Genomic DNA, 69,212 nt, shown 5'->3' on the forward strand with positions numbered 1-69,212 from the left:
CGAGTGAGGGCCACCCACCGAGAAACAGCTGCTTTCAGGTGAGAATGACGATCTTCTCACCGGTCGGCGCTCACATCTGCGTGCTCGTGGCCCCACGCAGACTCGGAAAGCGCCACGGAGCTGCCGGACACAGGTCCTCTTGGCTTTTTCCGCCTGGAAGCCCCCTCCCTCTGCAGCCAGCAGGGTCTGGCTCCGACCAGGCCCCAGGCCTCTGCGAGCAGACACGCCCATCAGCTTCAGGGCTGGGAGCGGGACGGCCGCTGGCCCAGACGCTTCCAGGGCGGTCTGCGCTCAGGGGACAGGCTGCCCCCCCACCGCAGGTCAGCCAGCCGGGCGCCGGACCCCGCTTGCCTCCCCCCACCCCCGACCCTGCTGGCTCAGCCGCGGCCACACCTGGCTGCCTCGGGGGCCGTTGGTCAGCTGCCCCTCCCGTCCCCGACCTGCCCGGCTCAGGGGCGCCGGCTGATGGCCTGGCCCTGCAGGCTGGCTCCGGCACAGGCCCCCGGGACCGACCCTCCTCACCAGGCGGGCGCCTCACTGGGACAGACGTCGCGGGAGCCACCACCCATCCAGAACACGACGGGGTCCTCAGCTGCCCTTGGCGCTGAGCTCCGCCCCCACGGCCCTGGTCTGGACGTGGCCTCCCTGACCGGCCCCGGCTGCCCCTCTGTCCCAGCGCCCCTCCACGGTCACAGTCAGCCCTGGACGCTCCAGTTCTGACTCAACAGAGGGGCCCGGGCCAGCCGAGCAGGGGCCCACACTGCTGGCCAGACGAGCCACGCTGCTGCTGACACGGGGGCTCGTCGGGACTCCGGTGGGGAGGTTGGGGTCATCAGGCTCCCGTGTCCACTCAGAGCAGGGCCACCTGACTGCCTTCTGAAGGATGAGGACAGCAAAGCGCGTCCACCTCTGCAGGCACAGCCTGTGCAACACGGTGCCTCACACCCGCCAGACACGCCCTGCTGAGGCGGGGTCCGCTCACTTCCCCAGAGGACGTGGTTGCCTCCCAGATGGACGAAAGGCAGGTCTGCTCAGCAGACACCATGGTGAGGTTCACAGCACAGAGGAAGGCCTGCCTCTTGGTCGGAGGCCCCCTGGAGCGGGTGAGGCGCCGTCCCAGGCCCCTTGGCCCGCCGCTGTCCACAGGCCGCTGCGCGACGCCCTGCAGACCCCGGAGCCGCACAGCCCACCGTCCCGCCCGGGCTTTACTCTGGTCTGAGAGAGGCGGCCGCTGACGCTGAAGCAGACGCGGGGAGAGGCCGGGGCCGGGCGTCGTCCCCCACGGCCAGAGGTCCGTGGGTCCGCCGGACGCTAAGCCCCGGGGCTTTCGGGGCTCTGGCCAGCACTCCACCGCCGCCACCAGGAGCAGTCAGATGGGCAAGGGCCGGACGGCACCCCATCTTCACGTGGGGATTCCAGGTAACGAGACATGCGCGGTGCTACTTCTGGTAACACGGACACAATTTAATGATTCTAATTTTTTTGTTTTTTTAAAGTCAGGTGCCATAAACATTCAAATAATACATCTTTTAGAAAGTACGTTTACAGCATCAAAAGAATTAAGATGAAATATAAACCTTTCTACTTACAATTTTTATACAGATTAACCAAATCACAAATACCACAAATAAAGGTTAAGTTGTAACAATATAATGAATAAACATTCAGATTCTTAATAAAATCTTCCTTTAACATTTGTTTTTAACTTACCATTATACTAAGTAATCTATGCAGGATTTTGGGGTACAATACCAAGAAGGCACCAACAGTACAAAGCAGACAGGAAGCAGCTCTGAACCTTTCTCAACTGCTCTACGCGGAGGACGCACGCAGGGACGGCCGCGCGCTCCAGGGGAGCCGGCGCAGGCCGGAACAGCCCCGGGCTTCCCGCCGCTGACCTGCGACGCCAGGTGGACGCCACGCAGAGGCCCTGGGTTCCCTCTGCTGGACACGCCTCTCGTCTGCGCTAAGAGGGTCACTTCAGACACCAGCACAATTTTAAAGCACAGATGCTTTAAAACGTGTAAGCAGAAGGACTGCTCAGATTTTCAAAACCACCACATTTACAAAAATATTTCCCTTAAAAACTTGGGATTGTCCAAAACATTGACTTACAAATATAAAAGTATCGTGGAAGGGCCTAAAGCATGTGTGCATATGTACGTGTTAACACACCGTCACGTACTGCAGAAAAGTCACCAATTTAAAACCGTATTGACACCTAAGCAACCGAAGGCCAGTCTCCTCGGCACCGTCTGCACGTCACTGGCACACGCGTGTCGCACGTCACTGGCACATGCGTGTCGCAGGCTGTGCCCCCACCTGACGCGGGGACAGACCGACCCCAGGCCCCCCACACGCGGCCGCAGCAGAAGTCACGCAGCCAGACGCGAGGGCCTTGCGTCCCCGCGCACGCGGCCGTCTCGAGCCCTTGCAGGCCCACCTGCTGCTTCGTGAGGGGTCTTGTCTCATGCTCACTCAAGAGACTGGAATGTTTCAACAGGAATTTTTTGCTTACATTTTAGACACCAAGAAAGCCATCGGCCCCAAGCTGATGTGCAGGAAGCAGTCGCAGCGGTGGTCGGGGTCACCAGCATGAATTCATGTGACCTAATGTGCACGTTTTGAGAGACACAGGCAGACCCAAAGGGTGAGCCTCACACACCACAGGCGCCTGTTCAGACAGCTCCCTGACCCGCTGAACCAAGCTTGGCATGGTTAGTGAAAGGCTACAGGGACTCCCACACAGGGTTAGTGGTTCCTGCCCACCAGACCCGTGGACAGCGAGGGGCGGGGAAGCTCCCGGCCCCCAGGGGTTAGTAACCAAGGCTGTGGCTGTCTGTCTGGTTAGTGAACCACAGGTTAACCTCCTAACACTACTTTGGAATGTTAGTAGTAAGCACAGAGAAATAAGAGCAATAACCCGCCAGCGCTCCTGGTAAAATGTACCCGGGACAGCAACGCTCGCCTCTCGCTGCCCCACGGGCCTCCACTGGACAGCTCCGTGCATGGAGGCGAAGCCACGGCTCTCGGGGCCGACACTCAGGTGTGGTTCTGGTCTGACGGGGGAGTCCAGCACCCGCTCCGGCCCGAGGGTGCAAGCCCTTCCTGGCGCTTGACTGGGACACAGGCCACCCTCTAGGAAGAACCAAAGAACCCAACTTGTGACTTCTGGGCTGTGTCATCAGAGTCTGACAGAACACCGCAGACCTGTGATCTGAGGAGCATGTCAGAACTGATGCTCTGCCGTGTGGAGGAAAAAACCCCTCCACAACGCTGTCTACATGGCCTTACACAAACCCAGGTGTTCGGGCAGCGCCCAGCAGGGAGCGGGCCCGCTGGGCTTCCTGGTCTAAGCACAGCCTGACCTGACTGTTGGTTCGGACCCCACGATCCAGAGGAAATCGACACTGAATCTTAATGTGAGCAGGAGATAGAGGACGCCCGTTTATTTTCAGGAATGACAAGCGCATTTCCGTTTGTGTTAGCAGGCAGTCTTTATATAACCCACTCTCCACTGCTATCAAAATCCAAACAAGAAAGAAAGGACAGCTGAGAAATGAAAAGCTGAGAACTGAGGAACTTTTCCTAAGTGATCTGCTGGAGAGCATTTTCCGTGGAACACAACTCAGAGGTAACAACAGAGTCTCGTTTCAACCACAGGTGCGTGGCACGTGGACTCATCTCCGCACAGAAGCTGTAACAGTCATGCGAGGGGACAGTGACGGCTGGACAGGCAGAGTGCTGCGCGCAGAGCTCAGGGGCAGGAGGCCGCGCCACGCGGCGGGGCAGCCGGTGCCAGGGCCGGGGGCGGGCGGGCTTCTTCGGGCGCCCCACGCGTGACTGGGCCCTGGCGCAGGGCGGCGCTCAGCCAAGGCTCACCGGGCTTTAGCACACACCGTCACACCGGGGATGGAGGATGAACTTGAGATGCTGACATGCTGCAGGAGGGAAGAAGTGTACAACAGGCGCTCCCGGAGGACGCATGTGCCCCCGCCTGGCCCTCAGGCGTCGGGCGGGCGCCCCGCGGCCTGCGCCCCTCACCTGATCCCGGGGAGCCGCCTCTGCTGGCGGGAGTCCCGCAAGCAGGCAGGGCTGCGTGGGACGCGTCCTGCGAGGGCTGTGCCCCCGACGGGGCAGGTGAGCTGCCCGACGTGGGCCTCCTCCCGTTTAGAGAAGAGACAGTGCTCTACAAGCCACACCTGTGCCCGTATGGGATCCGCGTGACGTGAGGCGGCGGGAGTGCAAGGGGGCGGTCGCTGCCGTAAAGCGCCCAGGGGACGCGACCGGCAGGGCACCGGGGCAGGACTCAGGAGGGGAGGGGCCACTGCGTCTCTCAGAGCAGAAGGCGGCTAGTGACTGAAGCAAGGTGGGCGGGAGGAGCCCTGAGGGACGCACAGCCGCAGGCCACCAGAGGCGACGCGCACGGGGCCAGAACAGCGCTCTGGCAGGAGGGAGTTCTTTGAAAGCACAGAAGCCACAACCACCAGGAGCCGCCCCTCCGACGGCTCAGAGGAGTCAGGTGGACACGCAGACGGGAGGGGACGGGCGGGTCGGGAGCTGCAGGAGAGCCGCGGGGTCTGCGTGCCGTGCTCGGCCCGTGTCCTGTGGGGAGACAGACAGACCCTCCGTGAGCCACGGACGCGCCGCACGGAAACGGCAGCGGCAGGAGGACAGAAAAGCGTGAAAACAGAGAACACCACTGCAGCAAAGCCCGCCTTCCCGGAACCGCCCCCTGGGACAGGGCTCGCCCCCAGCCCCGGGCCCCCACCCGCAGATGCCCCCCGCCCGGGCCCCCACCCCACGGCCGGGCCGGCACCACACTCCTGGATGCCCTTCTTTGGCCACAACTGACGGCACGTGGGGGGATCTGCTTCCCAACCCGCGGTCGAGGCGGCGCCCACATCTGAGGCGTGGCCCACGGGGAAGCCTCCCAGAGGCCGCTCACTTTCCCCGTTGGTCTCTGTGTATTTTTGGCTGTGGCACGCAGGCTTCTCCAGCTGCAGTATGCAGGCGGGGTGCCGTTTACTAACCGGCGGTCCACCCTGGGATGCACACGTCTTGTAAATGCCCAGTAAGTGGACGCTGCTGCCCCTCTTCTCAGCACACCCGCCCCCACGCTGGACAGGCAGGTGGGCCAGAATCATCACATGGGCGCAGCCAGCGCTGCCTTAAATGCCCCAGTTTTCTCTGCCCAAGCGTGACCAGCACAGCCACGGGCTGGCCGGAAGGTAAGGCTGGCAGGCTGGACTGGGAAGGGCAGGAAGGGCCCCCCTGTCACCCCGAGCCCTGAGAGGCAGCCCCGAGGGCTTACCAGGCCTCCCGGAGGCCCCAGCGCCCCTCTAATGTCCTGTCTCACTTGAGGACATCATACTCCAGGTCAAACCCGCGCCCCCTGCCAACAGACGCAGTCTCACTGGGAGCAGAAGGACTCGGGGTTCACCGCCCCCCCCAGGACAGGGGAGGGGCACGGAGAAGCCGTGCGGAGCCCCTGGCCAGCCGTCCAACGTCCAAGCCGGACCGCCCCAAGCGTTTCCCAGCAGAGGCCTCAACCCCAGCCTAATTCTTGTGACACACTCGCTCCTAGAGTCCGGACACAAGCCGCACTCTCTCCTCTTCCACAGATTCTCTAAAATTGAGATCAGTGTTTCCTCTTTTGAGAACTTTAAAAAAAACCCAACCATCACGGCTGTATGGTTCCCCACACCTCAGGTTGCAAAGCTTCCATACTAAAACCCCTCTTTAATGACATTAACACCACCCTGTCTCCTTGGCCAGGACTTATTCTATGGTTAAAGCTCCAGGTACCTGACAAATTTAAGATCGGTATCCCGGCTGGAATCTAGCAGTCTCTTCAAAAATGAGTTCTTTGAGCTTTTCCTTGGGCAAGTCATCCAATTCCATGTCAAACTTGAAGGGTGCTTCGGCGACGGGCTTGAAGAGAAAGCAGAACTTTGAGACGAGGGGCTGTGGTGGAGGCTGCAAGCCCAGGCCCTGGGCTCCCGCCGGCAGCACCCACCCCCCGAGGTGTGCGGCGTGCCCCATGCACCCAGGCCTGACAGCGGGCAGTGGCCCCGCACGGCGCTGGGGTGTGGCCAGGGCTGCGCTGGCGGGGAGGGCTGCGGCTGGCTGCCCAATGCTCACACACGCGCGTCCGGTACACACAGCAGCGCCTTCCTATGAAGAAGCCTCGCGGTGAAACACGAAGCCTCGCGGGCGACGAGAATTGTGGCAAACGGCCATGCTTGTGTTAAACAGAATGAACCCTGCTTTATTTTTTCTAAATTTAGATACAAAAATGTAAGAATGAGATGGAAATACTCCAAAATTTCAATAACGGTGTCTGTGTAACCAGACTACAAAGTGAAGTTTCTTGTATTTTCTGGTACTTTTTTTTTTTTTAAAGTATCCCCTCTCTATATAAATGACCAGAAAGTTGACACTGTGTATGTACATCAAAGACTCTCCTCACACACTCAGTGCTGTTACCAGGCACCCAGCCCTCATCCCTGCCGTTCTCACACCAGGTCTTAAGGGGAGGAAAACACACACCCCAAACTCGGCTCTGGCCTCCGAAAGGGGGGAAAGGAGGAACTCGCAGTTGCTCTCCCTGCGGGGGGCTCGCAGTGTGGGGCCCTAGCGTGCCGCTCTTCTGCTGCGCGGGCGCCCAGGGCAGGGGAGCCCGGGTCTCTGGTTCTCCGCTGCTGCCCTATTGCCACAGGGAGGCGGCCTCCACTGCTCCTGGGGGAGCTGACGGATCCGTGCGCGCTCCCCCTCCGCCCAGGCAGGCAGCCCCTGCCGGACTCTTACCTCATCGCTCGGGTCGTAGTACTGCTCCAGGTAAGGATGGGCCAGAGCCTGCTCCACCTCGATCCTCTTGTGAGGGTTGAACGTCAACATTTTGTCCAGTAGATCCAGAGCTACAGAGAGAAAGGTTTTGCAGAGATGAGAAGCCAAAGGAGCAGTCACCGAACAGACTGCGCACTCCCTGTTTAAGTCAAGACCCACTAGACGGGGGAGCTGAGGGAGCCATGCGCTCAGGGGAGCCTGCTTCACCTGAGTGTCTGATGGCAGAGACCAGACTCAGGAAGGCGGCGTGCTCTGCAGAGGCTGCACAGGGAGCCAGGATTCAGGCCCAAGTCTGCCCGTAAAACCCGGCCTGGTCCGAAAGCATGGCCCCACTCTGCAGGGTCACGAGCAGAGGCTGCGCGTATTACAGCTCTTGGGTCAGCTCCAAGCTTGCTGTGGCCCTGGTTACTTCCTGCCCTGTGGCTGCAGCCCCCTCCTTCCAGGTTCCGGCTGACAGGTGTGTGTGAAGTGCAGGGCCCTGGAAACATGTTCCCTGCTGGGCTCTGCCCCTGCTCCCCACCTTCATCCAAGCAGTAAACCACGTTGGACGTGAAGAGAAACTCCACACAATGAAGGGCGTTTTTCATGTCCATAAAGCGAAGTGTGAAAAGCAGCAGGATCTTTTTTAAGTCCTAACCCTAACTCTAATTTCTACCAACAGCACATTTCCCGGAATAGCGACAGGGGAGCGTGGGACGCCTGCTGAGCCCCAGCAGCCCCGGGGCCTGCCCCCGCCCCTCCCTATAGTGGCCGTCTGCCTCAGGACTCCGGGACCTCTGTCTGCAGCGTTGAGAGCCCCCAGCATTGTCTTTAACCTCCACCTCCTGCTGCTGCTAAGAGGCACGCACCCCCAGGCGACGGGCATTCCTAAATCAGACCTCACGTTCCTTCAAGTTCAATCCTAGGCAACAACTTCAAAGGAAAAGAGCTTTTCTCTTTTCTTTGCTACTGGAGAAAGGCCTGGCCTCCAGCCTGTGTGCAGGGACAGGAGGCTGGGGGAGGCGAGCTGCGGGCAGGTGCAGGCCGGGCGCTGCACCCGCACTGAGTCACGCTGCCTGCGCACACGCGTCCCTGGGTGCAGAGGCCACTGGCCCTCCAAGACCGACGTCCCTCTGAGGCCGGACGGCGTCCCGCCGGGACCCTGCCTCTCCAGGACCCCACGGGACCCCTAACTCTGGGGGAGCGCAGCTCTGTGACCCCACCGTCTGCCGCATGGGTCACTCCCCCGCCAGGCCCCAGGGCAGCTCGCCTGGCTGGCGCTCGCTCTGAGCCTCCTCACCCACCAGGAGGGACTCTGATCCAGAACAAGACTGCCGCCTGTCCTGTCCACCCTCAGCTCCAAGTCCCGAGTGGAGCCAGAGGAGGCGGCCACCTGTACAGGTCGCGCCACCACAGCTGCACTTCCCGGACTCTGGGCTCAGAGCCCTGCTGCTGAGGCCCCGGGCAGACGGCAGCAGAGCACGGTGGGCAGACGCCGGCGCTGCCACCAAGGGCTTCACCCCACGGGCGCCGGGAAGGGCCGTGGGGCCTCAGGGCTGAGGAGCACACGGCCAAGAACCCCGGGGCCCCGGACAGTCCTGCTCTGCCCCGAGCACGCGCCTCCTGCTCTGCCCCGAGCACGCGCCTCCTGCTCACGAGGGCGGGTCAGGCCCTCCCCGCGGCCGGCACATCCTACCGGGAAACCAGGCTCCCCAGGGTGGCCTCCCTGGGCATCCCTCCAGTGGGTCCACACGCGTCCTTCTGGGAAAGGGGGACCCTGTCCCCTTCCCAGGCTGACCCTGCCTGCTGTGCCCTAGTCCCCACTCCCCGGGGTCCTTTCTGGCGCCTTGAGACCCCCACCCTGTGCCCTCACCCCTCTGAGTGGCCCCCAGGACCTGAAATGGAGGCCTCCTCCTCTACAGGCTCCAAGGCCCTGCCCCCTGGCGCTGCCCAGGGAGGACTCCAGTCCACCCCGCGAGAGTCCCCATCTTCACCCCCAGCCTCCTCCAGGACCTCAGCTACCGTCTGCTAAACTCCTGACCCTGGAGTCAGCTCAGCACCCACTGCACCGAGACTCTATGGGCAGACAGGACACTGCTTACGGTCCCACTGAGGACGCACACGCAGGCGTGTTTACAGGGCGGTGAGGAAGTCTGCCTACTGTTCAAACAGCGGGTGATCCGACAAACGGAGACAGATTTCTCACAAGAACTGCGGTTTTTTCAAGTTCAAAAAACAGGAGACTTCCCTGCTGGTGAAGACTTCGAGCTTCCATGGCAGCAGCATGAGTTTGACTCCCGGCTGGGGAACAAAGATCCCGTGGGAAACAGGGACAGAGGCCTTGGCCACAGTGACCACCAGGGGCAGGAGCTCTCAGGACACAGGCCAGTGTGAGCCTGGAGCTGCTGGAGGCCACCATGTCACGGTGAGAAGCGAGGCTGGCCAACAGGAGAGGTGGGCGGAGAAGGCACTGCTGCATCGCAAGGCCAGACGTGGTCACTGTGGCCGTGCCGGGAGTCCAGGGCCTGCTGGTCCCCGGGCTGGTGAAGCCCTCTGGGCTGAGGCCAGTCAGGGCTCCCATGAAGGGCAGAGAAGGCCTCAGAGCCGGCCCTCCTGTCTGAGGACTCCCCGCACGCACAGCCCTTCACATCGCTCGTCCCTGACGCGTCTGGAGAACCTCCTCTGCGTCTTCTTTCACGCAGCCGAGAGCCACACGATGTGGGACGAGTGCTGTGCTACCTCCTCAGTGGACACTGCTCGCTCGTAGCTCCCCTTGCTATGAACTCTTTGTGAAAATCACGCTTAGGGGCTGTATTCCCAACTCTCCTATGAGGTGGGTGAAACTCATCCCATTCTGAGTTAAGGAAAATGCGCGGTGGTGAGGTCAGTGACTGCCCCAAGGCACAGGACTGGGCGCCCAGCCTGCCCCCGGAGCACAGGGCCGAGCGGGACCGTGCGGTGTCAGCACAGCAGCACCAGGACGCTCGAGGCGCTGTGCAGCCTGGAGGGGTTACACGCTGTCCACGCCGGGTCTCATCACTCTACTCTCCTGTGATCAAACCTACCAGCCTTTCACTCACGCCTGTTGTCTTGGTGTGTTTGTTTTCAAAGCTCAGGAAGATATTTCTCCCCCATGCAGAGATCAGAAAAATAGTGAGTACTCTAAATACTGTTAACTTCTAACAGTATGATTTTTAGAAAAGTATTTGATCATCAATTGTTTTACAGTTCACTCTCATGTGTGAATAGTGATTTAATCTGATTTTCTTTCAGACAGCTGTTCGACGAGCCCCGTAACATCTGCTGAAGAGTCATCTCTCCCCCTTCACCACAGTAACTCTGGAGAGAACCCCTTCTATGAAGGAAAATCTATACTACTACTGGTTCAAGGCACTCAGCAGCCTCCAAACGTGAAAAAACATTCAACCTCACTCTTAATTAAAGAAAAACAAATTAAAATGCCGTTTTCCCATCTGGTTGGCGAACTCACAAGTTCAATATCCAGAGCTGCAGGCACAAACGTGGCAAAGCTGCCGACCTGCCCCTCGGGCTCCAGAGCGTCCCCTGCACCAGCCGTGTGCAGAGGGTGACCCTCCCACGGCCGTGACCACGCACGCATCACCAAGCTGCGAGGAGCTTTCAAGGTCCACACCTCCTACAATAAATCGTATCAAGGCCGGTTTCCTGTACTTAAGAGACTCTACATTCCCTTCTCTGTGAACCACTATTAACAAGACAAATCCAGACGCTGAGCTACCTGCAAGCAGGCTCTTACTGTGTCTTACTGCTGCTGAGTGTCCAGGGCCTTAGAACAGACACCCGTCTGTTTCCTAAGCGGACACACTTATCTCTGCATGCTGCAGGAGGAGAGCAGACGCGAGCTGCCGGCAGGCGAACCGGCCCCCAGCCCTCTGCAGCTTCTGAGTGAGGGGAGCAGGGCTGGCTGTGAGACGTTCTCTGACCAGCAGGCTGTGGCAGAGGCGCCTTGCTCTCAGCCCCTGCGGCCCCTGCTCTGGTGCTCTCGGGGCACCACTGCAGGCACGGAATGCCCCATCTGGCACCGCAGGACGAGGGCCCGCAGACCTGCCCAGCCTGTGGGCTCAGCAGCCCCCAGGTGTCAGGCCTGGGCAAGGGGGGCGACTGACCACAAAAAGGCACGATGCAGCTTTGGGGAACAACGGAAATGCTCTGTGTTCCGACTGGCGTGAAGTTACAGGACCGTATACATCTGTTAAAGTTCAAAGGCTTCACAACCGAAAAGGCTGTCTTATTCTATGTAAATTATTCTATGATAAACCTGAATTTAAAAATTATCCAATGACACGATGATTCTAAAGACATGAACTTAATCCAAGCTAAGTACCAAACAAACCCACATGTGGAAAGCCAGGCATCACCCCCAGACCCCTCAGCCCACGGCCGCGGCGGCTCCGAAAGAGAGGGAGGGCAGTGAAGACCGAGCCCCCAGCGGGGCCGTGTCACGACGCAGCAGCCGCGGCCCCGGGGCCCAGAGGCTGACACAGACCAAGCGTACCCACCTTTGGAGTCCGCGTTCGGGAACAGCCTGTTCCATGGCACCTTATTTTTGTGTGGAAGAGAGAGCAGGTAGTTTCTAGCTTTTAAATTTATTATACAATTCAGGTCTTCCTGCGACGGGGATCCAAGAATACCTATCAGATAAAATAATCTGCTGTCAGTTATTAAGACCACGGTGAACCAGCCGCGTGCCGCCAGCAGCGGGGAATGGGCCCCGGCGCTCAGCGTCTTCTCACCACCTCCCAGCGCTGGCCCTTCTCACCGAGTGTTCCGTCAAGGACCAAGAGAAACAGCTCATGCCCAGGACAGGCCCCAGAGCTGCAAGATCGTCTCCACGCCACCTCACGAAGGGCTCTGACGTGAACGTGGGCCCCGGACGCTGAGGACCTTACCCAGAATGTGGTTCAGCTGGTCAAGGTAGTGCTTCCCGGGGAAGATGGGCCTGTTGGAGAGCATCTCCGCGAGGATGCAGCCGACGGACCAGATGTCGATGGACTTGGTGTAGCCCTGCAGCGGGAGAAGGGAGAGTGACCCCTGCCGCCCCGTGACGACGAGCGCGGCCTGCCCTGCAATTCAGACGTGCGTGGGACAGCGTGCAGAGACAAACGCAACTGGCTTTCTTATAAGACGCTAAAAAACCAAGGCTGCTGGATTTCATTCCTCTCTTCAGAGCACATTCACTTATTAAGTTAGAATTTCTGTAGCAGACCTCATTTCTTTTATCAAATGATTTGAGAGAAAGAATTAGAACCCCTTCGAGCTGAAGCTGGGAAAACGAGAAAGCAGTGAGCAGCCACTGACTACTCTCAGACATCTGGGGACCTCGTTTTTGAAACTCGGAAGTCACTCAGAAGGGGCGTTGCTCCATTTCCAGAATATCTTTCTTCATTCTGAAAATCATTAAAAACAAAACAACAACCACCCATGATCTCTGGGTTCATGAGGGCGTGCTGGCTCCATCCTACTCAACTAATTCCTATCTCTCATCTTTTTTTATTCATTTTTCAGGTACAGTTTTTCTTTTAAAGGATTCGGTGAAAAGACATGGAAGAATTACCATACGACAGTGACAAAAGGCTGTTACTGTAGAAGCAGAGTTCTGTGGAGAATGCTTTAGTGATAAGTAGAAGAAGAGATGTGGAGCACAGCTACGGGGGAAAAAAATCCAGTTAAATATTAAAGGCAACAGAAATATAGCAAAGTATTTTTTGAAAATCAAAGATTTAATGATCAGATCTATATATCTGATAAAGTGGGCTGAATTTCAAAATAATTCTTTCCAATAAGATTGGGGGTTTAGGGGTATCTCCCTAGGATGTCCCAGTAGTTGTTAACATGCCGCCTACCGACACTGCTACTGTATTAACAGCAACTATAACCAACCCGTCCATTCTGAAGGAGATCAGCCCTGGGATTTCTTTGGAAGGAATGATGCTGAAGCTGAAACTCCAGTACTTTGGCCACCTCGTGTGAAGAGTTGACTCATTGGAAAAGACTCTGATGCTGGGACGGATTGGAGGCAGGAGGAGAAGGGGACGACACAGGATGAGATGGCTGGATGGCATCACTGACTCGATGGACGAGAGTCTGAGTGAACTCTGGGAGTTAGTGATGGACAGGGAGGCCTGGCGTGCTGTGATTCATGGAGTCGCAAAGAGTCAGACACGACTGAGCGACTGAACTGAACTGATAACCACGATTAGGTGGAGACCAACTGTCCTCAGGCAGCACTTGAACCGCTGCTAAGGACACGCAGACTGACACAGTCAGTGGGGGTTCATTCTCAAGGGACTCGCACACGGAGAGAGAATGAGAAAGCAGAGGGCAAAGGGTGAAGAGCCGGCGAGGGGGCGCCGGGGACGACGCCAGGGGGACGCTACACTGGGGGGGCAGTGCCCCTGAGCCCCGTGGGCTGCCCCCCACCACGACCGCAGCGTCCTGTGTCCTCCTGGTCACTCACTCTCTCACACGCGCAGGACGCTCTTCCGGGACGCCACACGTGAAATGAGACAAAAGCGAGCCCTGCTCTCCTGATGCTGGGCGTTATAGGACCTCACACGGGTGTGGGTCTCAGCAAGAGCCACCAGGCCGTGGTTTCACGTCCACGGGGCAGTCCCCCGTCCCCCACCAGGTTCCTAGCTTCACGCCAAGACTCTTCTTCACTAACTCAAACCAAAACCGCAGAGTTGAGACTGAAGGCAGAGCCAGGTGAGAAGCCAGCATGCCCAAATCAAGCCAAATGCTGGAGAGACTGGCAAAAATGAGACCACCACTGTTCTCACTAAAATGTTTTTCTTGTGGAAGATAGTTAAAAAACGAGAAATGCCTAACGCACGTTAACTTTTAGTTTAAAATACGTTTAAAAAATTAACACGTTAAAACTTCTCAGTTTTCACTTTCATATAGTAAATACTGATAGATAAAACCCACATAAACAAGCCCGCTTAGGGTCCTGGATAAGCTGTTAGACGCTGCGGGGTCTGGAGCACGGGGTGTCTGCGACCCTCGCCTCTCCCATTCCTGCCCTGCTCCGCAAGTTACAAATGCTGTCAAGTGCCGTATTATAAATACACAGAGCGCTCCAGCCAAAGCTGGGACAGTGAGTGCTTAGAAAAAAAAGAGGAAGATAACGGACAGCAAACAAACAAAAGCCAGAGCCACCCTGAGTCCAGTAATGTTTCAGAACAAAGACGGGGTCAGAGGAGGAGAAAGAGAAAGACGTGTGATCGCTCCTTCACGGACGGATGCCAGCTCGTTATGTAACTTAGAGAAGCGGGCTCTGCAGCCCCAGCAGGAGCACTGACAGACACAGCGGTGCTCACGGGCACCTCGGGGAGAGGCTTCCGGGAAGACGAGCCCCAGACATGGCCTCTGAGACCCTGCGGGGCCTGTGCAGCCAAGAGTGACCCGGGCCCCTCAGGAGGAGCCCGCCCTGTGAAGCAGGGAGAGCTCAGGCGGGCGTGACCCCACATGGGCACAGCACAGGGGCCGCAACACGCCGCTGTGAGGACACAACAGGGCCAGCGCCGGACGAGGCTGCCGTCACGGGCGCGCGGAGGGCATGCCGCCTGCCCAGGAGCATTCGCCAGCTCCTCAAGTCAGTCCGGTAGGAGTCAGAGCTTGACGCGGGGGAAGTGAGAGGAGAGCGGGGAGACAGGCAGGCGGAAGACGTCAACGCTGGTGAGGCTAGGGGTACACAGGTGTCCCCCGACCCAATTCTCCCGTGGGTGTGCTGAAAAGGAAACGCTGGACATGCTGGGAGGGGCCTCTCGGGCTAGAGGAGCCGTGAGTCAGAGGACGCAAGCCACGCACGAGAGCGGAGGCCACCGCCCGGGGGTCCCCCGGAGACGGCGGGAGGGCCCGGCACCGAGCGACTCACGTGGCCATCCACCGCAGGGGCCTGCCCTGTGGCGCTGTCTGCGGTCGGGAATTATGAGAGAATCAGCACAGCGTTTTCTTCTGTGAAACATCTGTTAGGCCAAATCCTCCTTTACGATGGCATCTATTCTAATGGATTTTTACTTCTACAGCTGACTCCACGCAGGTGTGACACCAAGAGCAGCTACCTGCTGTAAACAGGCTCCATTTCCTCGCAGAGGCAACCCCACGCGTGGCCCTAGTCCTTCACGTGAGGGCTGGAGGGAGAGAACCAGCCCCTGGGCCGTGCACTTCACTCACTGCCATCGAGCCTCTCAGGACGACGTCTGGTTCCGACACCTGGACGTGGGTCCAGCGTCTACTCTCGTGGCCTTCCTCACACATGTTACATCACGGTGGACGGGACGGAGTTCTGGACTCTCGACCTCGCGACACAAGGCTCAGGATGACTGAGAGATGTCGGGCGCGCCGACCGCAAGCCAGACGCTGCCTGCGCGCAGCGGGCCAAGGCTCACGAGGCCCCACGGCCGCCCTCGCTGCGGCCGCTGCTCACGCCCTCGCACCGGCCACTCTCGACTCTGCCCTGCTCCACAGACTCTCTGGTCGTTTCCTGTGAGCAAAGGCCCTGCTGGCAGTGCGCTTTCGACCTGGATGCCGGACCACCGTGTCATTTTGAAAGAGTTACAGCAGCTCTTATTTTTCCCACACCAATGTTTTCTTCCAATTTTATTGCAATTTTGCTGAAGAGGCTTCTTCGTATCAGGTAAGTCTGACTCTTACAGGAGAGCCCTGGTCCGCATTCACGACCACAGTCCACACACACAGCCCAGCTGACAGGAGGAAGCTGCCCGGGTGGAGGAGGGCTGCTCGGGGGCGGGACGCAGGGGCCCACGATGGGAGCACGCCCCTCGGCTCTGTAAGCCAGCGCTAGCCCAGCCCGGACGTCAGTGCTGAAGGGAGACAAGCCAGTACCTTGGGGCTGGCCAGACAGACCCAGCCTCAGCCCAGGCCGAGTGCAACTCACGGCCTAAGTTCTCTGGGCTCCTGGATTTCTTCCGATGCAAACCTGGTCCTTACCTTGGAATTCAACATGATTTCTGGAGCCCGGTACCAGCGAGTGGCCACGTACTCTGTCAAGAACCCTGTGTGGTCGTGGTCTGGATCTGCAACACGGGCCAAGCCAAAGTCACAGATCTAGGGGAGAACAAGACAGGACAGCTTCTGAGAGTCAGGTCGCCAGCAGCAGAGCCACACAGACGCTGGCGGGACGCAGCTGTGACGCGACAGCAAGCGACAGCAAGCGCCACCGCTCTCGGGCGGCAGAGCCCCGAGGCAACGACACACGCCCACTTACCTGCTCCTCACGACAAAGGGATGGCAGCCACCTCGAGTCAGAAAGGAACAGGCTGCAGAGTCTTGCCCAGAACACATTTTCAACGGTTTGCAGCCTCTACTTATCTGCTTACCCACAGCAATCCTGCTTAGACCACTTGATAAACAGTTCTGCACAGAGTAAGGTCACTCAAACCAGCCCCCAGCGAGCGCTGGAACGGTCACTGCTGGGACCAACCTCTCCAGCGTGGCCTCTCTCCACACATGTGACCTCTTCCTCTGTTCTGCCCACCTCCTTCCCCTCCTGTAGTCAAACCCACTCCCAAAGCTGTACAAGACGTTCCACACACTGAAGACGGATCCTTACCCAAAAAAAAAAAAAATCCAGCCTCTAACTTCTCCTGACTCATGCAAGCCGGCCTTGATCATGCAACGGTTGGGGCTACTCCAGATTACAATGTGTGAGGAGAGTAACTGGAACATATTTGGTCCCAAACAACTGCAGGACCCTTTAATTCCTAGCTCCTGGGGAACTAATCCAAGAGATAGAGAAAGAGAGACAGACAGACAGAGATGCTAACACAGACCAGAATCTAGCAGAAGGCAGCCTGGAAGACAGAGATCACTTTGGAGGCTGACTGCTCTAATTCGGTTGAAAAGTGACAAGGGTCTGAGCTCAGTCCCTAAAAATAGAGACACGGAGGCAGGGACACAGCTTAGGAATACTCAGACGACTTAACAGACACCAGCCTCTGCAGAGACCCCACAGCTGAAGGTCTCAACTTAAAAAGACTCTGCAGGCTCCACCCACCTCCTCAGGGCTCCTGGCCGTGGAGGCTGGCACCCCCCGCGGCACCTCTGACCCGAAGCCCTGCCGCTTCCTCGATGGAGCCCTCAGAAGTTCTGCATCCATGCCGCCCAGTTCCCGTCCTCTGGCCCCTGTCAGTGCGTCTTCAGGAGGAGCAAACACCACGCCTGCTCTGTGGCTCTTCCAGGGCCGTGCTCTGGGCACTCTGGACAGGGCCGCACAGTCACTGTGGCGTCTTGAGACCCCCTTGGCCTCCAGCACCAGCCTCACCTCCACAGCCAGACGGCTTGCTGAAGCCATCACACCCTGGACAGCCGCGGGCTGACGGACTGTCTGAATCTGCAACGCGCCCGCACCGCACACCACTCCTTGGGCACCCTCGGCTCACGCGGCATGGCCGGGTCCAGACACGAGTCACAGCTCTCTGTGGTCAGCAGAACCCCAGGTGAAAAGCCTGCATCCAGACCCCCAGATCAGTGGGCTCAGTCCTGGGGCTGACGTCTCCACCCTCGTCTGGGAGCGGAAACAGAAGCAGGAGCCGCACTCGGGGAGGCAGATAGGACCTCACACCTCTACAGAGACAGGCCCACGTGGTGTGAGCAACCTAAAGACAGCTGTGGAGAGGGCTCCTCTGAAGAAAGCCACGCCAACGTAACCCTGACCCCCCCACGGGTCTCAAGCTCTGGGGCTGAGCTCGTATCAAGAGGGCAGGATTGATCTTCCCTCCTCTGGAAGCCGGGCAAACCGTTCCCACTGCCTGAACCAAGAGAACACTGGAAGTGACGCCGTGCGACTTCCCAGGTGAGACCATAAAAGGCGCTGTGGCTTCCACCTGGGGAACTGGGGGCCTCTGGCCGTGTCGTGGGGACACCACGTCACGTGGGCGACACGTGGCCATGCCGTGGCGCCAACCACCAGGCCTGTGGGCGACGATCTGAGCCTCCAGGGCCACATCTCTCAGCTGCGGTCCAGAGGCTGAGCCCAGAGCAGTCACCGCACCCCCTGTTCCCTGACCAAAGTCCTGACCTCAGAAATTCGCATTCAAACACGATACTGCTGTTTCAGGCCATGACACCTTGCGGGGCTTGAGAGAGGCTCCAGCCTGGGTGGAGGCGGGAGGTAAACAGGCGTCCACGTGGGGAGGCGGCAGGAGCCCCAAGGGGACTGGAGTCCTGAGTAAAGGGCCCAGGAACGCACTGCACCAACCAGCTACGTCGCTGGGAGCTGCACAACGGTGACTTCTCTAACTTTATGATCCCTTGTGCGTTTATGCTAAGTCACCTCAGTCGTGTCCGACTCTGTGCGACCCCATAGACGGCAGCCCGCCAGGCTCCCCCGTCCCTGGGATTCTCCAGGCAAGAACACTGGAGTGGGTTGCCATTTCCTTCTCCAACGCATGAAAGTGAATAGTGAAAGTGAAGTTGCTCAGTCGTGTCCGACCCTCAGCGACCCCATGGACTGCAGCCCACCAGGCTCCTCCGTCCATGGGATTTTCCAGGCAAGAGTGCGTTTTGCGTACTCTTGTGCGTTTATCAGCTGGCATTTACTTTAAGGGAGCACCGTACTTCATCAACCGGGGCTTCGTGCCTACCCTGAAGCCTGGACCCCACTGGGAAGACGGGGGAAACGTTTCCTCTGTCCCTGTGAGTTACAGTTCTCAGAAGAATGAGTTGGCTTAAGGAGGACCATGTTTTTCTACTGGTATCCTGCACTCATAGTAGATAAAAATTACTGGCTATAATTTAACAAACCAAGAGGTACATGTAGGGAAACCCTGTTCATGGTCATCCACGGGAAGCTCATGTCACGCTCTTAAAGTTCTTTTAACACTGCAACACTGAAAGCTAATACAGCAGTAACCAAAAACTGCCAAGGCTACAAAAAAAATTTTACTACAGTTCTATATAGAGGAAGGCAGACAACCAGGATATGGTACAAGAAATAGAAGAGGGCTTAGTCACACGCCCTACCACTCCCACCTGGCCACCTTTGGGGCTGAGTAAATTGAGATTCTCCTAGAAGAAAAGCCCCAAAGACATTCCATTTTATGTTTTGAACCCTCCTTTCTAGGCCCACCCAGAAGCATACATGCTTCGACCCGAGCAGCCTGGGGCTCCCCCTGGGGCTGTGGATGGAGTCTGGAGACCACACACCCCTGCAAGTTTCCCCAAAAACACGCTGCAAGCACAACCTCCAAACAGGGCCCACAACCCTTGCTTTCCTGTGGCCCTGAGAGAGAAACAGGAGGCCTGCGGGAGAGGGCTCCAGGAGGGCCTGAGAAATAAACAGGAGGCCTCTGGGAGAGAGTTCCAGGAGGGCCGTGAGAGGCCAGTGTATACGGGGTCTCAAGGCTGGGTACCAAGCACGTAGCATGTTTATGGAAACCAAAAAAGGAAGCTAACTGCTGTTGGCCTTGACTGTACCAGAGTCAAAAGCTAAAGGTCTAAGACACTTAAAAGAGCTGACATCCTGAGGGCTCAAGAGTAAAAAATATTAACACAGAAGTCAACGGAAAAAGGAAAAAGTGACTTAATTACCTGCTTGAAAATTCAAAAAAGAACCTAAATAACGATATTAGTAAGGCCGGGGGCTGTGGGCCGGCATCAGGGCCGCCCCCGAGGTCTGAGGAGGGGCAGGCGTCCCCTGAGCTCAGAGCCTGGCCCCTGCCCTGCCTGTGGGGCGCGCGCCACACTCCTGTCTGGACTGAGACTCTGGGTACGCATGCCCTGTGGACGATGCGTACCCCACATGGACGTTTCTCAATGTGGGCCAGCTGAACTGCTCCAAGTTTCTCAAACATCCTATTGTGTTTCTGAGTGTGTGTTAAATTGGGTTTCGAAAACACTGCCTGGACGGTGCAGACGGCTGATAACACAGAATCAGCGTGGGCACACGTCCCAGTGAGCAGGGAACGAGATGGCCCCAGGCAGACACAAGCCCACCAGCAGTGACGAGACAGCAAAGCAGTATGCTTCTGTGTTTCCTCTTCTTAAAGATGAACATTTTCAAGCAAAAGTCAACTTCTCCCAGAAATATTACATACTTAAAATATTAAGAATAGCTCTCTAAAACCAAACAAAAGCAATCTGCCATAGGAAAGCAGTAGGAGACATCAGAATAATCACTATAATTTTTCAAGAAAACCACTAAGAGCTGACCAGGTCTGGCTGTTCCTAAGAGCACCCTCACCCTTCAGGCCACCCTGACTCATGTGCCCAGACCCACGGACAGCGATCTGCTGGCTACACCCCATGTGGGGAGGGCATGAGTCTAACTCAGAAGGATATTAAGAGGTGATAGAGTCCACCCCAGCTGTGTCTGATGCAGGAAGCTGCCGCCACCACGTCTCACAGGCTGTCTGCTACACAGCTGTAAACACGGGAGCCGGCAGACCAGCTAACCATCTGAAGACAGGGCCACTGACAGTTCCAGAAGACCCTCCAGCAGAGCAGGCCTCGGCGCTGGTGCCCTGGCCCCCCACTCCTTCGTCTGCTGCTGCTCCTTCTGTCTGCAGTCCCCTGCGCCCGGCATGGCCACTCACCTACTGCAGGGCTGGCATGCTGGGAGGGACAGCACGATGCCACCTCCTTCCTGACACGTCATGGCCCCGGCCAGAGCCGGCGGCCTTCTCCTCTGGGTCTGGAAGTGCTCCTTTCAGAGCCTCCATCACCGCAGATGGTGCCATAAGCACACACTCTACCTCCGTGATGTACAAGCGACATGCCACTCCTGCCAGGACCACCCCGTCTTGACGAGCACAGCTCGGCAGTACGCCTGGAAACCAGGAAGGGTGAGGCCTCTGGAGCAGCTCCTCCTTAACGCCGTTCTGGGTCTCCTGAGTTTCTACACGCATTTCAGGATCAGCCTGTCTGTTTCTGCAGAAGCAGGCACCTGTGGCTTTGACAGGGACTGCATGAAGCCTGCGGGCCACAATGGGGAACACCGAGTCTTCCGACCCATGCACACGAGGGTCCTCTCACGCGTCCAGGCCCTCTCAGACTCACACGCGTCTCCACTGGACTCTGCACTCCCTTCACCGTGTCTGAGCGTCTGCAGACCTCGCTGCCTGTTTACTTCTGCCGCGTGTTAAAAGACTAGCGCTCTTCACTTGCATTTCTTTTTGCCATAAAACTGCTTTTGAGTATTTCTGGTGTTAATACGAATAGCAATAAATACAAACATGCCCCAGTAAAACGGGTGTCTCAACTCCTACGCCCTAAGTGAGAGCAAATGCGGCTGACCTTGAGATCGCAGGTGGTGTTGAGCAGCAGGTTGGAAGGTTTGAGGTCACGGTGCAGCACGTTGGCTGAATGAATATACTTTAACCCTCTGAGGATCTGGTAGAGAAAATAGCAGATGTGGTCGTTGCTGAGGTGTTGCGTCTTCAAGAGCTTGTAGAGATCTGTTTCCATGAGGTCCTGTACTATATACCTGTTTGGAAACGTTAAGGTACCAAAATAGCTGGTTACACTCAGCAAAGCACTGAAGACAAAAGAACGCCCACGACCCACTGTTCATGCTGATGCCCAGGAGGGGCACGAGAAGCTGACGGAAGGCTGGCGCCCCGCAGCAGAGCGGGCCTGAAGCTGTGGCCTCCTGCTCAGCTCCCGTGAGACGGCAGGGCACACACCTGCCTGGCGTGCACGCTGACGCCCCAGCAGAGACCTGGCTCACGCAGGACATGGGCATGAGTCCTGTTCCCTGCGTGGCCTACCACCAACAGGAGCCTCTGGCATCGCTGAGAGGAGCAGGCGGCATGGGGCACTTTCTCCTCTGGCCCAGCATCAACTCCTAATTTCATTAGTCTTTGATCTGCCTTCCTGTCCCCCTCCTTTCCCCACAAAAACCAACCATAAAACTTTTGGAAACACAGGCTGAGAACACATTCGCTACTAAATTCAGCCCTCAGTCTACTCGTCTGGCTCTGCAGTTCAGGCTGAGACTCAATGAATCAGACAGGCGCAGCAGCGCTACGAAGGGGCCTGCGGGCTGCGCCCTCCGGCCGTCCGGACTACCCGCCTCCCTCAGCAGCTAGAGTCTCAGGCGCAGCTGACTTCGTTCTCAAGGAAAATAAACATAAAAGCTGCCCGCGTCTAACCTCACCACAGCGTGCTTTCGTCAGTGTTCGGCGTTTTTTAAAACTCATGTCTCTGCACATATTATACACCTCCTACAGATTCACACTAACGGGGACACAGTTTGGGATGTGAAGGAAACACGACTGGAAAACGTGTCATCTGAGAGCAGGACAGCAGGCAGCAGGGGAGGCGCTGCACTGAGAGGATCAGCAGAGCTCAGAGCAGGGCTGGCGACAGCGGAGGCCCCGGAGACCGGCCTCCCAGGGGCGCAGCGCCCGGCGGCAGGGGCGGGGCGGGCCCCTTGGCACAGCCACGCTTCCAGTCCTGGGGCCTAGTCCAGAGTTCTAAACCGGCCACCGTCACCACACAGCCTCGGAGCTCAGCTGGCTCTGAAGATCAGAAGGGCCAGCCGCTCAGTTTTAAAGATGAGATAACTGGACCCAGATGTAAAATGCTGCTCAGATCAGGATAGTGTGGACTGAGCAGTGCCGTGCAGGGCCCCCTCTTCCACAGTCCATGGCTCCTTCCTTTTCACCATTATAATCAACCATACCTTAAGTGGGAAAAACATGACTGGAAAAGGTGTTGATCAGAATTTTCCACAACTGCACTTACTGAAAGGAAATCTTTACTGAAACTGACAGAGAAAAATTGGATTTGCCAAAGATACTGAGCATAGCTACCGACAACTGGAAAATCGGAGAAAAACCGTCAGTTGATGCAAGTGCCACAGTGACTGGCGAGCAGAGCACAGCGTCCCCGTCCACAGGCAGCGCTCCTCCCTCCCCACAAGCAGGGCGCGTCCAGGTGCCTGACTCCAGCAGGTGACGGAGCAGCTGCCTGGAAAGGATACACATCTTTCATCTGCTCGATGGTCGGTGCTCGAATAATGTCATTGATTCCGATGATGTTCTCATGTCTGAAGCGCAGTAAGATCTTTATCTCTCTCAGCGTTCTCTGGCAGTACGTCTGGTGCTCAAAAGGGCTGATTTTCTTGATGGCGACTCGGACTTTGTTGACATTGTCATAAGCAGAGCTAAAAAAAGAAAGGGGGGTGAGGGGAGACAGCATTAACAACAGGCCCCAGGACACTCTGGCAGCAAGCGTGAGGCAGTAGAGCAGGAACGCGCCCATCACCCTGCGCAGGAAGGCAGTGTGCTGTCCACAGAGAGGCCCTCACGGGGGCAAGCGCACACGAGGCCTCAGGACGAGCAGAGGGTCCGGCCTGCCAACCGTGCGGACGCCAACGTCCACGACCCAGGAGCACGGGCGTGTGACACAGGCACGCCTGACCCCGCCGTTCCTAACAGCAACTGCATCTGGGGAGAGCCACCATGTCTGCCTCCGAAACAGCTTCCCACAGTTGCAGCAGACTCCATGACTCAGCAGAAACGCTCCAATGACCCTCAACCACATCTTCATCCCAAGCAAAATGGACCCAAGAGGGCAACACGGATACGCTGCAGAGCAGGGGACTGCGGTCACGCTCCTGTAGCGGCGTGTACTGGAGTGTGATCTGAGCAAGCACCGAGTCACTCTCCTGTACACCCCGAACTGCAACTGCACTTCAGTGGGGGTGGGGCAGGAGGGCGGCGACTGGGAGCAGCAGCAGTGTCTTACTTGCAAAACGACAGTCTTTCCTCCTCCCCACGCCCAGGAAGCTTGACCAAGACGCTTGGCTGTGCGGAGCTTAGTCGTGTCTGACTCTCTGCGACCCCATGGACTGTAGCCCGCCAGGGTCCGCTGTCCATGGGACTCTCCAAGGAGGAAGATTGGAGTAGGTCACCATGCCCTCCTCCAGGGGATCTTCCTGACCCAGGGGTCAAACCCAGATCTCCCATGTCGCAGACAGATTCCATACCGTTTGGGTCAACTTATAACAAAACCTAAAAAGTATTGTTCAAAAAATACTCTCACACACACACAAAGAGGCAAAAACAGAAAAAGAAAAACACCTCTCACAGTCCTGACATGGGGCCCAGTTCTTCCCAAGGTGTCCTGAAGGTCTGGCTCGACAGAACCCCACGCAGCAGCAGTGATGAACACGCCGCCAAGCCCCTCGCGGCGCGCGCTTCACACTCTTTTGATTGAAGAACCATGTGAGACTTTTCAAAATATATTTCAAAAATTATTCTTAAGTGGGAAAAAAATCACAGGAGAAATCCTAGAAAACTGTTGGCATATCCTTTAAAGAAGAAAGCACAATTATTTTGGAATTCCTCACCAATACAAAAAAATTTGAGAAATAAAGAGTACTTCTTAGAAAGAGGTGCAAAAATACCTTTAACCTCATGCCCACTTGAGAGAACAGTCTCTAAAACTGGAACTAGGTAATGGAGAAGGCGATGGCACCCCACTCCAGTACTCTTGCCTGGAAAATCCCATGGATGGAGGAGCCTGGTGGGCTGCAGTCCAAGGGGTCGCTAAGAGTCGGACGCGACTGAGCGACTTCACTTTCACTTTTCACTTTCCTGCTTTGGAGAAGGAAATGGCAACCCACTCCAGTGTTCCTGCCTGGAGAATCCCGGGGACAGGGGAGCCTGGTGGGCTGCCGTCTATGGGGTCGCACAGAGTCGGATACGACTGAAGCGAGTTAGCAGCAGCAGCATACTACTTAAAACAGACACCCTCTCCTCCGCCCCCGAATAAAGGAGGACACTTTTCTCCAGCATTCGTTACTCTAACGGGACCAGCAAAGATCACAGCTATTTCTGTGCCCTGAGGAGCTCAAGTGCCTGCGAGCACCCAGTCATCTTACAGGAACTCGTCCTCAAGCCCCAGATGAATTCTCTCCTGAGATCCAAAGTGGTGGGGAGGGGGAGGTCACGGCCAGAGGTGAGCACGCTCAATTCTTAAAACGGTAGATTCCTACTGCTAAGTCGCTTCAGTTGTGTCTGACTCTGTGCGACCCCATAGACGGCAGCCCACCAGGCTCCCCTGTCCCCAGGATTCTCCAGGCAAGAACACTGGAGTGGGTTGCCATTGCCTTCTCCAATGCATGAAAGTGAAAAGTGAAAGTGAAGTCGCTCAGTCATGCCCCACTCTTAGCCACCCCATGGACTGCAGCCCACCAGGCTCCCCCGTCCATGGGATTTTCCAGGCAAGAGTACTGGAGTGGGGTGCCATTGCCTTCTCCGAAAAAGGAAACTACTGGTAATATAATGCAGATGAAGTGCAAAATAATTATGCTGAGTGAAGCCAGACCAAAGAAAAGTGCCCCCCTCACATAAAATGCAACCTTGTCTGAGGACAGAAAGCGGGGCTGCTGGAGGAGGAGGGATGACACGATGGACATGGAAGCCAGGTAACTCTCAGAGGCCATCGATATTCATTATCGAAATGTCCTGATACCTTCAAGGGTGTACAGTATGTCAAAACTTAAAGTGTACACTTTTAAACTATACACTGACATACTGAGTACCAATGACTTCTTAAAGAAACTCATTTAAAAAAAGTGCCGGGGGTCCCCAAATGCATGATCAGTTCCAGGGCCAGGGTACAATTCCAGAACTGTATCTGGCAGTAAATGCGGAAGCAGAAGCCCACAGGACTCTGGAGGAGATTATTTAACAGGTGGGAGGAACGGGAACCAGCGTGAGCCGAGGACGCACGAGTCACACGGCAGCAACCTCATCTCCTGCTGTGACAGGGCCACCACAACGGGGGGACCCAGAGCGCGGCGGGGCCCAGCCACACTTGCCAAGGACTCCCCACTTCCGAGACTCCGTGTCAGAACCAGGGGCAGAACCAAACGGTGGTCCTCCTCTTGAGACGGTGGCAGTTCAGGGACGGAAGGAGACAGGGACAGACAGCATGCGCGGCCTTCATGACAGTAAAGCACTCCTCAAACCCGAGAAGGAGCTGAGTAGATGAAGTCCAAAATGAGAGTAGTAAAGAGAGCGCTGAGAGACGAGGCCTGCAGAAACCATATTCTCAAGGGTGAGCAGCATTCGAAGGGGAGCAGGGCCCAGAGGAGGCAAGAGACACCACTGGAGGGGAACAAGCAGGCTGCCTGCGGGGAGGCCGGCCCTCGTCCACCAGGCCCCTCCTGGCGGTGCGCACAAGGTCCAGGGACCACGCCACCAGGAGCCCCCAGAACCCCCCAGGGTCCCCTGAAGCAGCGAGTGGACGCCCTCTGGGGTGTTCGCCACAAGGGCGGGCCGCAGCAGCCCACGGCAGGGGGTGGGCGCACAGCACTGGCTGGGAGAGAGGAGGGCTCTGCTGGGGGCCCGTTCTCAGGGACTGCTAACACCCAACTCGGAAAAGGCCACGAGTCTACAATTTGAATCTGATCTTCTAGGTCTTCTTGAAAGTCTGTCTGTCTCAGGAGGAAGGGAGAGTACATTTCATGCTTCGTGCGTGCTAAGTCGTGTCCGACTCTGCGACCCTGTGGACCAAAGCCCGCCAGGCTTCTCCAGGCAAGAATACTGGAATGGGCTGCCGGGCTCCATTTGTTTTCTTGACCCAGGCCTTGGAAAGAAAACAAGAAAATGGGTGGGGAGACAGGGGTCTTGTACTTTCTGGCGTAAAGGTCTGAGGAGGCCTGCAGGGGATTCGGATGGAGGAAAGAGAGGCTCTGCTCACAGCAGCAGTGAGGAGGTGGAGGCTGGGAGTAAGATACGGGGGCGTTTAACAAGCCACAGAGGGGAGCACTACTGAAGAGAAGCAAGGTGAGGACAGCGCTCAAGAGCAGACAGAGGAGCAGGAACTGGCCAGACCATGAGGAAGCACCTGTAATCACCAGGAGAGAGTGCCATTTCAGAAGCCAGGAGTCCCAAACAGAAGTGCGTGAGAAAGACAAGAACTGGAAGCCATCTGCCGAATCTGCGATCAGTGGATGGGTGGGCCCTGGGTGGCGGCTGGTGAACAGGAGTGGGGACGGCGTGCAAACACGCAGGTGACCATCTTTAAAGAAGGCGAGGAGGAGCAGAGTGGCCAGCAAATCCAAGGCAACAACCAGAAGGCTCAAGCTGTCAGGAAGCAGTGGAGGGGTCAGAGGCGGGAGATGAGGCAGGGTGGAGAGGAGGCTCCCCGAACTAGGCAGGGGTGAGGAGGCAGTGTGCATTCAGGCAAAGCTGCAGGGCCCTCCCTGCAGGGACCTGGGGCTACAGAGCGGAGTACGTGTGTGACTTCCACCGCAGGAAGTCACAGGGATTTTAAGGGAGGCAACACTGGTGTCTGCTGTGAAGCTCCCTCAGGAGGTGGACTGCTGAAAGAACAGAACGTGTGGGCAGTGCAGCGGGCAGGAGCCCTCTCTGCCAACCTGGACCGCGATGAGGCCACCGCTCTGCAGAAAGCAGTGCCTACGCCACCAACCTCACGTCTCCTAGCTTGGTGGAAAGCGTCAGCCGCACCTGACTCTGAGGCCCTGTGGCTGTGGCCTGCCAGGCTCCTCTGTCCACGGGCTTCTCCAGGGAGACCTGGGTGGCCACTCCCTCCTCCAGGGGATCTTCCCGACCCAGGGATCTAACCGGGGGCTCCTCCACTCAGGTGGGCCTGTACTCTGAGTCCCTGGGAAGCCCTAGCTTGGTTCTGGTTCAAGTGCTCTCCACTTAAGCAGACCCAGCTCCTCCAGGGCAGAAGCACACACCCTGCATTGCTCATGCCGTCTTCTGAGGAGCCATAACCAAATTCTCGGGGAGAAACCAGCAGTGGAGGAGCAGAGACAGAGCTCCCCAACGCGAGAACCTGGAGCATATGTCCACACCCTCTCCCGCCCCCTCACCTGTGGGTGGGCAGGCTGCGGCTAGTGACGCGCTCCGAAGCACAGATGGGGACACGGGAGGGACAGTCGCTCTGCAGCGGGGCAGCCTGGCAGATCCCACCCCCACCCAGCAGGCAGTTACCACCACCACTGACACCCCGTGGACGCCTCTGGTAGGATGAGAAAGGCGGCTCATCTCTGTGGTGCTCTTTCCCAAGCCTGTCACCCCAGTCTAACAGTGAGAAGAACGTCCGCAAACCCAACGTGAGGGCTAGTCCACAAAATGACTCGAAGAGTTCTCCCAAGTCATGGGGAAAAAAAAAAAACAGTCACAGAGACACGAGGCAGACACACAACCAAATGCATGTGGTATCCTGGACTGCATCTTGGAACAGAACAAGGAAATCAGTGGAAAAGTAAACTCCAAATAAAACCCGGAATTCCATTATACCAACGTTGGCTTTGATAAGCATATTACAGTCATACACGACGCTGACATGAGGGGAGACAGAAACTGGGGGGGGCTTTCGGGAGTCCCCAGCACTATCTGCGACTTTTCTGTAAATCTAAAATTATTCCAACATAAAAGTTTGTCTGAAGAAGGTCTTCTGCTTAACAATACTTCCAAAATTGATGAAATAATTTGCATATGAAAAATATGGACTTAATTTAATAAGTAGAAGGAAACAGTCATTTCACAGTTAGCTACTTTAACCTCCCATAAAAATAAATGCCCAATGGAACAAAAATATCCCTAAAAAGGTAACTGAGAACTTCACTTAATTGAGCTTTAAGTCATATTCTACTCCAATCACTGGACAGACACTCACTAAATCCCCAAGTAGCCTAATGATCCACTCAGGTTGAAATAACAGAACATCATCCCTCCTGCCTTCCTCCCTTTGAGCATCCTGAAGAACAGGGATGACATCTGAAGATATTTACTGCAAAACTGCCTAAAAGACCAACACGCACTGGCCAACATAAGGTTTGCTACATTGTGGAATATTAATAGGTCCCTGTGCAGCCATTAAACGAAGTATGAAGACTGTACTAACTAAAAGTGAGATTCAAAATAAAACCACAGACTGCAGCTTAAAAATATTTATCTAGAAAAGCCAATTTGCAAAACAAGATAGGCTGATGGAGCCGTAAGTGACGTAAGACGTAATGTGAATTGTATTTTGTCTGACCATCTCCGTCTGTCCTACTGGGAGGAGAAGCACAACCACCGTGGTGAAGGTTATGTGGGATGAGGCAGCTTGAAGGGAGAGACCTGAGCTTAGTGAAGTGAGTTTCTAACAGTCTACACATCGTCACAGGGTTCGCTTCTAGCCATGATGGAAGAACAGAGGCTCATCTACTCTCTTAATTAAAAGGGAAAAAAGACAGGGTTTATGGAACAACGGTCTTCAGACACCCAACAGCAGGCAGCACAGGGCAGCGAGGCGAGTGCTGTGACAGCCCCTCTTTACAGCCTGGAGCATCCAGCCTGCAATGCAGAGAAGGGTAGTTTCCTCAAGATGAAACAGAATTCGAGATCTGGAGCGCCCACATCGGCCAGAATTTGTGAAGCAGAGCACAGGAGAGGAGAACGTCAGAAGGCTGAGGAGGCCCCTGAGCATCCGGCTCAGGACTGATCAGAGCTCATGCACGCTCCAATTCCAAGGCCAGGGAAGGAGCCACTAGAGAGGAGCAAATGGACTAAGCCATGTAGAACGAGAGTGGGAACAGCTCCTGTCCGACCACAGCACAGCAAGCCCAGTCCTCAGAGAGGCGGTGACTCAGTCCAGGGGCTAAATGAGCCTTTGACTGAGGGCTATTCTGGACCTGTGTTAAAGACACTGAGAAGAGAGCTCTGGAAGGAACAAACTGTTCAAGGAACTTAACTGCATCCCAGGGAAAAAACTCCCAAATATTCAAATGAATACAAAAAAAAAAAAAAAAATTCTAGCACTCAGTACAAAATCCACAATGTCACGCATCCAGTCAACATTACTAAAGACCAAACCATGGGACTTCCCTGGTGTCCTGTGGTTAGGAATCCACCTTCCAAGGCAGGGCACGTGTGTGTGATCCCTGGTCCGGGAACTAAGATCCCACATGCCGGGGGGCAACTGAGTCCACCCACTTCAACAAAGGCCCACCACAGCCTACAACTCCCCCAAACCCAAACCAACAAAGAAAGAAACCAGGAAACATATTCAGTATCTTGTAATGATCTATAATAGGAAAGAATTTGAAAATACATATACTGAATATACTGACTCACTTCACTGTACATCTGAAATATTACTAATCAATAAAAACAACAAAGAAGCAAGAAAATACCATAATGAAGAGAAAAAACAAAAAAACAAAAAAAAACCCAGAAAAGAGATGATAGAATTAGTAGACAGGAATGTTAACAGATATACTCCATACACTCATGAAGGAGGGCGTGATATTAAGGAGAAAACTGGAAGGTATAAGAAATACTCAAAATGAACTTCTAGAGACGCAAAAAACACAATGCTTGAAGTCAGCAACAGAGCACATCTTGAAGACAAAGCTGGTGGCCTGGAGGCCAGGAGCGGGCACCAGCCAGAACGCCATGCGACGGGGGAGGTCTGGGCGCGGGGGAGCGCAACTTCAGGGAGCTGTGGGACGAGGCCAAGGAGCTTAACATATACTCAACTGGAACCTAACAACTTCACAGGTACAAAATCCGAGGGAAAGTAAGTATTTCCAGAAATGCGTTAAATGCCAAGGAAAGACACATACAAAGGCTCTTGCTACGCTGGTTTCCAACTTAGCAACAGGCACCGCTAAGCTGAGACTGTCCTTACAACAGAGGGAAGACTTATTCTGATGCCCACGTACTAGCTGAGAGATGCTGCAGTAAGATACTTCTGGTATCAAGCTCTGAGATTATAGAATTATTTCTGGATTCCCACTTGGACATACAAGGATAATCTGATATATTCTGGATTCTGAGTCATTTCAGATCTCCTGTGTTTGCCAGCTAGGACTGACAGCAGCAGTCTTGCTTGGGGAAAAAGTATGTGAAGGAAAAAACAGCCTGCTTCAAATTGCTCCATGAAAACTGTACCCTCAGTCTTCAAACGTAAGAATAAACAAAATAAACATAATGCTTTAAAAAAGCACTATTTCAAAATTTCAGTATTTCTCTCTTGTGGAGGCGAAGAAGGCAACCCCCTCCAGTACTCTTGCCTGGAAACTCCCATGGATGGAGGAGCCTGGTGGGCTGCAGTCCATGGGGTCGCTAAGAGTCCGACAGGACTGAGAGACTTCCCTTTCACTTTTCACTTTCAGGCATTGGAGAAGGAAGTGGCAACCCACTCCAGTGTTCTGGCCTGGAGAGTCCTGGGGACGGGGAGCCTGGTGGGCGCCGTCTCTGGGGTCGCGCAGTCGGACGCGACTGACGCGACTCAGCAGCAGCTCTTGTGGGGGAGTTCCTCTCACTGCTAGAGTTGCTTTGATCACGTCTCATGACACCAATCTTCCTGAACTTTCCTGCTTTTTTCCAGGTACATCTGGGTCTGTCTGGGGCCCTGAGGGCAGAGCGCTCAGCACAGTCACTGCTCTCCAGGGCTGGAAGTACCCACACCAGCTCCACTTTCAATGTGGATAATGCCTTCTCACACACACTCTAGGGCTGCAGCCGTGAGGAGCTGCCCACAGGGCTGGCTTGCCAGCTCTCCACACTCCAGAGCCTCCTCCTCTCAAGGTCATACCTACTACAGGGCGAAAGGGGCTCAGCGAACGCTCTTCCACATTGAGGCAGTGGCCTTTAAAATAGACACCTGAGGACAGGGTGGAGTAGCCAGGGGAGGGGTAGCTGAGAAGGCAAGTGTTGTACTGAGCAGGGATGGGGTAGACCAGTGAGGCAGCAGACCCCAGAGATCGCCACAGGGGGCTGGACCATACCACACCAAGAGCTCCAGCATTTCAAATGGGCAGAAGGTAAGAACAGATTCTCAGTGTGACAATACACACATAGAGACATGCCGGGTGAGTCACACTGCTGCTAAGGCGCTTCAGCCATGTCCGACTCTGTGCGACCCCATAGACGGCAGCCCACCAGGCTCCTCCGTCCCTGGGATTCTCCAGGCCAGAACACTGGAGTGGGTTGCCACTGCTTTCTCCAATGCATGAAAGTGAAAAGTGAAAGTGAAGTCGCTCAGTTGTGTCTGACCCTCAGCGACCCCATGGACTGCGGCCCACCAGGCGCCCCCGTCCATGGGATTTTCCAGGCAAGAATACTGGAGTGGGGTGCCACTGCCTTCTCCGGATGAGTCATAAGGGAAATGAAGTTAAAACCACAGAGCACACCCATTAGAACGGCTAAAGTGAAAATCACGACCATACCAAGTGTTGACGAGGATGTGGAGAAGCCAGGACTCTCACAGCCTGCAGGTGGAACTACAGAACCGCACAACTGCTGTGATAAGGCTCGGTGGTTTCTGAAAAAATTAAGTGCACATTTAGCATACAACGCAGAAGCTCCGATCCTTGTGATTTACTCAAGAGAAGTGAAGTCAGATGTCTACGACAACCGCCAAGACACAGACACAACCTGAGTGTCCACTGGTGGGTGAATGGGTGAGGAAGAGGTCGTCTGTAGCACACAACTGAGCCCCAGTGGGCCACAAGGAAAAAAGGAACCGTGTTCTCTGCCACAGAACAGATGGGCCGACAGGGCGCTCTGCTAAGCGAGGCAGGCCAGACAGAGAAAGACAAAGCTCTCGAGATGCCACTTACATGTGGAATCTCAAACACAAACACATAACAATCCAGGCTCACAGATACGGAAAACAGCCCAGCGGCCGGCGGAGGGCAGCTGGGAGGAACCAGGTGATGGCGGCCCCGAGGCGCAAACGTACAGGGTGACATAAACCAGCCCCAGTGTGACGCGCAGCTCAGGGCCAAGGGCCAGCGGCACCGCCTGACCCCGCTCGGCGCAGACGCACACCCGCCCCGCCGGCCATGCTGCGACACGACACACCCAGGCCAGACCACTGTGAGCACACGAGGAACAAAGCACTGTGAGCCGAACATACTTCAGCTAAAAAAGAAAGAAAACGTGCCTGCAGAGACGTGTGTACAGCTGCCTGTAGGAGCTCCATTCGTAACACTCAGAAACTCGGAGGAACCCAGAGAGTCCTCAACAAGGAAAGGTCAAACGGTGTCACCCAGGCAACAGAAGAGTGCTGAGCAGCAAAAAGGAAAAGACCAGGATGGACGGGGAAATCCACGCCCACAGCTCGAGGTAGGCCGAGGCTGGCACACGGCGACAGACGGCTGGACCGTGGCTGCCTGGGCGCGACACTGACCGCACAGGCACAGAGGCCTTTCACGGGGACACAGCCTTCTCTACGCCCTCTGCGGGGGTGGGGGGCACACAAGTGCGTGTCCTTGCCAAGGCTCACTCAACCACGCACAAAGGAAAGGCGCATTTTACTGTATACAAGTTATTCCCCCAAAGGTGATGGTGGGGCTAATTTTCTTTCATGGTTCATACTGAAGACAATTTCAAGACAAATGTTCAAGACAGGCTCTGAGCAACGGCAGCATCCTTAGAATAAACACCCAGGCTTCCACAGTCATTTCCAAGGCTCTGACAGAAATACAACATTTCTGGGCCATTCAGGTTCTCCCCCCTTCCTTCCTGGCCCCCTGCCATTACAGTTACTTCACAGCAGAGGTTCAGTAATATTTGTGGATAATAAAGTTTGTCTAATAAAGGAGGTAACTCATCATGCATTAGGCTCACATACTGTACACGTTGTTAAGCAACTAAAATGCTACCTATCAGCAGCTGTGAATGGGTTATTTTTAGAGAAAGCTATTAAGCTGTTCTCTAAGCTACCCATTTTGGTGAACTTTAATTATCTGAACACAAAACTACAGTACTTTGTTTCATAGATAAAAATTAACTTGTCTTCAGATGCTAAGTTAGACTGATCCAAATTAATGTTCCAAAAATAAGTAGGTAGATAATACAAATGGCTGCTTTGAAAGAAAACGCAGTACTTTAGCCTGATTATCTCATAATTTACTAACCAAGAATGCCAGTGCAAAGGTTTCTCTGGAGGGTGCGAACCATTAAGTAAAAGCTAAAGTCATTTTAGGTGTAAAACCACCATAATTTTACCTATGACTCAGTGCTCCATAAACTACAGATACGGCAGCTTAAAATCTGATGTCATGAACACGTGTGCAATCTCTTTAGGAAAGGTGCTCTGGACAGCCCAGAGCTTGAACAAACTTGGTTGTCTACATACACATTTTTAAATCTCTCCAGCAATAGTCAGATGAGTCCCAAGTCTGCCTTTTCCCTTACCAGCCCAGACATCACCGAACTACTCAACACCTCTGAACTCAAAAATGAAGAAGAAAGTCTCCCTGGAGAAGGCAATGGCACCCACTGCAGTGCTCTCGCCCAGAAAACCCACGGACAGACCAGCCTGCAGTCCATCGGATCGCAAAAAGAAAAGAAGAAAGTCTAAGGGCTACAGAGATTGCAAAAGCAGCAGATGAAAAGCCCTAAGATAGTCGACCCCTCCCCAAAGTGGAACGGGGAAGCCTGGCGTGCTGCAGTCCATGGGGTCACAGAGAGTCAGACACGACCGAGCGACTGAACTGAACTGATGCTCTATACGTCTGCCCTGATAGTGCTGACCAAGTTACAAAAAGAAGATTTCATTAATCTGTGTTTAGGCTTCTTCCAAACATAACTATAAAATTTCTTTTAAAATATTTTATTTGTATACAAGACAATGGAAAAAACCCCACACCCAGTTACGTGGCTGAATGAATTAATGCATACATACATAGGTACACACGGATACAACCACAGAAAGATACAGAGCTGTAGTGACTTACACTTAGTAAAGGTTCCACAAAGTTTGGGGAACTCAGCCAAGTACACAAATTACTGAAGAAAAAAGTATGAAAAACATTTCTCTCCACAGGAACAGCTACCCTAAGAAACCCCACCAGGATTCAGCACGATCATCGTCCTAAAAACCCACAGCCATAAACTGTTACCTGAAGCACGCTCACACTTCAGTACGGCAGTCAATACTCTCTGTGCCAGATCCGCTGCACACTCTAACCCAAGCAGTGCTCTGGAGAAATGGCTTTGGAGCTCACCGATGCTCTGAACTCGTCATGAGGCCTTGAGGAAGCAGAGGGGCTGCTCACGTGTGCAGCATCCCCTACACGCCCTTCCCCCTCAGCGCTCCCCTCCCACCTTCACTGGGCAAGAATCCCAGGACGGTCCAGGTGGGCTGGCTCACAGGTGAGCTCTGAACAGCCAGGAGTGGTGAACCAAGGCCATCAGGTCTACCCCGGATCTCCGCACTCTGGGTAGCCACCCGGGCAGACTGAGCAGAACTGGGATTCAAACCAAGGGACCTCCAAACCCCCTGTTCTCAGCCATGACACCACACGAGGGCCAGCAGCACCCACTGCCATGCCCTCGTGCTGGTGATGAACCCAAGTGTGGTTCTTAACTGGACCAGAGTCTCACAGGTCAACTGAAAAGAAGCTGAGGACAAAAATTTAAACCATCATACTGACCACGATACAGAAAGCATTCTGCTTCCCCAAGTAGCCTATGAGTTTTGAAGGTTTTGGCTATTTACATCATCTTCCTCAGGATGCGCCAAAATCCTCCGAAACAAGCGGCAAGTGAGTACTGTAGGTGAGGAGAGCTGAGGCCGGAGACGTGAAGGCACACCAAACACAGGAGGAGGGGCGTGGAGGAGAGAAGAGGGGCCCGCAGACAGGCCCAGAAACCCATACAGCCGAGGCTCTTCAGTGGGGGCTCAGGGGAGAAGGAGCAGGACAGGGAGCTGACCTCCAGAGAGAGGACGGTTTTCTCCCTGCTGGCCATCTAAAACGTGCCCTGGGGAGTCATCAGGGACAAACAGAGGCGTGGAGGGCCATCCCCAGCACAGCAAGTCCAGTTTAGATGAGAAACCCAAGTTTCTCATGAACCGAACAATGTCAGAAATATTAACACCCACCCAGACATGTGGAGAAGGACTAACACAGAAAAATGTTGAAGCTGGAAGCACACAGCATTATTATCTGAACTGAAAAGAGCCGCCTGCACACTGAAGCAGGTGGTGAGATGTTATATAACAGACGCTAAACTAGGTAAAAAAGAAAACTGCAACATACAATTATAACTCTAAAATGCCAGTCAGGAACTCTGCAGTCGGAGCTGGAGAACTACTTTTACTTCTTTCCATTAAAAAGTTTCTGCAGTTGAAGTTGTTTTTTCTTTCCCCAACCCATTACGACAGAAGAAGCAGACAAGGAAAGGGAGACCCTGAACAAAATCTGCAATCATTCACGTTTGTGTTACAAAATATAAGCAAATTAACTCTCATTCACCCCTGGAGGGAAGGTAAGTTATAAACCCTCCTGAACAGGCTGGTACGACAATCCCTACCGAAATCATACATCTGCACCCAAAATGGAACACCAATAGTAACCAATGAACCTAACTGTATTTCAAATGAATAACTTAACCACAATGAAGGGCATGAGAAATCAGAAATCAGCCTAAGTAACTTCTGGAAACAGGATCTTTTTTTTTTCTTGGCCCCATGGCATGCCCCCTGCAGTAGAAGGGTGGAGGAGCCTCCACCACGGGACCACCAGGAAGTCCCAGGAAACAGTATTCTAACCGGATGCTGTGAAGCTAAAGCAGCAAAGGGCTGAACCCAAGTCCTGTAACCTAGTCAGTGAACTTGCCTCTCACAAGGATAAGGGTTAGCAATTCTGAATCTACTTTATGTATAAATAGAATGGGACTGAACAAATAAGCAAACAAACGGAAGATAATGAGAGCCAAGCTGGCAGAAGAATCACAAACAAGAGGGAAGGCTAAAATGAACGACACGGTGCTCGCTGCACTAGGAGCTGAGACATCAGGAAGAACTCAGAGTTTTCAACGCACAGAGACAGACACAGAAACACAGACGTGTGCGCGCAGTGGGTTGCTACACACACGTCCATTTTCCCAGTTCTGTTTGCGGAGAAGACCTAGAAGCCACAACACCCCAGTAGAAATGAGCACACTTTTAACAACTAAGAATGTACTCAAACAAGGGTGGGGGCTGTTGGAAGGGTCAATCTGAAGGAACAAACGCAGGTCAAAAGTGAAAGAAAGGTGAAAAGTGAATGGGCTTCCCTGGTGGCTCAAACGGTAAAGCGTCTGCCTGCAACGTGGGAGACCTGGGTTCGATCCCTGGGTCAGGAAAATCCCCTGGAGGAGGAAATGGCAACCCACTCCAGTACTCTTGCCTGGAAAATTCCATGAGCCTGGTGGGCTACAGTCCATGGGGTTGGCAAAGAGTCAGACATGACTGAGCGACTTCTCTTTCAAGTTTAATTTTAAAATGACAATATTGGGTTATAACCCACAAAATAAGACAAATACCCATGAGTTTATACTGACACAAATAAATAACTGAATGGGGAGAAGGAACGGCTCTTTCTCACAGAGGCAATCCTGTGTGGAGTGCCTAGAAGGAACAGGAGCAACAGAAAACCGTCATTAGGTAAATACCACAGTGATTTTTCAGACAGGATCCAGGGATGGATCTTAATCTAGTGATAGAAATCTGAGAAGAAACAGCGTATCTATCTGCTTAGTCTCAAAGTACATCCTCTAAGATATTTATTAATTACAAAGGGGTAAACAGACGGACATTACCTTAACCAGGTGATTAAAGTTAACGTCTCTAGGGATAAAATATTTCACCAACACAAACCCTCTGATACTATGTAGTGAGAAAGGCACATTGTCATTTCTGTTAAAACTGCATAATCTCATTCCATCCATGAAAAAACAGGTAGACACACTGAGGGGCCGTCTACAAAAACAGTCCAGTACTCGCCACAAGAGTTATCACCCTGGAAGTCAGGAGAAAACAAGAAACGTCACAGCTGGAAGAGACTGCGGAGACACCACAGCCTAGAAGGAAAAGCAACACCAGTGGGAGACGGGGAGCTGGGAATCAGGCCTGCGTCTAGTGCTGCACCAGCTGTAACCTCCTGCTTTTGGAGGCATTACTACAGACATATACAGGGTTAACACCGAGGGGTCTGGAGAACCCTCTGGATTCTCTTTGTACCTTTTCTCAAAAATTACCTCAAACCAAAAAGTTAAAAAAATAATATCCTCTTGTTAAAGCTGTATGCATATATAAATATTTGTGTGTGCATATGTGTAACAGATTTTTTTAGAAGAGCAGAGAATGAGAAAAACGTGAAAAGAGGGAGACAGACTAAGCCTAAAAGCCACGGTCACTGGTGTGATAAAAGGTGAGGGAATATGGAAGACTACATCAAATAAGGAGCATACTAAGACACTCAGAAGAGCTTCTGACATACGTGTTCCATGAATGTTTTTAATTAATACACCAAAATGGTAAAAGAACGTACAAGGGAATGGTTAAAGCTATGATGCTGCTGTGATCCTGGATGCTCCCGCCCAGCGCCTCTCCAGTGTGGCCACACGCTGGAACAACCCATGGAGCTTTAAAAGCCACCATGTCTCACAGTCAGAAACCAGCTGAACTGGTCTTAGGGTGCAGTCTGGGCAATGCTGGGGACTGTTTTTCCAAAAGCTCCAGGTGGTGCTAATGGATAACTGAGACTGAGCTTCACTGCTTCAGCCCTCTCCTCCTCTGTCCACCCTGGCCTGGACGGGGACCTCTCGGTTTCAGGTCTGCTGTGGACAAGGCCTCCCTGCAGAGTCAGATGGAAGGTGAGAGAACACTTCCCTTCAGGGTCCTCTGCTTTTCCTCCTCCACCTGGGGGAACACCTAGGAGATCATACTGATGAGGAGGACTTAACCACATTTAAATGAATAATACCAGAAACTGGAATTACTTTGGAGACGGAAAATCTGACCACAGAACAGGAGGACTTCTTTTGCTCCCCAGTATCTTCAATCGTTTAAAATGAAATTTGGGGGCTTTTTGTTTTCGGTTTAGGCTACAGCATTTCTCTCAATTTTAAGTGGGTTGAAAGTTAAAACAGAGAGGAAGAATGACGTCTTGCTCCCAACACTGTCTTATCCACCCTCACCCCATAGGCATTCCGTTAGTCTCTTCTTCATCCTTCCATTACTTCCTTATCAAACACATACTGACTTTATTTATATGTTTTGGAGTGGAATGATTTCCAAATCTAAGCAGGCATCAGAATCATCTGGGAGCCTTAAAAACTGTGGGTACAAGGCTTCCCTGGTGGCTCAGTGGTTAAGAGTCCGCCTACCAATGTAGGAGACACGGGTTCCATCCCTGACCCAGGCAGATCCCACACGCCATGGAGGAACAAAGCCTGCGGGCCACAACTGCTGAGCCTGTGCTCCGCGGCCTGGGCGCTGCAACCACTGAAGCCCGAGGGCTCTGGAGCCTGTGTTCGGGACAAGAGAAGCACTGAAATGGGGAGCCTGAGCCCCCAACTAGACATGAGCCCCTGCTCACTGCGCCTGGAGCAAAGCCTGGGTTGCAGTGAAGACTCAGCAGCCAAAATACAGAAACGAGTTTTTTAAAAAAGTGTGGGTACCAGTTTCTGTTCATCCCTACCGACTTGCGTCGAGCAGAGTCTGAAACTCTTTTTACAAAGTTCCCTCAGGTGACTTCCTGAGACAGACACCTCTGAATGCCCCTCCACAGCGCTCATCCACAGAGATCTGCCCCTCCACCTTGCCTGGGTCCCCGGGAGTATGGCTCCTTCCTGGCCATGGCAGACCAGGTAACACCTCGCATGGGGAGAACCCATCCATCCACAGGCTGAGCTGGGACAGCTAACTTCTCTTCTCAGAGCAGCGGGGACTGCCACACAGAGATTTTAGGACACCCCTGGGCCAGGCTGGTTCAGGAACGTCCGTCTGGAGAGCAACGCACACCCAGGCCTCATCCTGCAGGCCTGCTGCTCCAGGGAGAGCGATGGAGCCACTGCCCTGACCCTTGACCCTTCTCGATTCCTCCCCTCAGGCCCTAGTCCAAACGCCCGTGCTTCAATAATCAGAGAGCACACACAAAGGGTCCCCAAGACTTCAGAGACCGACAAGAATTCCGTAGGACACTGGTCAGCACACCAAGAATTTCTCTGAAATTACTCAAATGTTTCATTGCTCAAGTTACTGTGGAAATTTTCTTTCTGAAATCAGTTTCTTTTCTTTTCTCCCCATATTATCTCTTCACTTTCACCTTCAAGCAATAAATACATCTGCCATCAAACACCAAAACCCAGACAGAGAGAAACACAGCCAGAGACAGTGGCTGCCCCCAGATAACTCCCAACACTGATCCTTCACACATTCAGAGGAACAGCTGATCTCCAGGACAACTGTTGGAACTCAGGCCTTTACTCCAGAAAATCTGCCCAAGGGACAGACTGGCATGGGTCTGAAGAAACGACCTTAAACCCATTCAAGTTTTATTTTGGGTTAAGTTACAAAGCCCTGGTCTTGGAAGTCCTGAATGTGCATTCAAGTTCCTGCGCCAGCACAATTCTGTGCTTGAACCATGGACAATTCTAACCATGCTGAACCTCAGTATCTTCCCCATAAAACGGAAAGAATACTCTCTCACATGCAGGGTCATTCGGAAGAATAAGTATCTGCAAAGTCACATCATACATTCAATGCAAATGCAAACACCACCACTGCCACCTATATAACAACAATTTTATCAGTTTCAGTCCAACAATCTCATTTTTTATTTTATTATCTTTAAAAAAAATTAATAATTACATCAATTCCCAGCTGCTCACTGTATACTCTATTATTTTAATTTTCCTTATATTACCATTAGATATGAAAACTACGCTCATGTTTAAGAATATAACAACTATATACAATTTCAAAAGCACTAAGTCCTGCCATAGAGGCTAAGGGTCTCAGTCAAAGCCACCCAAAGGGAGGGCTAGTATTCACACTTGGTTCTTCCTCTGAATTCTGTGTTCTTTCCATTATATAAGAACGTGCCCAGAAAGTCTTACACAACAGAACTTTGGGAAGCATTAACTGAGAAATGGTACATAATTCCTCCTCCTCTAAAACCCAAGAACAAAGATAAGACTCAACTGAAGCAACATAGCAAGCAAATTTTAAAGGGCAATGCAGGAGTTGGGAGTGACCACTCAGTACAAACCATGAAGGCCCAGGAGACAAGGAGCAGGCCTGGGAGAGGCAGGTCTCTAAAGAGAGAGATGAATCAGGACAGAATGGGATTCATTAACAACATTTAAAGTGTCACAAAGGAGAATGCTAAACAAAAAGAGACTAGAATATATTCTGCAAAACCTGACATATTACAAAAGAATTTTAAACAAAAAAGAAGTCTGCAAATTGCAGAAACAAGATCTAAGAAGAAAAGAATGTTAAGCAGCATGTAAATTTTAAGATAATAACTTATAAGATATCAACAACAGAAATCAGTTAAATAGGGAAGACAGCACAGGTGAAAACATCACAGCTGGAAAAGATTAAAAGAGAACTAAGGACTTTGCTGACAGTCCAGTGGTTAGGACTGCACGTCCACCACAGAGGGCACAGGTTCCATCCCTGGTCAGAGAACTAAGATCCTGCAAGTCTCACAGTCCAGCCAAAAAATAAAAATAAGAAATAAAGGAAAAAAAAAAAACAAAAAACAAAACTGTTCTATGCCAAAAAAAAAAAAAGAAAAAAAAGAAAGGAATTAAGTTACAGTAACAGAGGTCCACAAAGATTTAAGATTAACAGTTTAAATCAAAGACTACAATAAAATTTAAAAATTAAAATTAGAGAAAATAATCAAGTAATATTTTTTGAATTGAAAATAAAAAGGGTATCATTGGCAAGAAAAAAAGAACACTGTGCCTACCAATCAGGGTTAAATCCAAGTGGAAGAGATTCAAAAAAGGAGCAGTAACAAAGTAGCAAGAAGGAAAAAACAAAGATCTAAGAATGTAGAAACAGATGAGAAAGTAACACCACCTGGTCATCAGTACACAGGAATGTCGATGAGGTTACTCAGAGTCCAACGAGGAACACGAAAAATTAGTAAAGAAAACTATTTGTCAGATTGGTTTTACGGAGTCAATGCCAAATAGTAACTAAAGCCTCCGAAAAGTAAATTCTGACAACACTACAGTAAAATAGTGAAATGCATGTGAAGAGAAGCCAGAATGCAAAAGGGCACCTCGCCCCCAGCTCCGCACAGGGACTGGCAACTGCAGGAGAGGGGGGTGACTGGCAGGTGAAGATTTCTTTTTAGGTGATAAAAACGCTCTGAAACTAAGTATCCATCCCATCTCAAAAGCATGGGCTCTTTTTTTTTTTTTTTTTTTTAATTTTTTCAGATCTCTTATCAGCTGTTAACACTTAAAGAGTTCACCTGGACGGAATTCGCTGGTGGTCCAGGGGTTCACTGCCAAGGGTGTGGGTCCATCCCTATCGTGCAAGGCTTGTGGGTTAAGAGTTCAACCTGAGAGGCATCCTCACTCTGGAGAGCTACCAGAACCAAGGCCAGGCACAAGAGCCTGGAGCAGGAAGCCAGACAGGCTCTGAGTCCTGAGAGTGGGGACAAGGGAAGAAAAGGCATCCTAATGACACGCAAGTTTTAGCTTGGCCAACCCACTCCACCAGAGCAGGAAAATGGACAGGGATTCAAGGAGGGCCCTGTAAAGAAGTTAAAGGCAAATATCTGGGCATAACAAGAGTAAAAAGCCTTACGATACTAGGTTATAGTTAAAAATAATAAAGTAGATCAATGAAACAAGTAGATTCCAGAAAGACACAGGTAAACACCTCTAAACTGAATATGAAAACGCACGTGAAATTAGACAAACTGGAAAGCAACAAATACTGATAAAACCTGTACTATTAATACGGGATAAAATACGTAAGACATACAAAGCTAGCATCCTTCTCCACAGTGATCTCCACACAGCTTAAAAGACTAAGTTAAAGTGTTACAGGGCTTTGTGTATTTCACCAACTCTGAAGCAATATGAGAACACAAAGAATTAGTTGATGAATTTGACTACATAAATATTTTTAAAGCTTTCAGAAAAAATTAAAAGGTTTTCAGAACATTAATACTCATTAATACTCAGCTTCTAGTGTATAAATGGTCTTATAATTTGAATACAGTTTCCCTGATACCTCAGTTGGTAAAGAATCTGTCTGCAATGCAGGAGACCCTGGTTCAATTCCTGGGTTGGGAAGATCCCCTGGGGAAAGGAAAGGCTGCCCACTCCAGTATCCTGGCTGGAGAATTCCATGGACGGTACAGGCCATAGAGAGTCGGACACGACTGAGTGACTTTCACTTTCAAACACCAGCTAAGTGAATAAAACTTAGAAAAAAGTTTGGCCTCACAAATATCCAAAAACAAGGCACCTATAAGGCTTCTCTCACTTCTGTTCAGTTACATATAAATTAAAGAACACCACCACGTTGTCAGAGCAAGAGGGACCTGGGGCAGGGAGGGGCATACAGAGCAAAGGGCTTCTAAAGATCAACAAGGACAGGCCGGGGGCGGGGTGTGGGTGGGAGAGAAGGTCAACAGAGACAGCACAAATTCAGAGGCGTTTCTGGAGAGCTAACTACCAAAGTCTCATTTTTGACCCGGTCCTCTGTTTTTGAGAAATAGATTCTAAGAAAGTTACTCCGAGAGGGTGGGGTCCTGTTTGTGCTAAAAATGTTTACAGCTGCATCAGTTAAAAACAGTGAAAACCTGAAGCAATTAAATGTCCAACAAATGAGGAACAGTTACACAAACTATCTGGTTTTAGTAAAATTAAACGCTAACAATCCACGTTAGAGTCGCAGGTACACGGAAGGCTGCTGGGAAACAGCACCACAAGAGCACAGTGTAAGCTGAGCAGGTTCGACGGCACCCTTGCTGAGGACAGGCCCAGCAGGGCAGAGGGGAGTGAGGCGCAACGTGGGGGAGAGGGCAGAGCCAGGGGCAGGCCCCGGCGCAGCCTGAAGCGCGACAGCACCTGGAAGGGTCCGAGGGTTCGGCCCTCCTTCCTTCTGAGGGAGAGTCATCAATACACAGGAATGCAGGTGAGGTCACTCAGACAGCGTGCACACAAGAGCACAGTCCACGGGCTCGGAACAAAGGCCAGAGACTGGACCAGGTGTGCTTCAGCAAAGCAGGGTTAACTTGTGAAAGAGGAGATGGTTTATAACATCAAATCTTCAGAAACGCCAACGTCTCTGGGGCACAATCGCACGGACAGGGCAGAAGCTCAGGCTACAATCCAGAAGGACTGAAACTGAGAAAGCCTGAGCAGCCTGAGTCCTGCGTGACGCACAAGAGCCCAGCCCGGGAGGACGAGAGCGCAGAGGGAGCAGCACAGACCACAGGAAGTCTCACCCGAAGGGCAGGGGCGAAAGGCTCTCTCTCCACCCCTCAGAGGCTGGGGGACAGTGCAAGACTAGCTCAAGGGGCCTTTGCTCCAGACTAGCGAACAGTGTGGGACACATCAGCAAAAGCTGATGTTTTCAATTAAGAGACTTAAACCCAGCTTGTTTTGTTGAGTTTAAAACCTTTCACCATCAGGACTTCCCTAGTGGCCCAGTGGTTAACAAATCCGCCTTTCGATACAGAGGACGCAGGTTAGATCCTTGGGCCGGGAACGCCCCAGGGCAACTAAGCCTGCCCACAGCAGCTGGAGCCCGGGAGTGACCCAACTGAGACCTGAAGCGGCAGGAAAAAAAAAGTTTTTTTTTTCCAAAAAGTTAGGCAGTGTGTATACATAAAAAATATCTTTCACCATAGAACTGGCTAATACACCTTGAGAAAACTAAGAATTTGACTTTTAAATAATGATTATTATTTTAAATACAAAAGAAACATTGTACAAATCCCTATTCACTTAGTAGGGCTCTAATATCAGGAACAAAACAAGAGTCTCTGGTCTCGCCACTTCTCTTCCACACTGTATCTGAGGTTCCCGATGGGGAAATTAGGCAAGAAAATTAAATAAAAGGCACACGGCAGAAAAGAAGTAAACTTATCTCTGCAGACGACACGATCTTATATACGGAAAATCCTAAGGAATCCAATTAAAAAAACCACCAGAATTAATTAACAAGGTCAGAAAGTAGAAGAATACAAGATTAATTTATAAAACATACAATAAATAAAACCAGTTCTATGTATTTCCAATGAACATTCCAAAGAAGAAATTAAGAAGCCATCTCCAGGGCTTCCCCGGTGGTGCAGGGGTTAAGGAACCCACCTGCCAACGCAGGAGACAGGAGTTCGATCCCTGTTCCGGGAAGATCCCACACGCCGCAGGACAACTAAGTCACAACTACCGAGCCTGTGCTTCAGAGCCCGGGACCCGAAACTACCGAAGTCTGGGTGTCACAACTACTGAAGCCCACGGGCCCGAAAGCCCGCGCTCGCAGCCAGAGGCCACTGCAGCGAGAGCCTGCAACCACAGCCAGGGGGCAGCCCCACTCGCCGCAACCACAGGAAAGCCCTCGCAGCCACGGAGACTCGGCACGGCCAAAACAAAGATGAAAAGGGAAAAAACAACACTTCCATTCACAATACCAGCAAAATAAAATACTTAGGAATAAACTTAACAAAAGAGGGGTAAAACTTACACTCTAAAAATTAACTTCGCTCAAGGTTTTTTTTTTTTTAGTTCAAGCAGACGGGAAAATATCACATGTTCACGGGATCAGGAGACAAGATACTGTTAAGATGGCAATACATCCAGAGTTGATGTAAAGATTCACCACCATCTCTGTCAGAAACCCAGCCTTTTCTTTGTAGGAATTAACGAGCCAATCCTAAAATGCATATGGAAATGCAAGGGAATCAGAAAAACCAAAAAAATCTTGCAAAAGAAGGACAAAGTGACAGGAACCAGTGTGCCCATGTAAAAAATTTATTGCAAAGCAAGTAAATCAAGTCGGTGCAGGGTGTGGTACTGGCACAAAAAGATATGGATCAATGAAACAGAACAGAGGGGAGTCTGGAAACAACCCCATTTCTTTGGCAAACTGATACTCCCAAAGAGTGACAAGACCACTTAGCGGGGAAAGGACAGTCTTTTCAAGGAATGCTACTGGGACAACCGGACAGCCACATGCAGCAGAATGAAGCTGGACCCTTACCTCACACCATACACAAAAATCAACTCTAAATGGAGTAAAGACCTAAATGTAAGAGGTAAAACTAGAAAAACCTTTAAAGAAAGCGTAGCCATTGTCTTATATTCGGGCTGCTAAAACAAACAAACAAAAACTGCTTCACAGACTGGGTAGCTCATAAACTACAGACGTTTGCTTCTCACAGTTCTGGAGGCTGAAGTCTGAGATTAGGTGCCAGCATGGCTGAGTGAGGACTGTGCTCTTGATCTGCAGAGTTCTCACCATACTCTCACACAGTATTAGGCTGACCAAAAAGTTTTCTGCGTTTTCAACATGATGTTAAGGAAAAACTCAAATGAACCCAACTGAAGGGGCCAGGAAGCTCTGTGCGGTCTCCTTTACAAATAGCACTAATCCCACCTGTAAGTGGGCTGTGGGCCTGCACATGTGCATCTGAGGAGTGAGTTCCAACCCTCAGAACCAATTCCAGTGGCCACGGCCCCTCCCTTCAGGCTCTGCTGAATAAAGAGCTCAGGGGTTGTGGGCATGAGGAGTACAGGCTGTTATTTGGAGAAGGGACAGCAAAGACAGAAGGCACAAAGAAAACCCATGCAGCAAAGGACAAAGCAGAGCTCTCCTGCCAGAGGGGGCGTGCAGGTCATCAGGCAGCCCTCTGAGGATCACCGTACTTAACTCAGCCCATCAAGTTCGCACTGCTGATAATTTACTTGAGTTGTGTCATTTTATAGCTCTGCTGAGCCTTGGAGAGCTAGTCAGAAGGCATTAAAATGTGGTATGCTTTACATAAAATGTACTATAGCTTTAAAGCTTAGCTGTATAAATTCACACATGGAAGAGTCAAAACCCTAAGAATCATTAGCACATTTTAAGACAAGTGACGACGACAGAGGATGAGATGGTTGGATGGCATCACCAACTCGATGCACGTGAGTCTGGCAAGCTGTGGGAGTTGGTGATGAACAGGGAGGCCTGGCATGCCACAGTCCATGGGGGTCGCAAAGAGTTGGACACGACTGAGTGGCTGAACTGAAGACAAGCGATATTATGTTAAACAGAAACTGCAATACAATTGTTACAGAAGATAGGAACACTGAACATTCAGTTCAGTTCAGTTCAGTTCAGTTGTGTCCGACTCCTTGCGACCCCATGAATCGCAGCACGCCAGGCCTCCCTGTCCACCACCAACTCCCGGAGTTCACCCAGACTCACGTCCGTCGAGTCAGTGATGCCATCCAGCCATCTCATCCTCTGTCGTCCCCTTCTCCTCCTGCCCCCAATCCCTCCCAGCATCAGAGTCTTTTCCAGTGAGTCAACTCTTCGCATGAGGTGGCCAAAGTACTGGAGTTTCAGCTTCAGCATCATTCCCTCCAAAGAAATCCCAGGGCTGATCTCCTTCAGAATGGACTGCTTGGATCTCCTTGCAGTCCAAGGGACTCTCAAGAGTCTTCTAAAACACCACAGTTCAAAAGCATCAATTCTTGGGCGCTCAGCCTTCTTCACAGTCCAACTCTCACATCCATACATGACCACTGGAAAAACCATAGCCTTGACTAGACGAACCTTTGTTGGCAAAGTAACGTCTCTGCTTTTCAATATGCTATCTAGGTTGGTCATAACTTTCCTTCCAAGGAGTAAGCATCTTTTAATCTCATGGCTGCAGTCACCATCTGCAGTGATTTTAAAGCCCAGAAAAATAAAGTCTGACACTGTTTCCACTGTTTCCCCATCTATTTCCCATGAAGTGATGGGACCGGATGCCATGATCTTCCTTTTCTGAACGCTGGGCTTTAAGCCAACTTTTTCACTCTCCATTTTCACTTTCATCAAGAGGCTTTTTAGTTCCTCTTCACTTTCTACCATAAGGGTGGTGTCATCTGCATATCTGAGGTTATTGATATTTCTCCCGGCAATCTTGATTCCAGCTTGTGCTTCTTCCAGCCCAGCGTTTCTCATGATGTACTCTGCATATAAGTTAAATAAGCAGGGTGACAATATACAGCCTTGACGTACTCCTTTTCCTATTTGGAACCAGTCTGTTGTTCCATGTCCAGTTCTAAGTGTTGCTTTCTGACCTGCATATAGATGATGCTGTGAAAGTGCTGCACTCAATATGCCAGCAAATTTGGAAAACTCAGCAATGGCCACAGGACTGGAAGAGGTCAGTTTTCATTCCAATCCCAAAGAAAGGCAATGCCAGAGAGTGCTCAAACTACCGCACAATTGCACTCATCTCACACGCTAGTAAAGTAATGCTCAAAATTCTCCAAGCCAGGCTTCAGCAATACGTGAACCGTGAACTTCCTGATGTTCAAGCTGGTTTTAGAAAAGGCAGAGGAACCAGAGATCAAATTGCCAACATCCGCTGGATCATGGAAAAAGCAAGAGAGTTCCAGAAAAACATCTATTTCTGCTTTATTGACTATGCCAAAGCCTTTGACTGTGTGGATCACACTGAACGTTACGTTCCATCAGATTAATCCACAATGTCAGTATTTATAAATTTATTATAAATATAGCAAAAGTCACTCAGTCGTGTTTAACTCTTTGTTCAACTATACAGTCCACGGAATTCTCCAGCCAGAATACTGGCATGGGTAGCCTTTCCTTTCTCCAGGGGATTGTCCCAACCCAGGGATCGAAACCAGGTCTCCCACATTGCAGGCGGATTCTCTACCGGCTGAGCCACAAGGGAAGACCATGTGGTATCCACTCAAGGCAGCAGATATTAAGTTTCCAGCTATCTCATTGAAATCTCTGTTCTATTTTAGAGAGTTTAAAAAGTCAAATATAGCTGTGTTAGCTACAATTCCATTAGATGAGTCCATGTAAGAGATGACTTCCTAACCTCCAAGTGACTAACTCTCCTCCCGTGGAATACAGTGACTTGCTTCTCAAGTGAAATAGGGTGGAAGTGGTGCTGAATGTCTTCCGAGCAGAGATCATGAAAAGGTGCTCCCTGGGGAGAGCTGACCAGCTGTGATGTGGGGAGGACAGAGAGGCCTCCACAGGGAACTGAGCCCACGCCCCTCAGCTCTCCCCAGGACACACAGCAGCAGCAAGGTGTGTCAGTTGGGTGTGGCTGGAAGCAGATACCTCAGCCCAATTGAAATCCTGGGTGCAACCCTGGGAGGCCCTGAGCCAGAACTGCCCACCAGGCCCACTTCTCCATTCCTAACTCACAGCAAGTGTAAGATAAATATTTACTGATTTACTGACAGAAAGCGAAGACAAACTAAAGAGCCTCTTGATGAGGGTGAGAAAGCAGGGTGAAAAACTGGCTTAAAATCCAACATTCAAAAATGAAGACCATGGCATCCAGTCCCATCACTTCATGGCAAACAGATGGGGAAACAGCGACAGATTTTATTTTTATGCGCTCCAAAATCATTATGGATGGTGACTGCAGCCACGAAATTAAAAAACACTTGCTCCTTGAAAGGAGAGCTATGACAAACCTAGAGAGTATTAAAAACCAGAGACATCACCTTGTTGACAAAGGTCCATATAGCCAAAGCTGTGGTTTTTCTAGTAGTCATGCACAGATGTGAGAAGTGGGCCATAAAGAAGGGTGAAGGCTGAAGAACTGATGCTTTCAAACTGTGCTGTTGGAGAAGACCCTTGAGGGTCCCTCGGACTGCGAGGAGACAAACCAGTCCATCCTAAAGGAGATCAACCCTGAGTGTTCATTGAAAGGACTGATGCTGAACATTTTGGCCACCTGAGGTGAAGAGCCGACTCACTGGAAAAGACCCTGATGCTGGGAAAGATTGAGAGCAGGAGAAGAGGGCAGCAAAGGATGAGATGGTTGGATGGCACCGCCAACTGAATAAATATGAATCTCAGCAAACTCTAGGAGATAGTGAAGGACAGAGAAGCCTGGCGTACTGCAGTCCATGGGGTCACAGAATCAGACATGACTTAGTGACTGAATAACAATCAGTGTTTTAAGTCACAAAGTTGTAGGGCATTTATTACACAGCAATAGATTAATACCACAGCAACAGAATGAAGAAAACAAGGTAACAGAAAACTCTGTAGGGGTCGTTTAGTCTAGGAAAGGATTGAAGGGAATGTGAAGACCACCTAAGAACATCTTCCTTCCAGAACTGGAGCACTGAGAGCATAGCCAAGCCACAGGGCAAGTCCTTACCTGGGCTGTCAGTGGGACACGTTTAACAATCAACCGTAAACCACAGACACACACAATATGATTCTCACAGCTGTTAAGTAAAACCAACCAAAGTATAAAACCAGGCAAACATGTTAGAAGTCATGGGGGTGAAGGGTTAAGTAGGGGCTGAAAGGAAGAAAGCAGCAGGCTTCTGGAGGGCCATCGCTTCAGTTTCTGATCTGGGCACTAATTACCCAGTTAGTGAAAACTCATTGGACTGAACAGGTAGACATGTGCACCTGGCTAAATGTAGATTTCAATAAGACGTTTTTAGAGATAAAATACTATTTATTATTGCTATTAGGAATAATAACCCATAATTAGTGCTTTTCTTCAACTACAGGCCTCTCATTAAAAAAATCTGACCACCGTAAAACAATTAGGCAGTTTCACTGTATGCATTAAAACAACTAAAAAAAAATCCAGAGCTTCCCAGGCGGCTCAGTGGTAAAGAACCGCCTGCCAATGCAGGAGACACAGGTTCAATCCCTGGTCCAGGAAGATCCCACATGCTGCAGAGCAGCGAAGCCCACACGCCCAGAGCCCGTGCTGTGCAAGGAGAGATGCTGCCGCAGTAAGGACTCAGTGCACCAGAAAGAGAGAAAAGCCTGAGCAGCAACAAAGACCCAGCACACCAAAAATAATTAAAAAGAAAAAAAAATCCAGTTCATACTAACTCCAGAAGCAAAGAGAAGAACGCTTTCCAGGCAGACAATCCTAAAACCCCTCGGGGGAGGAAGTGCCCGTGTCCCCACCCCCACTCGTCAGAGGAGGGCTGGCCGCTCCCACCCTCTCGGCACACGCTTTCCTCTGGCGACCCACTCTCTGCTCCTCTAAGTGGCAGTGGGACCTGAGGGCAATGCCCACCTCCTCCCCTCAGGGAGGCCGTGAGCCTCACCTGCAAGGCCACCCCAGGTAAGTGCAACTAAGAGGCCAAGGCTGGAGGCCCCGCTGTGGAGCGGAGAGGAGCAGAAGCCTCCCGAAGCTGCCTGCTGGACCCCGAGGACCAGAGTGCATACGAAGGCTTGCCGTTGCTTTAGTTGCTAAGCCGAGTGCGACTCTTTGTGACCCCATGACTGCAGCCCACCAGGTCCTCTGTCTATGGGATTTCCCAGGCAAGAATACTGGAGTGGGTTGCCATTCCCTTCTCCAGAAGATCTTTCCAACCAGGGATGGAACCCCCATCTCCTGCACTGGCAAGTGGATGCTTTACCACTGATCCAGCAGGGAAGCCCAGCTTCTATGCTGACCCTTAAAAAAGAAAAGATACATGGAAGACATTAAACCACATCTCGCTGTGTCACCCCACGGGGGCCACACCTGGCAGCATATGAGCTCGTCTAACTAGAAAATTCACCGCGAAGACTTCGAAAATCCCACTAAAAACTTACAGAACACAAACAAAACGTTCCTGTGACACTAACACCGCAGATCAGCTGAGCTTCAATTTAAAAGTAAACAAAATGCTCTTTAGCGTTCAGTGCTTGATGTCATTAACTAACAATGGTGATACCAGATGACCATTTAAGAAGTACTGTTACTACTGTCTTTGCACAAAGGGAAAACACACACCTGTGTATACACACAGACCTCTAACTGTAAGCTCCCTACAGTACTCATTAAGGTTCCTCTGAGGTAACAGTTTTATTTTATTCATATTTTCATCCCAGCAACTGCTTAAGACACTCTTTATTGAGTCGCATCCATTTCAGCCCCCAAATATTTAGAGCTGACGGATAGCACACCAAACACGAGCACAAAACTCAAGGAAACAAGCTCTCCACTTCACACAGGTTAGATTGCAACTATCAAAAAACCAGAAAATCAGTATTGATGAGGATGTGAAGAAACTGGAACCCCTGTGTGCTGCTGGTAGGAATGTATAATAGTGCAGCTGCTTTAAAAAAAAAAAAAAAAGGCAGGAGGACTGCCCTGGCGGTTCAGTGGGTAAGACTCCTACTCCCGGCGTAGGGGGCCCAGGTTCAATCCTCATCCCAGATGCCACAACTACGGGGTAACTAGATCCCCATGCCACAGCTAAGAGCTCACACGCCGTGCCACCGCAGACTCTGCACAGCCAAAGAAGCAAATGCTAAAGAAGACGGAAAAAGGACCCACGGCCGGCCCCGCAGCTGAGCATGGAGAAACACCTCAGAGAATGTCTATCCTACTTGCTTTCCGACGATGGGACCTCCAAGAAGTGAACGAGAAAAGAGAGGCAAAAGGGGAGAAAGGACATCTCAGCGTTAGGCAGGCAAGGAGGCGGAGCAGGCTGGATGCCTGGGAGGCAGCTCTAGGTGTCTGCTGGGGAGTCGGCTGTTTCTGACTTAGCAGGAGTGTTAGTGTAAGAGGAGGAATACATTACAGATGGTTCCTTGGAAAACGCAGCCTGGATGCTCTACATGAGAATCTTTTTATAAATACTTGAGAATTGAGAGCATACAAATTAAATTCGTAGGAATGGCTTCTCAGCTATGGTGAACCACCAGCAGCACATCATCAGGGACACTATTAATACCAAACTTTGTTCGCAGTCTGTGCACTGAAAACCGTTCAGAAACTGCGGCTTTTCTGTTGCTCATCTAAGCTGGTCTCACGTCTCTGAACTTCAAAGAGCATAAAAGAGACATCTTCATGAGAAGTTAAATTGCCAGTTGAGGAAAGCTAGGAATCTGAATCCAGATGCGCTTCAGGTCTCGCGTCTCTACAGCTGATACACACTCCTGCTGGCCCTGCCTTTCCAAAAGGTGGCACCAATGCCAGCAAGTTCCAGGGAGGGCAGGAGGGAACGCGCCAGCAGAGGTAACCAGTGCAGGTGTGTGGAGGAGATGCACCTGAGAGGAAGGCGGACTTGAGCAGGGCCCAGGGCTTCTCGGGGAGACACAGCCGGAGTCTCACCAGGACGGTCCTCTGGTGCAGCCGTTCAGCACTCCTGCCTGCACCACATACACACCGAAGGTCAGTAACGCCCCCAACCCACCCAACAGCCAAATCAAAACAAAACCCATGTGCAATTTAAAATGCTGTTGGAGAAGCGGTAAAAACCACAGGCTCTGAATACCCTGACGTAAGCTGAAAGATGAGAGGAAAAGCACAGTGGGCAGAGAAAGCACGAGAGATAAGGGAGCACGAAACGTGATGAGGGACTGGCAGGAAAGGGCATCCTCTAATGACTTTCACCTGCAGAATCAAGTCTGCGCTCAGGAAACAACATCCTTCAGAGTTTGTCTCAACTTCAAGCTTTCTCCCGATGGCGCCCGACCGCCATGCCGCCTTCCTAGACAACTCCAGGCTTTCCTGAGCTGATGTGCTGATTTCACACCTCCGTGTCTTTGCATGTGCAGCTACCTCGACTTAGAATGCACTCCTCAAAGCAAACTCCCAGCCAGCCATCAACACCCAGTCGAGCTCGTGAAGCCATACCAAGCCCCTCATCACTCGGGCCTTCTTTCCTCCCCAGAGCGCTGCACGCACGCCTTCTGCACAGCGCTGGTACATTCTCCGTATTATGCCCAGCTCCACCCACTATCTGAACTAAGAGCTACTCCAGGGCTGGGATCATGTGAATCTTGGCATATAACAGTGCTCAGAAGTTTCCTAGTGAATGACCTTGCAAGAAAAGTTTTTTAAAAGGCTAAAACATGACACAAGCAAAGAGCAGACAACAGATATTTCCTGTTACTGTCAACTCAGATCTCTGGTCGAGTATCACTTAGGAACAGACAGACAGGGATGCCCTATCACTTGCAAGCTGGGTGTCCATGATCGCACTCACTAACCTCTGCCTCGATTTCCACCACTGTGGTTGTGAGGACTTATCAGTGTATGCAAAAAAAAAAAAAAAGCAAAATGCAACACAGTGTCAACTAAACCGGAGATCTACTAGTCTGCCTTCATCACAAAAACCACAGGACAGGGTCTACACCATCAGGAGCGTAAGCACAATGAGACTTTGATGGAACCACCTGGGGGTTTTTTGTTTGTCAAGGTCTCACATTTTTATGACTAAGCCAAAGCACTAGCACAGAAAGACACAAAGAAAATCAGTTTCCAGTGAAACAGGTCCAGCTGTTCAGACAGCAGTGCTGTTCAGAATGACATGGTGATGAAGCGACCTTGACACAGCATAAACAGGCGTGCCACCTCATGTGCGAGGCTCCTTACAGACCCAGCTTGGTGGTTCTCCAGTGTCTTCTCTTGAGAGTTGTCCCTGATTTTATCATCAGTTTTCACTCGAATTCGTTGGGGAATGGGACAACTCTGCTTTTGTTTCTTGGCCTGGAATCACTTGATTCTGAAAGTCTTATGAGAAGACATAGTGAAGAGCAAACTCAACCACACACAGGATGGCGGGGAGGAGGAGTGAGCCCATCTATCAGGGGAGCTGAAAGTCAACAAATCCAACAGCGTCTCTTCCAGCTGCACGGCATTCTCTACCATGTTCAAAGCAGTCCCCAGGGACCCCGGCCTCCTCGGGCTCCTCTGACAGTGCACATACGGTCCTCTGGTCTCTGACCACGCTTCCTCTGTCCTTTTCTGAAACTCGCCCTCTAAAGACACTTAAAATCAGGCATTCCTTAAGCTCAGCTCTCATTTTTTTTCTCATCTTGTCCACTCTCGAGGCTTCGATTCGTATCTCTATGGAGATGATTCCATGATCTCTCGGTCACATTCAGCAAGTGTTTCAAATTGAACTTACCCGAGACACTTATCTTACTTAGACAATTAAGCAAAGAGCTTCAATGCTCCTCTTTCACACCATGTTTTTCCTTTTTTCCTGATTCTTATACCTCTCACCACTCCTCAACTCCCTCTTCTGCTCATCTCTTAAAAGGACTCTTTTGTTACCTTCTTGGTATTTCTATCTCACTGCTTCTTAACCTTTCTGGGATAACGGAGCTTTTGGAAATCTAATGAATGTTCTGCGTTGTTTACTAAAAAGATAAAAATACAGAACACATGCATGCCACCTCACCCATGACCACCAACGACAATCTGTCATCCACTGGAGACTGTCACTGACCCAAATCTTCACCCCCATATTCTCCTTCCCTCTTATTTTCAAGATGCCTTCTGGATACAGCTTATATGGCCTGCTGCATCACAAACTTAACAATTTCAAACCAGAAATCACTGTTTCTCCTTAACAAACCTCTGCTGATGGCATTCCTTCTCTCGTAAGGGCACCGCCACCCTCCCAGGCTCCCACCTAGAAGACTTGACATTAACAACTAAACGCTGCATCACCAAGTCTGCTCTCAGAAACCGCTCTCGAATCCAGCCCACCTCTCCCGGCCTCTTGCCCTTCAAGACGTCGTAATCCTTTGCTTCATCCCACACCTGCCGTGACCAGAAGTCCAGCGCTCTTCTGACAAGAGTCCCACTGCTGACTCTGTCTTTGTACAGGCTCTCATCTCCATCTGCCGCAGTCCTCGCCTGCTGTATTACTCTACCTCTAGAGGGCTACGACAGCCTCGTTGATTCCCCACCCATTTTTCCCCCGTAATTTCCACCAGGGTTGACCTATCCCCCTCCAAGCTCCAAAACTGACCATGCGCCTGCCTCTTTTTAAAAACACTGATGCATCTTCAATCTGCAAATACACAACCAAACTCAGGTCTGCGTTTAGCGTCTTCTAGTCTGCCACCTAAATACTTTGCCAGGATTAGATTCCATAGCTTAGACTGTCAGTGTCAGCTATTATCTTTCTTTCTTTTTTTTTTTAAGTACGGAACACTTCACGAATTTGCGTGTCATCCTTGAGCAGGGGCCATGCTAATCTCTGTATCATTCCAATTTTAGTATATGTGCTGCCGAGGCGAGCACTCAGCTATTATCTTTCTATCAAAATCACACTCACTCTTTTTTTTGGGGGGGGGGGTTTATTTTTTTCTTTTTTTAAAAAATTTTATTTTATTTTTAAACTTTACAATATTGTATTAGTTTTGCCAAATATCGAAATGAATCCGCCACAGGTATACTCACTCTTAAAGGCCCAATTCAAACTCCACTCTTCATCTTTGTATCTTCTACATGAGGATTAGAAGAAGGACTCTGCACAGAAAAGGCAAATTCCTAAGGAACTGATTCAGGAAATGAAAGGGAAAAAAAAAACTTTTCCCTGAAAATCTTAAATCTTTCTGGAAGCTGTTTTTTTTTTTTTTTTTAATATTACTATTCAAATACTAACATTTCAATCAAGAAACCCTCCTTAAACCCAGCATTGTTAACCAACAATAAAGACTAATAATGTACAATGTAGATTAAATTATTAAGTAAATATCAACCTCAAAATAAAAAGGTATAATCTAGACCCAGGATTCTAATTCCAGTAGTATCTGTAATCTGATCTTAAGAAAGGAACTTCACAGTAAGAAGACTTAATGCTTCACCTGATAAGAAACAGAAGGTCAAGTAAGTCTACAGCAGCGATAGAAAGCCACCAGACCTAAATCAGCTTCAGATTCGTAAGAATTCTTATCAGATTAAAAAAAACTTTCAACTGAAATGTCATAAAACTATTTTTAGTCGTTATTTTAAAGGGCTGGAAGGTGTCTGAACCTCTCACAGAGGGACATGTTCAGCGGCATACTTCCCAACAAGTGAAACAGCAATGAGATGTACCACAGAAACAATGCTGCGGGCAGTATATTCTGCTACGTTCTAGGACCTTTTTTCTTTTAAGCCTGACCTAATTCAAATTTTCTCTTCACTCCTAAGCCTTGTGAGTTTGTGTTAATTTCAGTTGGACATAGTGAAGCATTTTGCTTCCAAAAAGAATGAACATACTCAAGATTAATTGGAAGACTTTAATTGAAAATCTTTTTTGAAAAAATGTTAACTAATACTTAGCAAAAATTGCCCTCTATGGTATTTATAAAACTATGATCATTCAAATTTGAATACATTTTTGAAATAGAAATGTTTATAACAGTAGAACAAGCTAAAATCCTAAAATTAGACATTACATTAAGGAAAGCAAGGGCTCAGATGGTAAAGAATCCATCTGCAATGCAGGAGACCCAGGTTCGATCCCTGGGCCGGGCAGATCCCCTGGAGAACGGAATGGCAACCCACTCTACTGTTCTTGCCTGGAGAATCCCATGGACAGAGGAGCCTGGCGGGCTACAGCCCATGGACTCACAGGGAGTCGGACACGACTGCGCAACTCACACACACACAAGGTAAGCAGGGTGTAATGAAAAGAACTGCAGCAATTGAAATAGGATCTCAGTCTAGAATCTCAAGTCTGACTCTGGTTGCACGACTTCAGAGTTGGCTTCACCGGGAAATGCTTTCTCATTTGAAGGGTATCATCCCCTTTCCCTCCCTCCAGATGGCTGTTCAAATAAAATGAGATAGTGGACCTGGCACAGCACCTACCACAAAGCGCTCAACAAATGCCAGCTTCCTTCGTTCAACAAAAAAGACACGCTCCCAAGAAGATTTAGGCGTGAGGGTATCTACACTCGCACAAGTCTTCACCAGCACAAAACACGGCAGCTGGTTGGTTCTAAAGAAAAGCCAGACCCCCATTTCACGAACGTTTCTGAGGAAACACTGGATGAGGACAAGAGCCTGCATGTGACTCTGGAGGACGCCATCAGAACAGGGCTGCACACATACACACGAAGACCACTAAAATGCCCAGGAATTGGGGTTCAAACGTCTGCAGCCTTTAAGGCTGGTAGGAGAGCTCACGCCCCGCGAAGAAAAAGCAAGTCAGACTGGGCCCAGCTCCGGATGACTACTCTGCTGAACCAGGAGAGCGACGCGGGCTCATCCTCCTGAGGCGCGCGCAGCGCGGCACTAAAACCCGTTTCGAGCCTGCCAAGAACCCACCACGAACGCCCGCTCGCAAGCCTGCGCAGGAGAGCCCCCGGCGTCGCGGAGGGCCCCTCACGAAGGCCGCAGGCGACGGGAGGAAAAGACCACGGGCTAAGGTCGGGGCTGTGCGCACCCGCCGCGGCGAGCGTCCGAAGGAATTCGCGGCCGCGCTGCGCGCACCCGGCGGAGGGGGGGCCTCGGGGGCCCGGCCCCAGCCCCCCGCCCGCGCCCAGCGACGCCCAGGCCCGAGGCCTCCGCCCCGCGCCCGAGGCCCGCTCGGCGCGCAGACGGCAGCGCAGCCCGGGGGGCCGGGGCCGGCGTCCGGCCGCGGCGCGGGCGAGGCCGCGGCGGCTCCCCCGCCAGGCCCGGGCGGGCGCTGCGGGCTGCGGGTCGCGGACACTCACCACACCATGCCGTAGGCGCCCTCGCCGATGTACGAGAGATTGGTGTAGCGCGGCCCCACGTCGAACACCTGCCCGCGGACCATCTCCGGGCCCGCGCCCGCCGCCGCCGCCGCCGCCATGTTGGCTGCCGGGCCGCCGCCGCCGCCGCGCTGCGCTCGACGCTCCGCGGCCGCCGCTCGGCCCACGCCGCGCCTCCCGGGGGACCGGGCCGCCGCAGCTGCCTCCGCTGGCCGGAAAGGAGCGGGGAGGCCGCCGCTCGGGAGAGCCGGGGACGTACCCGCCGCTCGGACCGACTGCCTGCCTGACTGACGGGCGGGCCGGCGGGCGGGCGGGCGGAGGGAGGGGCGCGCGCCGAGGAGGGCGTCGAGGCGGGCCCGGGCGGCGTGCGCGTGGATTGGCTCTCCGCGCGCAGGGGGCGGGGCATGCGACCGGCGGCAGAGGCGCGCTGGGGCGGGGCATGGCGGCCGGCGCGGCGGGGCGCGGCCACAGGCGCTCGAGGAGTTGGGGGCGGGGCGCCCCCCCACCAGCCAGGCACCGGGGACCCGGGCGTCAGACCCGAAGGCCGCGCCGACCCGCGAAGGCGGACCCTGCCATATCCAGCCGTGCGCCCGGACCTGGCCTTTGCGCGTGCGCGGTCCACCCGAACTTGAGGCCTCGACGCCCGGATAGAAACCGGAAGAGGGACCGAGACCGAGAAAGACATTTGCATCCTGAGACGGTGAAAACCCAGAGGTGGAGGCCGAGGGGAGAGTCCGGGACGGGCAGGGCCCGCTGGTCGGACAGAGGCTCATTCAACGGGTGTTCCTTACCGTGATGCTGCCGGTCCAGGCTCCCCGGAGTTACCTTCCAGCGGAGAGAGACGTGGATGCACAGCGTCGATGGACAGAAGAAGCGATGAGTCGCAAGGAAGACTGGGCGGCAGACGCCAGTGGTGATGGTGTTATGAAAAAATATGAAGCAGAGTAAGAGGTTCCGGCAACCTGCTGCTGCTGCTGCTAAGTCGCTTCAGTCGTGTCCAACTCTGTGCGACCCCATAGACGGCAGCCCACCAGGCTCCCCCGTCCCTGGGATTCTCCAGGCAAGAACACTGGAGTGGGTTGCCATTTCCTTCTCCAATGCATAAGAGTGAAAAGTGAAAGTGAAGTCGCTCGCAACCTAGACAGCGTATTAAAAAGCAGAGACATCACTTTGTCAACAAAGGTCCGTCTAGTCAAAGCTACAGTTTTTCCAGTAGTCTTGGATGGATATGAAAGTTGGACTAAAAAGAAAGCTGAGCGCAGAAGAATTGATGTTTTTGAACTGTGCTGTTGGAGAAGACTCTTGAGAGTCCCTTGGACTGCAGGGAGATCCAACCAGTGTTCATTGGAAGGACTGATGCTGAAGCTGAAACTCCAGTACTTTGGCCACATGATTCGAAGAACTGACTCAATTGAAAAGTCCCTGATGCTGGGAACGATTGAGGACAGGAGGAGAAGGGGATGACGGAGGATGAGATGGTTGCATGGCCTCACGGACTCAATGGACATGAGTTTGAGTAGATGCCGGGAGTTGGTGATGGACAGGGAGGCCTGGCGTGCTACAATTCATGGGGTCGCAAAGAGTCGGACACGACTGAGTAACTGAACTGAAAGAGGTTGGGAATAGGGCGTTGAAACACTGAGAATGACATTAAGATTCAGAGACTTGAGATCGGTAGACATGGAAAGAACCTCAGACGTAGGACATGCTGAAATAAAAATGCAAAGATAGAATCACTGAAAACCAGAGCAGCAAGATCTAGAGAGAAGGAGACAAACACACTGAGGCTCAGAAATAGTCACAGACACCACAGGTTGAAAAATAAGAGTCGGCTCTTGAAGCAAGTGAATGCTGAGAATAGCTAAGACGAAGAGAGAAAACCCGTCTCCCCACTGCCTCTGGACCTCCACCCGCACCCTCTTTGGAGGGGAGTCAGAGTGGGAGACCCTGCATCCTGACTGTCCAGCACTGTGGTCTTGAAAGCCTGGACTTCCAGGCATCAACAAAGATCAATTAGACAATCTCCAAGCAAAAAAAAAAAAAAATAAATGAACCCTCTAGGGAAAAATGTGTGGCACGTGAGAAAAGAGAGTGCTGGGGCCAAAAATCACTCCTTTGCAATAAATATATTTAGCCCATGAGGCAGAACCCAGTTTCAGAAAGCACCTGATTCTTATTCTCCATTAAAAAGAGGACATTGGTTTTAAGGAACAGGCCGAGATAAATGGAGAGTATCCTGAAATTAAAATCACGATAGCAAAAAGCGGTGGTCAGAGCAGTAAAAAGCAGATGGAATGACGCAGAAGGGCCGATCAGCAACACAGAAGACAACTCTGAGGACAAGTAAGTGATGAAGCTCCTGGAGAAGAAAACGCACAGGAGAACGCCACGGAGAGTCGAGGAATAGGCACCCCGAAGAAGACAGCAAATCCATTAGACGTGATAAATTATACCAAAAGAAATTTTGCCTTCGGTTTAAAAAGATCTGGGGTGGAGGGGGGGAATTGAGTGAGTTCTCTGACTCCAGAAAAATAAGCAGAAACCAACTTCAAGAAATAATCTGGAGGGGCTTCCCTGGTGGCTCAGTAAAAAAAAAAACAATGCCCAGTGCAGAAGACACTCCTTCTGTCCCAGGTCCGGGAAGATCCCACACGCTGTGGAGCAACTGAGCCTATATGCAGCAACCGCTGAAGCCCATAGAGCCTGCTCCGCAACAAGAGAAGCCGCTGCAATGAGAAGCCTGCACGTGGCAAGGAAGAGTAACTCCCACTCTCAGCACCTAGAGAAAAACCCACACAGCAGGAAGACCCAGCACAACCACAAATTAATTAATTAATTAAAAAGATAATAATCTGGAAAAGTCCTGAAATTTCAGGGATAGAAAAACACAGTATTTGATCATTAAAAAAAAAAAGGACTATTTGAAAAACTGAAAGCTGGGCCTTCCCTAGCGGTCCAGTGGTTAAGAGTCCACCGTCTAATGCAGGGGACACAGGTTTGATCCCTGGCTGGGAAACTAAGATCCTGTATGTTTCAAAGCTCAGCCGAAAAATAAAAAGCTGAAAGCTGGTTTTCTGCCGATGCCTCCTCTGTAATAATAAAATGCCAAAGGAAAATGGGAACAAGTTGGCAGCAGTCTGAGAGGCTGGGTTATCCATGTGACACCCTACGGGTGCTTCCGCTCCACGTTTTCCAAACTGCCGACGGTTACCTGCAGGAGCCCTGCACTCAGATGGCAAGATAGAGCTTGAACCTTGGCTTTTCTGCTTACTACCTGTACGACTTTGGCCTCAGTTTCCCCACCCTTAAAACAGAGATCACAACAGCACTTACCTCCCTATTGTACAGAATAAGACAGCAGATGTAAAGCTCCTGGCTCCTAGTACGTACTCAGTAGACGTTACGATTACTATCGACCCCACCCAGACCTGTTCCTCATCTCAGGCTTCTGGATCCTATCACCACCCAGATCCTCCAGCTGAGGTCTGGGGATGATCCTGACAATTCATTTTACCATACTCCCAACCCCTCCCAGCATCTGACCCATCGCAAACCCCTATACGTTCTATTTTTTCAGTATTTTGGAAGTCACTGCTACTCAAAGTGTGGCCTCCAGACCAGCAGCAGCAGCATCAGGTGGGGGTCTATTGGGAACACAACATCCTGGGCCCCACCCCAGACCTGCCGACTCGGGATCTGCATTTTCACAAGGTCCCTGGTGGTTTCATACGCATCTGAAACTTCTGGAAAGCACTGTTTTCTTTGTAGTTGAGATACAAGTGATGTATCACAGCACCTGCCCTCCGCCCTGCTTTTGCCCGCTCCCCATGCTCCAGACAGGCCAGACAGCTCTCAGCTCTTTTCTGCCCTGCAACCTGGCCACGTACCTCTCTCTCTGCGGGTGACATGTCGTCTCTTCACTCTTCTAGCATCTGTGGGCGTTTGAAAGTCACTGACTCTCGGAGAACTTCTCTTGCCTGCTTCTCTGGTCGCTAAGCAACCCTGTGATGAGAGTCTGGCTTCCCTTGTGGTCTTCGACAGGGAAAGTGCATTGCCCAGGAGACAGCCCTGCTCAGGTCCTTTGGCAATTGCTGTTCCCTCCAAGATGGGGTTTAGATACACATCAGCTTCTGCTGAGTCAGGCTGGTATGAGCCAGGCCCGGCGGGAAGAATCATCTAGCTAGACTGACAACAACAAATTTCCAGAAGCCCGGAGCTGAGACCCTGAACGTGGCTCTGTAGTGCCAGGAGACCACGGAAGCCGCTATCCAAGCCCAAGTGAAAGTTGCTCAGTCGCGTCCAACTCTTTGTGACCCCATGGACTATACATATAGTCCATGGACTTCTCCAGGCCAGAATACTTGAGTGGATAGCTGTTCCCTTCTTCCGGAGATCTTCCCCACCCAGGGATCAAACCCAGGTCTCCCACATTGCAGGTGGATTCTTTACCAGCTGAGCCACCAGGGAAGCCCAAGACCTAAGACCCTGCTTAGATGGCTAGCTGGCCACCTTGATGTCTTCCTGAGTGTCCCTCTAGAGTGGTGACAGTGTGCAGATCTGTGGAATCTTAGAAGACACGTGGACATCTGTTGTTTTCTGCCTGCCCAACATTGACCCCTTCTCCTTCTGGTAGCAACAATCCAGTTTTCTTACACTTAGAGCATCTGCCCCCCCGCCCCAAGTCAGGAATAAGCCTGTGACCCAGGGCTCCCCAATCAGAGTCACAGATGTTGGTTCAAAAGATGAGCAGGAGACCCGATCCAGGCCAATGCCACTCAGCCCGGACTTCTGCAGAAACAGCTGAGAAAGGGGTGCTTCCCTCCTGCCGAGGTTGGCAGAGCAGGAGCTGTGGGAGTGGGGCCAAACACGCCACAGCGTGAAAACTGCCCTCTAGGGTAAAGCTGAGACGGGGAAGCAGGGCCCAAGGACGGAGACAACTTCCTGACGACGCAGCCTGGCGATTCGGCCGAGGCTGGACTGCACAAGTGCGTGAGACAATGTGTCTCTTTTAACTGAAGTCAGTTAGGTACGGTTTTGTCACTTGAAACCACAAGAGTTTGTGACTAATACACAACCCGGCTGACTCCCTTTTCTGCAAAAATGGCTCAGACTCATACAATAAATCACTGGGACGTGAATCAGAAACTCATGAATGACGAAATGAGGGAAAAGAACTGGCAGTGAGCCTTGAAACCAGCTAAAGATGGAGAGATAACTGAATAAAAACACCGCTCAGTAGAGACTGAGGCTGATGAGTTGAAGCAATTGTTGTTGCTATGGTAACAAACAAACTGCAAAAGGGAAAAATTGAGAAAGAGGATTTTTTTTTTAAACCGGGGTTCTAACCTCAGATTAATGCAATGAAAACCAGAGAGGAAGAAAGAGGGTAGGAAAAGCAAGGTACTAAGCCTTTGTTTTACAGAAAATGAAGAAAAGAGTTACTGTAAAAAACTGTATAATTTCATTTTTTTCCAGTGTAAAAAGTTGTATGCCTACCTCATAAATTCTTTTGCTGTTTTTGTTGTTCAGTCACTGAGCCCTGACTCCTCTGTCCTCTACTATCTCCCACAGTTTGCTCAAGTTTGTGTTTATGGAGTCAGCGATGCTATCTAACCATCTCATCTTCTGCCACCCCCTTCTCCTTTTGCCTTCAACCTTCCCCAGCATCAGGGTCTTTTTCAATGAGACAGCTCTTCGTGTCACGTTACAAGAGATAAAGGGAAGAAGGTAATTCATACAACAAAAATCGAGACCTGTAACCAGAAGTGTACTAGACACTTTCCTCACATTGTAATCAGAAAAGAAATGGCAAGGAATCATTAAAAAAAAAAGTCAAAATACTAGAAAATTAGATGACAGAAAGTTAAGGTAGGTCTAACAAATAAGGGAAATGTAAATAAATAAGAAACACCTAAATAGCTAAAATCCCTGTATAAAAATATGAAAATCTCAGCTCAGAGGACAAACTCTGAGTATTTACCGTCGTTAGCAAAGACTTGCCAAAAGAGAAGACAGATATTGTATATTAACGCATGCATTTGGAATCTAGAAAGACCACTAAACCTGTTTGCAGGGCAGCAATGGTGACCCGGAACAGACTGCGGACACAGAGGGAGAAGCGGGGGACGAACAGAGGCGGGAGCCTGGAAACACAGTCGTTGCCACGTGCAAACCAGGCAGCAAGTGGGGATCTGCCGTGTGACACGGAAGCCCAGCCCAGGGCTCTGTGACGCCCTGGATGGGTGGGGTGGGGAGGGAGAGGGGGGCGGCTCATGTGGGAGGGACATATGTCTACCTGCAGCTGATTCACGTTGAGGTATAGCAGAAACCAACGCAATATTGTAAAGCGATTATCCCCCAATAAAAGAAAAGACGTGCCAAAAAATACACACAGAATAAAAAGTCATTGCGAAACCAAATTCACCATATTACACAGCAGCGCAAAACAGGAGACAAATAATCTTTGGAAATACAACTAACAGAAACACAGCTACAGTAAAATATATCACGGAGAAATACATAAACCCAGCTAGAGTAAAGTATGTGACAGACTGTGATATAAAACAAGGATAAAGATAAGGGAAAGAGCACCATAATAAGGCATAAAAGTGTATGCTGAGGCCTACAGCTACATGAAATATAAAAGATATCTTGCCACAAAAAGATCTTTTGTTTGTTTGATTGATGACTTTTGGGCCATGAGGCATGTGGGATCCCAGTTCCCAGATCAGGGCCCTCACTGGTAGCCCCCACAGAAGAAGCCCAGAGTCTCAACCCCTGAACCGCGAGGGAAGTCCTGAAGGGCAAGATTTATGTTATATATACTTTACCACCAAAAACTCAATTGGCTACATTTCTGACAGCTGATTTCTGGAGTCTCCCTAGTCCCATCCATCTATGTGTTTACGCTTGTGGCAGTATCAGGGTATTAATTCAAAATTTGTGCTTTGGCCGTGCCAATCAGGGGATCACACTTGCTCCCCCTGCACTGGAAGCTCGGAATGTCAACCCCTAGACCACTGGGGGAGTCCCCCAGACTGGAGTGGGTTGCCATTTCCTTCTCCAATGCATGAAAGTGAAAAGTGAAAGTGAAGTCGCTCAGTCGTGTCTGACTTTCAGCGACCCCATGGACTGCAGCCCACCAGGCTCCTCCATCCATGGGACTTTCCAGGCAAGAGTACTGGAGTGGGTGCCATCGCCTTCTCCGGACTGTCTTAATTACTGCAGCTATAAAGGAAGTCTTAAAATCAGATACTGGGACTCCTCTAACTTTATTCACTTTTCTCTAAACTGTTTGAAATACTACATTTATTTTGACTCCCAATATCAATTTGGTCATGGCTTTTCTTCCAAGGAGCAAGGGTCTTTTAATTTCATGGCTGCAGTCACCATCTGCAGTGATTCTGGAGCTATGACCAACCTAGGCAGCATCTTAAAAAGCAGAGACATTGCTTTGCCAACAAAGGTCCATCTAGCCAAAGCTATATGGTTTTTCCAGTGGTCACGTATGGATGTGAGTTGGACTATAAAGAAAGCTGAGTGCCGAAGAATTGATGCTTTGGATCTGTGGTGTTGGAGAAGACTCTTGGAGTCCCTTGGACTGCAAGGAGATCCAACCAGTCCATTCTAAAGGAGATCAGTCCTGAGTGTTCACTGGAAGGACTGGTGCTGAAGCTGAAACTCCAATACTTTGACCAACTGATGCGAAGAACTGACTCATTGGATAAGAGCCTAATGCTGGGGAAGATTGAAGGCGGGAGGAGAAGGGGACGACAGAGGATGAGATGGCTGGAAGACATCAGTGCCTCAATGAACATCAGTTTGAGTAAGCTCTGGGAATTGGTGATGGACAGGGGGGCCTGCCATGATGCAGTCCATGGGGTCGAAAAGAGTGGGACACGACTGAGCGACTGAACTGAACTGGTCAATTTCGGACTGTGGCGCTGGAGAAGACTCTTGAGGGTCCCTCGGACTGCAAGGAGATCAAACCAGTCCATCCTAAAGGAAATCAGTCCTGAATATTCATTGGAGACTGGTGCTGAAGCTTCCATACGATTTCTTTCAATTTTTTTTTTTTTTTTTAGCCTTGCCATGTAGCCTGACCCCTGAGCAGAAGGGGTTATGATCATTGGCAGAACTTCCGAATAGGAGGGAGTGACCGCCCACACGGTCATTTAGGGCCAGGGACAGGAGTCCAACTCTTTTTCCTTCAGAAAAAGTCACTCAGTGGTCCATACACATCATCTGCGCATTCTCTCTGGTAACCAAGGAAATGCAAACGAAAAGTACACGTGCCGAACGCAGGAGACCTAAGAGATTCGAGTTCCGTCCCTGGGTTGGGAAGGTCCCTTGGAGGAGGGCACGGCAACCCACTCAGCACTCTTGCCTGGAGGATCCCACGGACGGAGGAACATGCTGGGCTATACGTAGTCCATGGGGGTTGCTAAGAGTCGGACACGACTGCAGTGACTTAGCACACACGCAACCAAGGAAATGCAACAAAACCACAAAGAGATGCTGTTATACACGTTATGCTGTGCTGTGCTCAGCCGTGTCCGACTCTCTGTGACCCCATGGACTGTAGCCCGCCAGGTTCCCCTGTCCATGGGATTTCCCAGGCAAGAAGAATGGGGTGGGTGGCCATCGCCTACACCAGGGGTTTATATTTGTTACATTGATGGAATTAGAGTCTGATGGAACCAAGTGCAGGTGAGGATGGGGGACGTGGACACACCCTGTGTGCCAGGGGCCGCAGCATGGCACAGGCCCTTTGCATAGCCCTTGGTGGGGGTGAAGATGCGTCCTGCACACAAGTGGTCGCCCAGCCCGGCCCCAATACGGGGCTCTGCAACTGCCGTGTTTAAACTCCTAATGATTTATCCCAGGGCCCCACGTTTTGTTCTGTATCAGATCCTGCAAATTCTGTGGCCAGTCCCAGCCGGAGGTTCCACTCCAGGGCACCAGGACCCTGACCGAGGATGTTCATAGCAGCTCTGTTTCTGCAAGAAGCCAGACCCCCCCTGCACGGATGAATCCCAGAAGGAGGCCATGAGTAACAAGGACACGGAGCAGAAGAATGCAGCCAGCAGGGGCCCCGTCAGAATGACAAGCAGGATGAACTGACGGTGTCAGGAGACGCACAGGCAGGCAAGTCCACACAGAAATCCTTTACAGCGCGAGGCAGAGGCTGGGCAAGGTACTCCCAGGCTGGCTAATGGGCCCACAGTTATGATCAATTACGTCTGATCCATGATTTTGCTTCTCCATGCGTTTATGTCAAACGCTTGATGGAAGAACCGGCCCAGGCTGGAAGAGGGGGCCATGACAGGCGGCTGGCCTCGGCGGGGGACACGCAAGCTGGACTTGAGAGGCAGCTGCCTAGAACCAGCTTCACACGTGAGGCCCTGGCACACAGACCGAACTACACCACGGACCTCGAGAGGGCCAGACCGCGGCCTGTTTCTGTCAGATGTGTCCACGCAGTTCCGACTCTAAATCTGTAACTGGTACATGTAATCTGTTTCATTTCGGCAACTTTCTGTTGCTCGCCTTTCTGGGCAAAAAGGTGACTTTCATTTCCAGAGGTGTTTTTTTTTTTTTTTTTTTTTTTTCCGGTTTCATTTCTAAACATCTACCTTGGTTGTTCTGTCGTACACCCAAAACCAAAGTCTTGTTTCCTCTCTTCTCTTTTCCAAGTTCTGTGCTGCCCGTCATTCTACTTTCATAATTTAGGAGGGGAGGAGGAGGAGGAGGAGGGGGAGGGAGGAGGGGGAGGGAGGAGGGGGAGGGAGGAGGGGAGGAGGGGAAGGAGGCAGGTGCTCCAGTCGAGCTGTGAGGAGCGGTGGGGAAGTGGTCAGGAGCAGCCTCCTGGGCCCCGGCCTGGCACCTGGTGGGACCCCCACCAGGGCTGGGTTGGCCCCCAGGAGTCTGCATGCACCCCTTGGCCCTGGGCACCGATATCCAGGGCCGAGTGCCTGGAGCAGAGCTGGGATGCACCCAGAAGCAGAGCTGGGATGAAGCGCAGCTTTATGGGTGGGGCTGGCTGAGGGTCTGTCCTGACTGGTCCAGAACCAGGGCGGGCAGCTGGGGCTCCCGAACCCTCTGAAGGGACCTGGGGGGCCGGCTATCACCGGCTCTCCCCACTGGCTTCCTGTCTCCCCGGTTCTGGGGGCTGTCAGCAGCTCCCCCAGGCTGGAACCCTGACCTGGTGGGTGCAAGACCGTGCCTGCTCCCCGCCGGCCCCCAGCTCTTTGAGTGTGTGTGTCTCTGCGTGTGCAAGCGTCCCCCATCTGCCCGCAGCCCAGCTTCAGACACGTGAGGCCGCTCAAGAGGGAACCGTCAAGACAGCCTATGCTTAAGGAGGAGGCTGCCAGCACTTTCTGCCGGGAGCCAGGAGGCGGAGGGGGCGGGCAGGGCGAGACAGATGGCTGAGTAGGTGGGCTGCTTGGGAGCCCCAGCCTCCCTTGGTGGCGGCGGGGGATGGAGACAGATCAAGCTGCCTCCCTTGCTGGGGGGGTTTGGTTTGGAAGGTGGGAGACCACTGCCCTGGGCCGTGGAGCCGGGGGTGGACACTGAGAGCTCAGGGCTGACCCGGGAGTGCCCGGCAAGGCCCATGGTGAGGGCTGGCAAAGGCGTGGTGTGGGGGCGGCTGGGCTCCCCACAAAGCACCAGCACCACCTCCCGCCCCATCTTGAGATGCTCAGGCGGCACTGGGGGCCCTGGCCCCGAGCACCCCACATGTGGGCGGCCTGGATGCCTCCCACGATCCCGAGAGCTGAGCTCAGCCAGAGCACAGGGGACCTCCCGTCTGAGTGCGAGGGTGGAGGGTCTCCAGCCTTGGCCTCCCCAGGGGCCCGCCCCCGCCCCCCTCCCAGGACCCAGGGAACAGGCCCCCAGTGAACGGCTCTCCTGCTGCTGGGGCCCATGGGCTCAGGGACAGGAACCAGGCTGGCTGGTGGCTGGGGGGC

At 51.9% G+C, this 69,212-nt stretch overlaps 1 protein-coding gene and 1 non-coding gene across 2 annotated transcripts; both read right to left on the reverse strand.

Moving 5' to 3' along the window:
• Positions 1-1,440: 1,440 nt before the first annotated feature.
• On the reverse strand, positions 1,441-58,559 carry MAPK1 (mitogen-activated protein kinase 1). The gene is made up of 9 exons (XM_027566128.1): positions 58,228-58,559; positions 22,814-22,996; positions 21,124-21,313; positions 15,820-15,936; positions 11,757-11,871; positions 11,367-11,498; positions 6,811-6,920; positions 5,809-5,934; positions 1,441-4,605 (listed from the first exon to the last, which is right to left on the reverse strand). The coding sequence occupies exons 1-8, from the start codon at positions 58,344-58,346 to the stop codon at positions 5,818-5,820; spliced, it is 1,083 nt and encodes a 360-aa protein (XP_027421929.1). The 5' UTR covers positions 58,347-58,559; the 3' UTR covers positions 1,441-4,605; positions 5,809-5,817.
• Positions 55,719-55,822, reverse strand: LOC113875196. The gene has a single exon (XR_003506196.1). It is a non-coding gene; the product is annotated as a U6 spliceosomal RNA (small nuclear RNA).
• Positions 58,560-69,212: the final 10,653 nt, after the last annotated feature.

The sequence above is a fragment of the Bos indicus x Bos taurus genome, chromosome 17 (assembly GCF_003369695.1).
Source record: "Bos indicus x Bos taurus breed Angus x Brahman F1 hybrid chromosome 17, Bos_hybrid_MaternalHap_v2.0, whole genome shotgun sequence".
Taxonomy (NCBI): Eukaryota; Metazoa; Chordata; class Mammalia; order Artiodactyla; family Bovidae; genus Bos; species Bos indicus x Bos taurus.

Coding starts and splice junctions, on each gene's coding strand:
- MAPK1 (XM_027566128.1), bottom strand. CDS start 58,346: ATGGCGGCGGCGGCGGCGGCGGGCGCGGGCCCGGAGATGGTCCGCGGG. Junction 22,997..58,227: donor GGCGCCTACGGCATGGTGTG/GTGAGTGTCCGC, acceptor TTCTTTTTTTAG/CTCTGCTTATGACAATGTCA. Junction 5,935..6,810: donor ACTACGACCCGAGCGATGAG/GTAAGAGTCCGG, acceptor TTTCTCTTCAAG/CCCGTCGCCGAAGCACCCTT.